The sequence below is a fragment of the Mustela nivalis genome (assembly GCF_964662115.1).
Source record: "Mustela nivalis genome assembly, chromosome: 13".
Taxonomy (NCBI): Eukaryota; Metazoa; Chordata; class Mammalia; order Carnivora; family Mustelidae; genus Mustela; species Mustela nivalis.
This window is the reverse complement of record NC_139032.1, coordinates 90,959,529-91,026,696: the sequence shown is the minus strand read 5'-3', so window position 1 is coordinate 91,026,696 and position 67,168 is coordinate 90,959,529. Positions and strand designations below refer to the sequence as shown.

The following is a 67,168-nucleotide window of genomic DNA, read 5'->3' as shown; positions in this document are numbered from 1 at the left end:
CCAGCTGCCCCCCAGGGCCATGGGGTTGCGGACCAGAGGCAGAGCAAATGAATAGGGGAGAAATCGTGGTGACAGTATGATTATCCCCAAATTAATGTTGTACCTAACGGCAAACCTGTTTTGGGAGGAGGGTGTGAGTCATAGGCAATTTACCTATCTTCTTAAAAGAATAAAATTACAATACAAATATATTTGCTTCTATTGGGTGCAAATGACCTTTTTTTAAAATTCTGATTCTGCAGTTGGCCCACGATCAACACGGATTTGAAGTACACGGGTTCTCTTACACCCAAATCCTTCTCAGTAAACGCGGCCGGGGCTGTAAATGCATTCCTCTGCCCCGGGATTTTCCTATCAACATTCTCTTTCCTGCGGCTCCCGTATGATAAGCACAGTCTGTGACGCACAGGACACACCACCTGCGAGTCAGTCAACGTTTGATCAGTACGCCTTCCGGAAAACTGTGCACTATTAGGAGTTTGGTTCCGAGGGCCTCCAGAGGTAAATGTGGCTATTGGGCTACACCAGGGGTGAGGTCAGGGCCCCTTACCCCTGCGTCGTTCAAGAGTCAAAGACACAAAAAGCAGAAAGTGCTAAAAATTCACAAGTGGGAGTTAAAATCTCCCTTGGTCAGCCCCACCCCGAGGGCAGTGTTTCCATTTTCGGTTTATGGTGCGGCCACCCAGCATGTGGTTACATCCAAGGGCTCAAAAGCCAGCACAAGAGAGAAAGGAAGAAGAGAGTCCAGGATGTGGGTATTCAAACCCCCCGTCCCTGGAGCACTCCCGTGGGAGCCCCAGTCTGCACCAGCCTCTGAGGTCCCCACCCCCGCTCTGGCCCCACCATCCCTTCCATGAAAGGGGACAAGAGTCACGGCTCCTCCAAGGTCAAGGCCAGTGGCCCCCATGTGCCTCCCTGAAAGCTGCCTGGTGCTCTTGGTGTGAGCGAAGCTTTCGTGTTTGCCGGTGAGGGAGGCTATGATTTTTGGTGGGACACATGGAAGTCGTGTTAGTGGTAGAACAGGGACATGCTCTTGGAACATCGCCCGCGTGGGTGGTAAAGAAATTCTGGACGCTGTTGGCTGCCAGGCGCCCTAGGGAGGGACTGCGGGCGGCACGGGGGCCAGGGGACGGCGACGGGACCATCGCTGCCTCGTCAGTGGGCGCTGGCGGCGATGGCAGGTCCCTGCGCTGCTCATGTGTGAACTCTGCCTCCCCCAGGTCTTCAGTAAATTCCAATCTCCAAAAAGCCCGGCAGGACCGTGTGTGGTTCCAGACCCTGTGGTCATCTCCTGGTTTCTTTATGGCCCCCATGCCTCCCGTGAGACTTGCCAAACGGCTGTATTGACCTACCTCTCTGAGCTTTCACCGAACAGGACTTCCTGAGCAGAGCTGCGGTGTCCAGCAACCGAGAGGAGCCTCCCGGCGCTCAGCGGGCGTGTGGGCAGAAGAGCAGGTGCTCGGGTCCCAGGACAGAGAATACAGCCTCCCGCACTCGGCGCCTGGCCTCGGGGCCCGCCTGGGTCGTCTCCAGCGACCCCCCAGTAGCTGGGGTGCGGGGCGGGGCGGCAGCGCGGGAGGCCCTCGGGGTAGAGGCCAGGGCCTGGTTCTGCCCAGCTGGGCCCGAGAGCCCTGGGGGCACACAGCGGTGGTCTCCCTCAGGGGCTCCAGCTCGTGGCACCTCCTTCCCGGCTGCTCCCCGGGCCTGGCTCCGGGTCGCTAGGGAAAGAGCCCGGACAGTCGTCCTGTAGTTCAGAGGGTGTTTGGGGTACTTATTGGGCTGACCCTCAGGCCCCCAGCTCCAAGCCCTTCCCAGCTGCGGAGGGAGGGGTCCAGGCCCCTAGGAGGAAGCCTGGCTAAGAGGTTAGCGTGTCCATCATGAGCCCCCTGCACTGGCCGCGGATGGAGCCCGTGCTGCCCAAGGCCCATCTGGCAGGACCCAAGGGCTGACCGCCTCGGGGAGCCCGCCATGGCTCCAGGACAGCGCCTGTGATCCCCTTCTCGGGCGAGGGGGTGAGGAGCTGTGGGGAGCTCCTTGTGCGGGGGGGAGGGGAGAGAGAGGTTGGCGAGGCCGTGTCCGCTGGCATCGACCTAGTTGCCAAGAGAGGAGGACACGGATCTGAGGTGGCCCCAGGCACACACCTGTTCATGTGACATTCATGGTGACACAGAGCAAACCAGTGGAACAAAGGGGTCCTGTGTTCAGAAAAGCCAGGCACCCAGCAGGAGCTCAAGGAAGAGGAAGAGCTACATCGCAAACACAGCCGACCTTTCCTGCAGGCGGCCCCCTGGCAAACACAGGGCCCTCGGGCTGCCTGGCTGCTCCCTGGGGCTCTGAGGTCAAGTGCGGCTCAGCTCCAGCGGGCTGCCGCCAGGCCAAGCCCCTTCTGGCCCGGGTCCTGAAGAAGCGCGAGAGCCAGATAATGGAGGAGGTGGAGCGGAGCGGAGCCGACCTGGGGACGAGGCTCCTTCGGGGCACGACCGTCAGCTGCGGTGCGCAGTCCCGTGTGGACGCTGCGGTGCGCAGTCCCGTGTGGACGCTGCGGCCAGCCCCTTCCTCCCCAAGAAAGGGTGGCCCTCCTGGGCTTCACGGGATGGCAGAGGCCAGAGGGACACCGGGAGGAAGATGGACAGCCCAGAAGGCGGGGCTTGTGGGGTCGATTCGCAGGGCCCCGGGGGCCAGTCAGGTGACTAAGGGGTTCAGCGGACACAAACACACCCAGACCGGACGGAGAGCAGAAAGAAGGCAAAGTCTGAACCTCAACCACATATGAAAACAGGTACTTGTGTGGAGCGCGGAAAAGCATTAAAAACGCTAAGTTTGACAAACCTCTGAGATCTGAGAAATCTGAGAAAAACCGTACAGTCTGATTAGCTCCTGCCTGCACACCCCGTGAAACGGCGGCGTCCACGGTCTGATAGCCACTGGCCCCGACGGCCGCTTCCTCAGACACCGACTTCCTCCTGTTTCCCGTAAGAGAAAGAGACATCGGCCTCGGCCCCAGCGAGGGGCACCGGACCCCTTCTCACGCCCGCCGGCCGGGGTGCGCGGTGCCTGGTCCCGTCCAGCACCGACGTGCTCTCTGGGGACCGCTGGCCGGCGCGGCACGTCCGCGAGGCCTGACCGAGTCCACCTGCGGCGCTCACCGTCTAAAGAGCGTGGGTGTGGGAAGCGCCCGGCGGTTTCCGACAGCGAGGGCTTGTGTGGAGACGGGCCGTCCGCGGGAAGGGAACGCTGTTTCCCGGCGTCTCGGCACAGGGCGCAGACAAAGCCGCCGCACACCCGGGCCAGGCCGTCTGGAGCTGAGCTTGCCCCTCATCCGAGACCCATCTGCTCGCCTTGGCGCGGTGACCCGCAGCCGACGGTCCTAGGGGGACGCCAGGGGCACCAACACGGAGGGCAGTAGGAATCCTCCCAAAAGCCGTGACCACCCTGGGAAGCCAGCCACAGCCCTACACACTCAAGGGACCGTCCCGCCGTCCCACTGAGCCCCAGACACTGCTGGCCACTGTCCGTGGCCCCACCGTGGGGCGGCGGTGCACGCCAGCGGCCTGGATGATAATTCCCACGCACCACGCACGTGCTGGTGATGCGTACCTGACGGGGCGCTGCGGCCAGATTTCCTTTGCTGCACACCCTGCGTCTCACCGGAGCGCCCCTCATGCCCTCGCAGCCCCCAGGCGCCCCGACGCCCAGCGCCCCTCACACCCTTTGCCCAGTGCATGGAGACGGGCCGTCCGAGGGAAGGGCCTAGTCCCTGGTCCCCGTGGGCCGGGCATCATACAGAAGCATCGCACGTGCCCAGGCTGTAAGCCTGTTCCTCTGCTCTGGTTGCCTTTAGCCCCCATTTGTACTTTTACGGCATTTCTCGTGACCCCAGGACTGGCCTCCAGCTCATCACGGGACTAGCTCAACTTTTCTTTTCGGGTCGCCAAAGCCTTGCTTTCCATAATGACGCCTCGCCGTCTGCCTGGAGCGCGTGCGTGCGTGTGAGCGCGTGGTGTGAGGCAGGGACGTCGGCCTCCGAACCTTGTCCCTGCGGGCAGACTCCGTCCAGCCCCGCCCCCGCACGGACCTTCTCGCTGCGCTTCCCGCCCCGCTCAGCTCTGGTCCTGCGCTGTCTCAGGGTCCGTCGGGGCAGCCCAGCGACAACACCCCATCCTCCTCGAAGCTGCGGCCCCTCCGGGGGTGCTGAGTCCCGCCCGCGCAGGGGCTCCCTCTGCTCACTGCTGCGCGTCTCCTGAGCCCCAATCTGAGCGCCTGTCGCCGCCTCACCCCGATGCTGTTTAATTGCTTTTCTCATTTTGCTCACCCGTCTGGCGGAAAGTTTGGGGTCATGCACTGTTCCCAAACAGCCAGCTTTAACCATTTAAAAATATTCTCGTTCTGTTCTTTATAACGTCTTGGCTTCTCGTTTCTCTAGGCTGCTGGCATTACTGCTGGATTTAAATACGCAGCTCGCACGTTTCTGTCGTTCCGCGGCTGTTTGAGAAAGGCAGGCGGCGCCCGGGGTGGCTTCCGTGGTTGCCCACCGAGGGCACAGGCTGGGGCTCAGCCGGCCGGCGATGCCCTCTCAGAGTTCGGAGGCGGGGAGCCCAGGACCGCGACGCCCGTGGATTCGGGGTCTCCTCCCTGGCCGAGGTCTTCTCGCCACTCCCTCACCTGCTGGAAGGGGTGAGGCGGGGCTCTGGGTCTCTCGGCAAGGTCAGGACAAGGTCAGGAACCCTGTCTGTGGGGGCCCCTTCCTCAGGACCCTAAACCCCACCTCCTCGCCCATCTCGCTGGGACTAGGAGCCCAGCGGAGAAACCCGCGGGGCTGCACACATCCCGCACACAAGCTCTCGGGACACCAGGCTGTTTGCAGCGCTGCTGCAAGTCCTATATTTTCCCCTCGATTTCCTCCTCGAAGCATGAGCCGGGGGAGGGCTAAGCTGCGGGTCGCCTTCGCACACCGCCCTGCTCGCCGGCTCCAGAAAGGGGGGCGCCTGGTATTTCCCACGTTACCTGGACATGGGCCACTTTCCTGACTCCTCTGGGCGCATTTTAACGGAAAGGAAGTCTTCAATGGCCGGGGCAGGGTCTTCGGACGCACGGATGATGTCCTTCTGGTCTGGCGTCTTCTGCGTTGCTGTGCGCTTTTAAACCTGGGACCTCTGCGCCTGGTGCTGCCTTATCGTCTCCCACTGGGACCGTGGGTTCGCCAAGAGCCCCAGGTTCTTCCCGCTGGTTTCACTGCTTGCGTTTCGACACGGCCGGCTTTTGATTTCTTCACTGTTCTGCCTTCTTGCTAGACTGCTCCCTGCGCTGTTTTTCTATTGGTCCCTTTTTGTCCCTACGCAATGCTTCTGACCTTACATTGTGTTTGGTCCGGGCCCCTGGGGGGTCAGTGGGTGAGCCTCTGCCTTCGGTTGAGGTCGTGGTCGCAGGGTCTTGGGGTCGAGCCCCTCATCGGGCTCCCTGCTCAGCGGGGAGCCTGCTTCCCCCTCTCCCTCTGCTGCTTCCTCTGCCCGTGCGCTCTCTCTCTGAAATAAAATAAATAAAATATTTTTAAATAATTGTGTTTGGTTTGCCCTGCTCTGCGGTGATGTGTGGGGAATCGAGATGACGTCGTCCGATCACAGGCGGCTGGTCTCCCTCTCTCTGTAGGCGGGTTCTCTCCCATCCTGATATCATGTGTGCGTGCGCACAGTGTCCTGTGTGTGCGTGTGCGTGTGATGCCATGTGCGTGATGTCCTGTGTGCGTGTGTGCTGTGATGTCATGTGTGCACATCTGCTTGTGATGCCCTGTGCGCGCATGGTATCGTGTGTGCGTGTGTACTTGTGGTGTCATGTGTGCATATGTGCACGTGTGTGTGTGCGCGTGCTGTCGTGTGTGCGTTCCTACACACCTATCTCCGCCCATCGCGGTTCTCCCCTTCTACTGCGGATCGATTCTGCTGTGTACACGCAGCGGACAGGCTAGGTCAAGCTGCCCGCTCAGCCGGAGTGTAGATGAACTCCTTAAATTCATGCGGTAGGTCCCTTCTTGATGCTGAATTTAAGGTTAGGGAGCCTGCCCAGGATGCAGGAGGGTCAGTGAGACCAAGCCCATGGCCCCCTGGTCAGTGAGACCAAGCCCATGGCCCCCTGGTCCGACCTGCACCCTCTCTCGGGCAGCCAGCACGTCGGCCCTGCCGGTGGGGTCGGAGGCGGCGCGCCCTGGCACTTCCTGCGACCCCTGACGACCTCCCTCACAGAGCACCCCCACCCCCGGCACTCAGACTCGCTTCCCCCCCAGATAAGATCTGCAACTCTGTCCTCTGGCCAATGGCCCTTCTCTGATGGTCCGTGGCGGTTAACAAGATTTGTTCGGTCCGACAATAATGACATTTTATCCGCTCCACTGCAGAACTGGCCGCCGTTGGTGGCCAGGAGGGGAGTGGCCGGCCGTCTGTGCCAGGTCTCCTGGGGGCCCTGGGCTGAGGGGTATAAAGGCCGCTGTGTGAAGAGTGGGCACAGCCTGTCTGAGCCCCAGCGAGCGACCTGCTGGCAGCCACGAGCCCAGGCCGAGAGATGGCGACCCTGCTGCTGACCGTTGGGCTCAGCCTCATTGCTGTCCTGCGGGCCCAGGACCCCCCAGCCTCAGAAGAGTACCCCGTAGATGTGAGGCTCCGATGGGGCAGGGGGTGCTAGAGGGGGCTCAGGGAAAGGGGAGACGTTGGAGGGTCAGGCACTAAACCCTATCCCTGAGGGAATGGTCAGAGCCAAAGGGGTCTGTGCCAGATGGTCCCCAGGGGACAGGGGGCCCTGGAGAAGGCTGGCCGAGGTGGGTCTGGCAAGGGCACGGGGCATTTTCTGGGGAGGGTGGTGGGCTGAGAAATCCTCGTGCCTCCAGCCCTGGGCGGGGGCGCTGGGGAGAGCCTGGGGCTGCAGAGCAGGAGGGGGACCCCGAGGGGGGCGGCCTGAGCCCTGAGGAAAGGGAACCTTGTCCAGTTGTCAGGGAAATGGTACCTGAAGGCCATGACCGCAGACCAGGACCTGTCCAAGATTACACTCGAGTCAGTGACTCCCATGATCCTCACAGTCCTGGACGGGGGTGACCTGGAAGCCAAGATCACCATGCTGTAAGTGCAGCCCCGGGGGCCTGTGGCCGCCCCCAGCACCCCACCCCCCCCACATACCGGAGAGCCAGCGTCTGGGTGGGACGAGCAGGGCAGGTTGGTGCCCTCATGATCCTCGTGATCCCGCCTCACACTCAGCACTGGGCAGCGTTGGGGGACCCTGCCATGGGGGCTGCCTCACTGGCGAGGCCACGGATTAAGGGGAAAGCCCCGAAGGGCCAGAGTGGCTGATTGGGGGTGCAATGGCCCCGTCTCCTCCCCTGGGGGAGCCCTGGGGAGTTGCCCCACGTGGCATGTGGGTCCAGCAGGGACTTAGGGTGGGCGGCATCCCCACGTGGACCCTGTGTTCTAGGATAAACGGTCAGTGCCAGGACATGGAAGTGGTCCTGCAGAAAACTTCCGAGCCCGGCAGATACACGACCTGTGAGTCCTGGAGGTCGGCCAGGCCGTGCCCACCCCACCCCCCACGGGCAGAGGGGGCTTCCAGCCTGAGAAGTCTGCTCCTATCTGACCCCTTAAACCTACTGTCTCCTCTCATGAGCCAAACTACCCTACAGACACGGACGGGTCCCAGTTCTAGGGACACATTTGTCTCCAGGAGGGATGGGCCTGTCCAGGGACTTCCGGGGACGGCTGTGCCCATGTCAGGGGCCAAGAGCACAGCCATGTTTGGAGGTCAGGGGGCTGAACGGCCCGTGCCCCAAGCTCTTCAGACCCCAGAGCCCAAGACTTCTCTGGGACCCACGTGAGGGGTGCGGGGTGTGGGGACTCGGGGCAGGGTGGGGAGCCCAAGAGAGCGCGTGGGGGCTGGGCGGTCTGCCCAGCCGAGCCTGGGTGAGCAGCGGGTTCTTCCTGGAGAATCCTGTGGCTCTTTCCCGACGTGTGCTGCTGTCCTCCCACAGACAACAGCAAGCGGGTCGTGTACATCCTGCCGTCGCCGGCGAAGGACCACTACGTCCTTTACTGTAGCGGCGACTTCAACGGGAAGCAGGTCCAAATGGCCAAGCTCGTGGGTAAGGGTCCCACATCCCTGCAGACGCTCCCCCTCCCCTCGGTGCCTTCCAGCCTCCCTCCGGCTGCCCTCACTCCCACTCCTGGGCCTCGGGACCTGGGTGCACAGCCCGGGTCCCTGCCGTGGGAGCCCAGCGGGAGCAGAGAGCTGCTGTGGGCACAGGGACTCCCGTGTCAGGATTGGCCGGGGCGGGGGGGCGGGGGGCAGCTCCACCTCCCTGGGGCCCAGACCTCCAAGTGCATGGGGTCCCGCCTGGGAAGGGAACGCCTCTGGGACGGGGCAGGACGGCAGCTGCTCCCCTCCAGGGACGTGCCCAGGCGTGAACACCCCGTCCCCGCTCGACGCCCACAGCGGCCCGGCTCCCCTCCCGGCCCAGGGCCCTCGGTGCCACCCCCACGCGGGTGCGCGGGCTCCCGCCCAGGCTGCGGTGGAGATGCCTCCCGGGTGTGCCCCTCAGCCTCGTGTCTTCTGGTTCTCCCGACAGGAAGGGACCCCGAGACCAACCAGGAGGCCCTGGAGTATTTTCAGAAGCTCGCAAAAGCCGAAGGACTCAGCCAGGACATCTTGGAACCCACACAGAGCGGTAGGAAGGAAGCCTGGCCGGTCCCGCCCAGTTGCCCCCCGCCCGCCCCAACAGTGGGACCGTCAGCTGGTGCTTTCGGAGAACACACGGCATCTGACTGTGGCTTTGCTCTCCCCGGGGCTGGCGCGCCGGCCAGTGAGCCCCGGGTGCTGACGGGTCCCCGGATCTCCTGGGTCATGTGCGTCTCCTTTTTTCCCACAGAAACTTGCTCTTCAAGAGGAGACTAGGGTAAGTGGACAGTGGCCGGGGACACGTGCAAAAATGGCCTTGGAGCCCGCGGGATCTCAGGAGGCACGTGGTCTGCCCCCGACCCTGGGTCCCACCTGGGCCAGACAGACACGGCCACCAGCCCAGGGGGCATCGCCTGCATCCGCTCCCTAGAGCAGCCCCCCACCCCAGCAGCTGGAAAACCCCTTCCGGGCGGTCGCGCCACGGGGGGATGTGCAGCCGGGCGACGGGCCTCCGGACAGGCCCCAGGGTGTGAAATCCCTGCTCATCCCAAAACGGTCATTGTGACTCTGTTCACACGATGAGTTGCTTCAAAGATCCAGAAATACGGCGTCCGAGTGTGGGATACTGCACATCTCCTGGGTCCTTCCCTGGCTCTGTGTCAGGAGTTTTGGGGACCCCCCAGTTGCTGTCAGAGCCGGAATCGAGAACCGCATCCCGGCTCCTCCTCTGCCCCTCCCCCAGGAGGGCAGTCACCTTGTCGCGGACTCACACCCCGGCTGGGAGTCTCGGGGAAGCCCACGGGAAGCTTCTCCTTCCTCTGCTCAGACAGGCTCTGCAGCCGCCGCGAGCCCGCCCCGGCACCCCGTGCGGCAGCGCCCGCCCCCGGCCTCACGACACCCCTCCTTCCCAGGGCAGGAGGCACAACCATCCACTCCGCCAGCCCCGGGACAGCAGCCCCAGGACACTCCGTCCTGCAGGACGTGGAAGGAACCACGCCCCGGGGACCCGGGCCCGCTCCACCCCTCCTGCCAGACCCGCTCCCCGCCCCCTGGCCCTCCGCCCCACTCCTGTGTCCACATAAAGGGTTTCTGCAGTCCCTGGTGGCTCTGTCTGTCTGTGGGGTCCCTCGGGTGGGCAAGCCAGGGCAGGAGGAGGCGAGGGCCCACCGATGTCCTGGTTCTCGGGGGCGGGGCCGCGGTCCAGCGGGCAGAGGGGGGCGGCTGCGGCTCTGCTGGGGGGTCCCATGGAGGCTTTCTGCAGGACTGATGCCCACGCAGCTCAGGTTCCGGGTGGTTCTGTGGTCGGGGGAGGGGCCTCATCCACGGAGCTACCCAAGTAAGGCTTGTCAGGCTTAGAACAAAGGGAAGCCTCGGCTCAGGTCTGGGTGTGCCGAGTCCCCTGGGCCCTTGGCATTGGTCCTGTATCCGAGCAGCCTGCACGGGGCAGCAGGGAGGTGGGAGGGGCCAGCAGCTCAGATCAGGGTATGGCTGGGGCCTGGGCCATGTCGAGGCCAGGGAAGCTGGCCCCTGCTTCTCGGGCTGATCCATTGGAGCTCCTGCCCTTCCTGGTGTGGCTCGAAGCTGGTCGCTCGCGTCCGGGCAGGTTTGGGAAGGCGAGTTACGCCCCCGGGGCAGAAGAACCACAGGGATCTGTTCAGACGCCTTTGCAGGTTCCTGGTGTTTTTTAGACCCGATCTCCGATGGCCCAACATGACACCGTGAGACACAGCGACACTTGGACATGAGAGCGAGACCGCCCGGCTATGAGGCTCTGAACGCGGAGGGCTGTTGGGCAGGACCAGGCAGGGGCCGCGCCGGGGACGGGGTACCAGGGGCTGGTGATGTCCACCTAATGCACGTGGAGTGGGGTGAGCCGGCGTTCCCGGCCTCCCTGTGTGGACCGGCTGCTGACAGCACCCGAGGGCCTCCTTGGAGCGGACACTCCTGACACCCAGTCCGGGTCCAGTCGCCAGGCTCCCAGGTCCCCTGTGGCAGGTGCACGGACACCCAGTCCAGGCTCCGAGGTCCCCTGTGGCGGTGCACGGGTTTCAGGACAATGTTTCCCCTTCATGACTCCTGTGGGGCCACGGGAGACAGCTCAGAGCCTGGAGGGCAGTTGGAGTATGGGGTGTTTGACCTTCCGTCAGTGAGGGCACTGAATGGACACGGATGCCAGTGCACTGTCCCTCCAGGCAAGCATCACTGCACTTCCGTGATGGCTCACAGAGCGTCTCCGGACCAGCCTGGGGCTCGGTTGTGTCTAAGCCCCCACCCCCGTCTCAGCCTCTCCACTTCCTCCCGCATCATGGGCAGCACCAGACAGACACCGGGACCCAGTCCCTTGTCCCAGGCCCTCGTCCCAGGGCACCTGGGGAGAACATTAGTTTAGATGTCCCTCGTAAGACCCCATGTGCCTCTGGTAGCCCGGCTGTCCCAGCGGGCGGCGTGAGGACGAAGGGCGTGCTGCCGAACACAGCTCCTCGCCAAGGCTCGGGCTTGGAGGGACATCCACTCACAGAGAGTGACAGGTGTGAGAGGCTCCAGCACGGGGTCCCGAGCCTGCGCCCTCAGACTGGCCAGGCCGACGGAGCCAACTCTGCCCGGATTCAGCCAGGCACCTGGCGCCATCTCCACGGGACCTTCCCCGAGCGGGGGTCCGACAAGAGCCTCCCGCAGCACCGCCAGAGCCTTGCTAAGACCCCCGAGCTCTGTCCCGGGGGCAGCAGGGCTGGGACTGCTTTCTGGGGGTTGAGGGACATTTTGGAAGTGGGGGTGTCCCTCAGGCTGGTGGTGAAGAAAGAAAAAAAACACACGGCCAGGTCTCAGGGCATCTGAGAGACCAGGGCATCCACAGGGACCCCACCCCCAGTGCCACCACCCATTCCCATCCATCTCGGCTCACTCAGCATCTCGGCGGAGCTGTCTGGGGCCACAGCACGCGGGCTCTCCCGAAATGCAGAAACCTTACGGCCGCGCGCACCCCTTCTCCCCAACTCCCCGTGGGGGCCCGCTGGCCAAACAGAGGCACCTAGAGGGGCCAAGAGGGGAAAGCAGAGCTTCCTGTTCCCCTACCTGCCTCCCACTCATGGGGCCCCGACCGCCACCCGGACGCGGCCCGGCCCGGAGCCCCACACCGCCGCGTGCCCCCTTCCCAGCGTTTTCACTTCGGCTTCTCTCCAGGGAGGGTAGCGGCTGTGCGAGTCCGGGCGGGCTCCTGCTTTCTTTCCAGCCTTTACGGACCTCAGCCCACCGGCTTCTGCCCCCGGGGGTCCCTGATGAGCGCCGACGCCTACCTGACCTCGCGTCCCCGTGTGCCGCGTACCGCGTCTCTCTGACGGTCTCCGGTTTCTCTGCGCGTTTGGTCCCTCTCTCTAAAAAACGAAATAAATAAAATCTTCAGAAAAGGAGCGTATGGACTTTACCCTTTTAAACAGGCATTTACCGGGGCACCTGGGTGGCTCAGTGGGTTAAGCCACTCGCTGCCTTCGGCTCAGGTCATGATCTCAGGGTCCTGGGATCAAGCCCCGCATCGGGCTCTCTGCTCGGCGGGGAGCCTGCTTCCTCCTCTCTCTCTGCCTGCCTTTCTGCTTGCTTGTGATCTCTCTCTGTCAGGTAAATAAAATCTTTAAAAATAAATAAATAAATAAACAGGCATTTACCTCGTCTGGATCCCAGCTTCACCCTGAGGTCCCTGCACGGCGGGTTAGCCCTGTCGCCCCTACGGAGCGGCTCCACGTCCGCAGGGCTCATGTTTCAGGGTGAGCCCCAGATTCGAACCTTCCGCCTGCGGTACTTGGGGCTCTGACTGCCTGGCCCCTTTCTTTCCAGGATTTCTCCCTTCCCTCTCTGGCGGCCACGATGGCCCTGTGCCCTGATCCCCTAGTTCTCAAGCCGGGAGAGGCACGGCGTTTCTGTGGGAGACCAGGCCTGTCCTCGGGACAGAAGCAATGTGACCTTCCTCCCGGTGCCAACCGACCTCCCTCTGAGCGCTGCTTAACCCTGCGCCCCCGGGGGACCAGGTGAAGGACCAGCACTTGACAATCCCAACAGAAGAGGGCGTGCGGAGCTGAGAAAGGGCCGCTGTCCCCAAATCCTTGCCGGGCCCTCGGAGTGCTGGGAAATTGGACCCGGCTTTATGAGGCGAAGACAGAATGTGGGCGTCCCAGGCGGGGTTCCCGGGGCGTGCAGTCCGCTCATCCCCCCCAGGTTGGCGGGGGTCGGTGGCGGGCTAGCGCAGGGCACGAGTGGCCGGCAGTCCTGCGGTACCCCGGCTGCTTGGGGGGTGCTCCTGCCCCCAGGAGAGCCCAGCGGGGGTTCAGAGGGACTCGTGGTCGGGCAAGATGCCCGGGGCCCTGCGCCACCGCGTCCCTGCCCCTCCCCCATGCCTCAGATACCCAGAGAGCCCCCCACCCAGGTCACCGCTCCTCTCTCTCGGCTCCAGGCCGACACTGGTCCTGGCTAGCTGGGGGACTTGCTGCCGCTGGGTAGAGCAGAAGGGAGCGCCTAAGGACCTGGGGCTCCCGGGGGCTCCCCTGCTGGCGCCGCCCTACCCGGGACAGCTATGACGAAAGCCTCGGACCCAGGCGCTGGGGACCCCCAGAGACCAGCATAGGGATGGCCCCTGCGGCAAGTGGCCTAGAGAAGGAAGGGAACCCAGAATGAAGCTGGTTCCCGGGAAGCCATGGCCACCGCAAGGCCTGACGCTCGACCCGCTGCCCTCGCACCGTGGGATCCAAGTGCAGGCCTGTGGGCGGAGGGCGGGCCGGGAGGGCGCCCAGCTTGGGGTCTGCCTCCTCCCCTGCTCCTCTCTCCTTTCCCGGAGACACCTGGCAGCAAGCAAGACACCCAGCAGCCTTCTGGAGAGTTCCACGGGTACCCCAACCCACCAGCCCCAAGCCCGGCGAATGTCTCCAGCGGAGTCTGCCTCCCGTGGTGTCTGCTCCTGGACGTGGTCCCGGGCCTCAGCCGCGGGGGACCCGTTGGTCCTCTCTGATGCCCGTCCTTTACAGTCCTCCTCCCTACGGCCGGTTACGAGTTCTCCGCGTTGAGCCGGGCGTGGGCTCTCTCTCCCGAATCCCGACCCACTGACGCCGGACCCTTCCTTTCATGCTGAAAGCAGTTCTGGAAGGGGCGCCTGGGGGGCCCCGTGGGTGAAGCTTCTGCCTCCGGCTCCGGCCATGACCCCGGGTCCTGGGACGCACTCCCACGTGGGGCTCCGGGCTCCGCGCGGAGCCTGCTTCTCCCTCTCCCACTCCCCCTGCTTGTGCTCGCTCTCTCGCTGTGTGTCTCTCTCTCAAATACATAAATAAAATCTTTAAATAAGTAAATAAGCAAGAGTAGCTCTGGGATCGCAGCCTCCCTGGACGGCCCACAGGGCAGGCCTCAGTCCGTGTTGGAGGACGCCCCCGGCGGCCCGAGGCGATGTGACCGTCCAGCCTCTGGAAGCCCAGGCAGACGGGCGACTCGCACACAATTCAACGCTGAGGCCGGCCCTCTGAGCCCCTCGGAATCGACACCACACGGCGCCTTGGCCGAGGGTTCCCGGGACTGGGAAGCCAGGTGCTCCCGCAGGGCAAGAGGAGCTGCTCCTGCTCAGGGAGGGGCCCCCGTCCTCGCCTTCACCTGGACCGGGGCTCCCGTCCGCATCCCAACCGTGGGTGTCGCGGGCCACTCCTTCGTCATCTCCCCGACTCTCGCAGGACAGACCTGGCAAGGTTTGAGTTCCACCCCTGGCGCACTCCCACAGCCCACGGCATTGCGCTGGGGTCCGGAGTCAGGCCCCTGTGTCCCGAGGCTGCTGGAGGTCACAGCAACGCTAAGGCCCTTACAGAAGATCTCTACTGACCTGAGCCCCGGGGTTCGACGGCGCCTTTCAGAAAGCTGCCGTCAGCCGGTCACCTGTCCCACAGGGTCCCCAAAACCTCGCTTCCAGCAGGGGCCGTGTCCCAGCTGTCACCTCGTGCCCCACGCCGGCAGGGCCCTGTCTGCTGCCACCGACAAAGCGGCTTTCCTTGTGTTCTGGGCAAACACGAGCACACACGTGGGGAAACCGCCACCAGAGTCCTCTCAACTGGAGGGACTGGAGGAATGACACTGGGCGCACCGTGCGCTCGGCACTGGCGGGGAGGGTGTTGAGGAGGCAGGTTCCCTGACGGGGCTGGGGGCACGTGGTGGCCCTTGTCTGCCTCCACCGGCAGCATTTTCACATACAGGCCTGCGAACGTCCACTCACGCATAGATTTGCGTAGCCACCAGCGTAGTCGGGACGTAGAGCCGTGCCATGCCCTGACACTACGGGCAAAACCTCCCTCCTGCGGCCTCCCCCGCCCCCCAGCAACACACTCATCTCTTCTCTAGTGGCTCTGCCTTGTCCAGAAGTCACGTAAACGGAGTCAGGGTGCCCCGTGAGGCTGGCTGCCCTCACTCTGCAGCCCACCACGCTGTCGGCTTGGTCCACTCCTCACTCCGTTTCCTGTCATTCTGTCACGTGGAGGGGCCGTGGTCTGTCCGACCGGCTCGAGGGGAAGGCCCCGGGGGCATAGCTGGTTCTTAGCCATCGTGACTAGAACTGCCATACACGTTTGCAGACACACAGCTCCGGGTGCTCATTCCTGCTACATACAGAGCTGGGAAAGGTCGCCCCGTTGTATGGGAGAGTCGAACCGGATTTGTCAGAGATTGCCGAGCCGCTCCCCAGAGCAGCTGCGGACGAGGGTCCTGCTCCGTGTCGCACACTCCAGTCATGAAGCGCGTCTCCTGGACGGCGTGGCTGACCCCGTTCATGGCCAGTGGCACCGCACCCCAGCTCCAGGGCCCTTTGCCACCCGGATGTTCGCTTCGGGGAAATGTCTGTTCAAGTGTTTTGCTCATTTTTATCGGGCTGTTTGCTTTTTTACTGCTGAGGTTTGAGATTGTTTCAAATGTGTGCTTTTCCAGATTATGAAATTTACAACTGTTTTTCCCAGCATATAGCTTTTTATTTTTTCTTTCATTCTTTTAACAACTGACTTTATAGAGCAGAAGTTTTGGGTTTTTATGACCTCCAATTCACTGCTCTGTCCTTACGCACAATGCTTTGTGCGCTGCATCTAAGAGTGCTTTGCCTGACACCAGCTCCTGAGAATTTCTCTTGAATTATGTTACACTGAGGCCTGTGATCGATGTAGTCACTTTCGTAAAGGAAGGCATGAGGCTTACGTCAAGGCTCCTTTATTTGCGTGTGTCTGTTCCATCGTTCCAGAACATTTGTCAAACAATAAACTGGCCCAATTACGTGGCCCCAAGTCTGAACTCTCTGTTCTGCTCCACTGATGTGTGCATCCTTCCCCAACAGCCACATCACACCCACAATTATAAGCGTGTGCGTCAGGTGACGCCCACCTGGAGGGCTGGGCCCATCGTCCTCCGTGGCCTGCCAGCGTCCCCCAGGGCCCCGGAGTCCCAGCAAACCTCAGCTGGGCTGTGGACACGCGCTGCCTCTCGGGCCCCTTGGTGCCCTTGTGAGGGTCAGTGCCAAAGTCTCTGCAGAGCTGGGACATCCAGGGGTCCGGGGGACCCCCGTCCTCTCTGTGATGTGGTGGGGCAGGGATCGCACCTGCCCCTGGCAGAAGCTCGGCACACACAGGGAACAGGAGAGCCTTTCTCGAAGCCTGGACCTGCCCCCTGGTCTTGGGCCTAAAAGGGCATTGGGCCCTCCCCTTCCCCACCCTGGGGAGGGCCGGGCTGTGCTCCAGAACAACTTCCGGGGGGCGATTACCAGGGTAATTACAGTGACACGTTCAGTTCCATCACCCAGCAGAGAGCATGTGGGGGAGGGGCTCTGATGCACAAGGACACCTTCGTGAGGCCCGGAAACACCCGTCTGCGGCCCTGGCCTCCTGCTGCGGTCGGCTCTGGACGGCACGACACAAGCTCCAAGCCCGGGACCTGCCCTGGTCCTGGAAGGAACACAGGGTCCTTACTCAGAGGTCAATGGGCGCTCGACCACAGGGTCCAGGCTTCGGTGTCTGAGCCTCTCAGCTGGCTGCGTGAATCGGGGGCAGTGGGGCTGCCCCCCAGGGCTGGGGGTCAGACCCCATGAGGGAGGGGAGCACTCAGCAGGTGAGCCTGGGGCCGCCGGGGGAAGGACGGGGCTCCTCGGGGCCCAGCTCCTCCCTGCCCTGCGGGGGGGCCCCGTCCCTGACGGGCAGGCGCAACACGTGAGAAGACAAAGACACGCGCAGGTCCCTGCAGAGAGGGGAACACGGCGTGCTGGGCTGGAGCGCGACCCCCACAACATACGCTCGCCTGGAGCCTAGAGCCTGATTCGGAAACAGGGTCTTTGCAGAGGTGATCGACTGTCACAGACCATGAAGTCCAGTCAGCCTGGACCGCGGGCTCTACACCCCAGGGCCGGTGCCCAGAGGAGAGATGTGGGTCACAGGACAGAAGCCGCAGAACTGAGCAGAGAGCTGGGGCCTCCAGGAGCTGGGAGAGTCAGCAGGGACCCCCGACCCCACTCTGCCCCACTACCTCCTTGGGGCCTCACTGGGGGGTGAACCTCAGTCCAGTGACAGCTTGCTCTCAGACTTCTGCGCACCCAGCCTGGGAGTAACTAAGTTTCCGGGCTCTGAGTACCAAGCCTGGGGTACTTTGTCACAGTAGCCCCAGAGGAAGCCAGAAGTGTCCCACAGACCCAGCAGGACGGGAGGGGCCTCTCCCCAGGGAGGCATGGTTGCAGCCGAGCTCTGAATCCCAAAACAGGGCTCTCTAGGGCACGATCCAGGGTGCAACGCAGCAGGTCCGGGAGCTGCAGCTTCGGGGGCCCCCAAGGCGGTGAGGGCAGGCCTGAGCAGACCCTGGGTGGCCCAGGATGAGCCGAGGGGCGACACTGTTGGTTTTCTGCCTGAGGCTCCCATTCCGAGAGCTCTGCCCCCCATTCTGTGAGCCTCCTGCTGCAAATCACGCCCCACTGGGAATGTGTGACCCTGGGAACACAGGGGCCTGAGAGCTTAATGAGCTGTGATTCCAAACCCTAGGCCCTCCCTGCCAGCTGGCCATGGATGCCAGGTGGTCTGTGCCAAGTCCCTGGGGACCCGGGGCCAGGGTATAAAGGGCGGCCCCGTGAGGAGCCCAAACAGCCTCTCTGAGCCCAGAGACAACTCGTTGGGCAGCTGTGACTGCAGAGCCCCGGAGATGAAGACCCTGCTCCTGGCCACGGCCCTCGGCCTGATCACCGCGCAGGCCCAGGACCCCCTGTCCTTCCCGGACCCCGATGTGCGGCTCGTGTGGGGTGAGCGGGGGTGGGCTGGGCTGGGGCAGCAGAGGGTCCGTGGTCAGGAGTTAGACCCATTTCCGGGCTCAGCCCTGACCCTCTGCAGGCTATGGTCAGGGAGAGCAGGAAGATTCAGAACCAAAAGGACCCCCGTCTCGTCGCCAGACACGGGGCTGGGGCTGGGGCAATGTGCTGGAATTAGGAAGGGACCCGGAGAAGTCAGGGGAGCAGGTGTCCCCGAGAGCCTCAGACGTGCTGGTGGTGTCTGGGGCTTCGGAGGTGGAATTATGGGGGCACCGGGGCCCGGGAGAGCTGTCCCACGTGCGACATTGCCTACTGAGGACGTGTGTCTTTCAGATTTCAGGAAAGTGGTACATCAGTGCTTTCATCTCAGAGACGGGCTCCCCAGTGGCCCAGGCGTCCCCCATACTGTTCACAGTGCTGAGCCGTGGGGACGTGCGCGCCTCCGCTGTGTATCGGTGAGCACGAGCCGGGCCACGCAGCGGCCTCCCTGTCCCCCGGCCCCAGCTCCCCCCGGCCCCCCCCCGGCCCGCCTGTCCAGCCACAGGTGTGGGGTGACAGCAAACACCCACCGAGCTCTGGAGGTAGAAGGGCCCCGGACAGGGTTGGGGTCCCCTGTACTGCTCCAAGGTCGGGACATGGAAGTGGACACCAAGCCCTCGGCCAGCTGACGTCTGTCCCCTCCTCCAGGATGGACAATCAGTGCCATGAAGTGGAAGTCACCCTGGAGAAAACCGGCACACCCGGCAAATACAGAGCCTGTGCGTCTCCGGTGCTCGGGGGCGGGGACGGGTGGTGCCCCCCAAGAACCAGAGCGTCCCGCTCCCCAGGCAGACTTCCTGCCCTGCTCCCACGGCCCCAGTCAGGTCCTATACCCAGGACTGGGGACCGTGGTGCTGGGGACCCCAGTCCTGGGGCTCAGGTCAAGAGGGGAACCTGGGGATGGGCGAGGGGACCTCAGGGGGTGGCCGTCAGGGGGGCCTCTGTCGGGACCAGGATGGTCACGTGCCCCCTCCGTGGCCCCTGCAGTTGGAGGCAGGAGTTACGTGCAGGTAGAGGAGGCTCCCGTGCGGGACTACCTCGTGTTTTACTGCGAGGGACAGCGTGACAGAAGATTCCGAACAGCCAAGCTCGTAGGTGAGGTTCCTGCCGCTGCCACGTGCACCTTCCCGTGTCCTCCCCGGGCCCACGCCGGACACCGCGGGCTCACCTGCTCTCCTCACGGCAGGCAGACGTCCCGACGTGAACCCAGAAGCTCTGGAAGCATTTAAGAAATTCGCCCAGCGCAAGGGCTTGCCAGAGAAGGACATCCACACGCCTGAGCCGATGGGTGAGAGATGGCTCCGCCGTGTCCCCGTGCCCCTCTCAGTCCCCTCCTCCCCTGGGGGAGAGACCAGCGCAGCGACATGCCTCAGGGACACCAGGGGCCCCTCTGGGTCTTCATGGCTGAGTGTGAGCCACGACCGCGATGGGGCTGCCCTTGTCTGGAGGGTCTCATCATTCGCGCTCTTTCTTCGTTTCTGCAGAAAGATGCGTTCCCACACCTTCCCACACGTGATGAGGGTGAGTGACCCTGGCGGAAAGTCGGGTCCCCGGGGGTGCCCCAGCATGCAGGCAGGAGGGACCCCGCGGGCCCCCAGAGCCTTCCCCAGAGCCGCCGGGCCATCCCGAGTCCAGCGGGCGTGATGTCCCTGCCGGCCCCTCCCCAAGGCCCCAACTGCTCAGCCCGCCTCCCGTGCGCTGAGAGCATCTGCCGCCAGGATCTCCGTCATGCGGCTCGTTAACATGGAGCTGGAGGTGTCCTGAGGTGCCCGAGGCCCCCAGATCTGCTGTGAGCCCAGCCCAGATGACAACAAAGTGGGGCCCTTCTGGGGTCCCACGACGCCCGCCCCGCAGTCACACCTCGGGCGCATCTCCCTCACGTGCACAGAGCCGTGGTTGGGGCAGATGGAGAAGGACCTTCTTCCTCTGCTCAGACGGGCTCTGCAGCCGCCGCGAGCCCGCCCCGGCACCCCGTGCGACAGCCCCCACCCCCGGCCTCACGACACCCCTCCTTCCCAGGGCAGGAGGCACAACCATCCACTCCGCCAGCCCCGGGACAGCAGCCCCAGGACACTCCGTCCTGCAGGACGTGGAAGGAACCACGCCCCGGGGACCCGGGCCCGCTCCACCCCTCCTGCCAGACCCGCTCCCCGCCCCCTGGCCCTCCGCCCCACTCCTGTGTCCACATAAAGGGTTTCTGCAGTCCCTGGTGGCTCTGTCTGTCTGTGGGGTCCCTCGGGTGGGCAAGCCAGGGCGGGGGGAGGCGAGGGCCCACCGATGTCCTGGTTCTCGGGGGCGGGGCCGCGGTCCAGCGGGCAGAGGGGGGCGGCTGCGGCTCTGCTGGGGGGTCCCATGGAGGCTTTCTGCAGGACTGACGCCCACGCAGCTCAGGTTCCGGGTGGTTCTGTGGTCGGGGGAGGGGGATGTGAGGAAGACAGGTTCAGACCAGAGGTGGGGACCCATAGAGGTTGGGCTCACCAGGTCCCCCATTTCCCCACGGGCTGGAGGCCGTGGCAGGAGTGAGGGCGTAGGCAGGATGCCAGGCTTCCCGGGGCCCACTGGGATGCAGACAGCAGGACACTGGGACCCCCGCCGGGGCCCCACTCTGCCCCCGCCCCCTCCCTCCAGGCCAGGGGAGGGGGCACAGCAGGAGGAACTTGCTTTCACATTCTGGTGCCAACACAGCAACTTTCTGAAATCACTGACCCCAGCAGCTTTGCAGCGAGTAGCCTGACCCACAGCCCACGGGGTCTCCCCTGGGGTGGCCAGTGCAGGTCGGTGCGCCGAGCCGTTTCCCAGATCACAGGTGTCCCTGGGCCTCTCCCGTGTGCCCCCAAGGCTGACGGCAGGACCCAGGCAGGAGACACGGGGCAAGGGGTCCCTGCTATAGAGCAAGACCCCTGCCGGTCCAGGGGGCGGAACAAGAGGGCCTGGCCTGGCCGGCTTGGCCTTGGCGCTGCAGGTCTGGCTTTCTGTAGCGACAACGCTCCTCAGCCCACTTCCTTGCGAAAGCATGAGGCCACCGGCTGGGCACCCCACACGGAGACCCCAGGCATGCTGTCCCATCCACGGTCCCCTGTCCTGGGAGCCCAGGGCCTGGTTCCTTTTGTCTACCCGGTGCCTGCAAGTAGCTGGTCCCTCTCGTGGAGCTGCCCCAAGGGCCAGGGAAGGGGCTCCAGGGTCCTTAGCGGTCTGGAGCTAAAACTCAGGCCATGGGCGCTAGGATCAGGCAAGTGACAGTCCTGGGCAGATCGGCCCCCAGAGGAGGATGAGCGGGCAGAGCTGCGGGGGGTCCTGGGGCCCAGCTCTGGGCTTCTGCAGAGCCTGTTTTGGGGTCATCTCCCCAGTGGAGAGGCAGCAGAGGCTGTGGTACAATCACTTTCCTGCCTGGACAGCCCAGCCCAGCCCAGCTCCTGCCCCGGCACCGTCCCCTCCCGATGACCCCAGTTCTGCCTGAAGCCCAGCCAGATGCCGGCTCTGCGCTGTTCATTGGTTCGCGAGGAGGCCTGGACCCAGGAGGCCCAAGAGTCCTGGGGAGGACAGTCACTGGCCAGGTGGGGCAGGAGCCAGATTCCACCTCCACGGAGGCCCAGGAAGCCCTCCCCTCCGGCCCCTGGCAGGCGCTTTGCCCACAGGGGCTGGTCCGAGCCAAGTCTGCCACGCACGCTCAGCCTGCACCGACGTCCGCACTCTGTTCCGGAAAAGTCTCCATCGCTGCCCGGTGCTCCGAGTCTCCAGGCCAGCCGGGCAGACTCCTCTCTCCCTCCTTCATTGAGGCAAAATTCATGTCACGAAACACGGACCGTCCGCCCGAAGGGAACAATTCAGAGGCACCCGGGCCGGGCCGTTGGCAGCGCTGGGCAGGCCGCACTCTCTCCGGTCACAAAGTGTGTTCATCCCCGCAAAGGAGACCCTCCCCCGTCCCCCAGCCCATCAAACCCCAGTCTGCGCTGTCTGGGAATCTGCCGGCTTCTGAGTTTTGTAGGCGAGGAGTCACGCCAGGCGCCCCTTGTGTCCGGCCTCTCTCAGCTCACTGTTCTGTTTCCAAGGCCCCCCACGCCACCGCGGGCGCCCCGGCTTCTCCCCACGCCCCCTTGTCTGGAGCACGGCGCCCCCCCCCCCTGCAGGAGCCGAGCTGCTGGCCGTGGCTCCCGCAGAACACTCGTGCTGTCGCCCTCGGCGGCCTCACACCCGGGGCCTCCCGGTCCCCTGGCTGTGGCTTTTCCTCCATCAGCAAGGCTAGGGGAGGCCGGGGGAGCCCTCCACATGTGGCCCCCTCGGCTGTCCCCCCGTCCTCACATCTGCCACTTCCAGGACTGTGCACACACTGGGCCCCCCTGGATGGGGAGGAGCGGCTCCCACTCGGGGGGCCTGACGGGCCCCTCATCCATTCACGTCTCTGCCTGGAACCACAGGGACGGACAGAGGCTGGTCCTCGATGGACGCAAAGGGCATCAAGACAGGGCCATTGGAAGCAGGCTGGACACGCCGCGGGGAGTGCAGGAGGTCCGGGGAGGAACATCGGCCCCGGGGTTAGAGTGAGGGGGAGGCAGGGCCTGTCTGGGGCTCCCAGGGCAGGCACTGTGAGGGCCTGGAGGGCACACAGAAGGCTACCCTCTCCTCTCCCAGGCTCCTAACTCGGAGATGTGCTGCTTCCTGCTTTGGTCACACTCTCCCTTCCAGACGGGGCTTCTCAGAAGGAGCCAAACCCAAGGGCTAATTATACATAATTAAGAACATCCATTCGTAGGATCCAAACAAAGCCATTTACCCACCACCTAAACTGCAAAACCCAGGGGCCTTTGTGAAGGGGACAGAAGCAGGACCGTGTCTCTAGGTCGGCCCATGGCCAGGGACGCATTAGCAGCCAGGAGCAGAAGGGAGGGTCCCCGAGCACGCTGCTGGCCCCGTTGGCCATGGGGCTCAGCCTGCTCGCCAAGGCCTCCAGGACCCAGCTCCCTGCAGACCCCATATACCTCCTCCCTGTGTCCTCTGGGGGCGCCAGCGGGAAGAGAGGCCGGGCAGGAGGACCAGGGGCCCATACCCTTCTCTTCCTGGTCCATCAAGGAGCTGGGGCAGGCCCCGTAGACGTGGGCTCTCGGGGGCTGGGAACAGGGCTGAGCAGGACAGAGTCCAGTGTGGGACAGTGACGACGATGATGATGACCACGTCCTGGGGACGGGCGGAGGGGACGGCGGTGCCCAGCAGTGGGAGCAGTGGGAGCGGCTGACGCCCCTGGACGGTGCACTTAGAAACAGTGAAGACGGCCCCGTGACATCGTGTGTATGTTCCCACAATAAACAATTTTCAAAAACTATTCCACTGATAATTTTTTCATGGGGAAACCTTATTACGGGTTTTCTTATACAAAATCGTACACCCTCATTTATGCGAGTTGTCGGTGGGTCCCCCGCGTGTGTGTTTGCAACTTCCCTGATGAAGTTCCTGGACTTGTTTTGTTTTCTTGCTGTTTTATCATCTTGTTACTCTTCCCAGCAAAGCCTCGGCTTTCCTGGAGACTTGTAACCATCTGATGCCGGAGCGGGGCTGGACGGGAAGGATTTGGCCTCTGCCCTCGCAGCGGGCTGCGTGTCCGGGCTCCTCGGGCTTTCTGCACCCACGGTCGAGCCCTCTGCCTGCCGCGGTCACCCTGCTTCCCGGCCGCCAGCCTTAAGCTGCTGTTCTATTCTCTCGTCTGATCGTAGGAAGCAGCGTGACTGGCTCGGTGGCAACGGTTTTAGTGGGCGAGCTTGCGCTGTGTCTGGGACTTGGGCCTCCGTCCACGGAAGCCGCTGGCCGTGCCTCCCCTGCCCTCCCCAGCTCCTCCCTGCCGCACCCGACGCTCCCCTGCCTGCAGCTTCTGCTCTTTTCCTAGAGGGACGACTAGGCCATGCCTGCAGCTGGTGCCAAAAGAGCCTTCGGTGAATAGCTGCACGGCCCCGCACCCGCAGGCCTGCGCCTCTTAGGGAACTACAAGTAGGAAGTTTCCTTAACCTTGCAGGACAGACACAGCGGCGGGCAACGGGGACACGCAGCCAGGGCGGGATTCGCGGCTGTGCGGGCGGCCGGTACGGGGGAGCAGGGAAAGGGTTTGGAGCTGCCAGAGCTTGGGAACCCCGGAGTAAGACGTGACGACCCTGGGGGCTTGAAGCCATTTTGATCTGGGGACCCCACTCTCCCGGTGCACATTCACCAGGCTGTCCCCTTTGAGAGTGATCATGGGTTGGTTTTGTTTCTGTTTTAATGCGGAAACTCACGTGTGCAGAGACGAGGGGACGTGTGCTGATGACCCCCCTTGGACTGCGCCCTCCACGGACCTGTCACTTCCCTTCTGTCCTTGGTGGAACTTTCTGGAGCCCCACCCGTCCCTGGCCTCTGTAAGAGAACAGCTCCACTGCTGGGCTGGCATTTTAAACGAGGCCATGGGCCACAAGCACACCTCTCACAGCTCTGGGGACCGTCTCCCAGCCGGGCCTGATGGGTCCGTCCCTGCGTCAGCGGGTCTGAGAAGTTCTGCAGGAGATTGCAGTGAACCTCTAGGTTCCTGAGTAACAGGGACTGTCGGGGTTTGTCCCTTCTGGTTCCGGGAGAAGGTGAACGGGAGCACGTCAGCATTTGAGTCCTCTCTCCTGCAGCCGAGTGGGGCAGGGGCGGCAGCCGGAAGTGGAGGCCCTCGCAGTCGTGCTGTCCACTAGCAGAGTCCCTGTGGTCCGCACGTCCAGAGACACTGCTGAGAACGCCCGACAGAAGGCGATGTAAGAGGTCATTCCTGGGTGACATCACCAAGGTCATTTGAGCGCCCCCGATGAGCCCGGCTTCCCAGAGGGGTGCTGCAGGAGTCCACGGGGGGGGGGGCTGCGGGGAGACAAGCAGGTTCAGCTTCCTCAGAGGGAGTGTTCCTGCCGCCGGCGCCAGCCCGCACCCACCCGGCCCTGGCCCCGGAGCCTCCCTCTGGGGCTGCCAGGAACTGTCCAGGCTCGGGGCACACGGGGACCTTCCTGTTCCCACTGAGAGGGAAAAGGCCTCCTATTGTCCTGGGGGAGGAAGCCCTGGGGCTCTGGGGAGGGGCCCGGGGGGTTCGGGGAACCGCGTGCCCGGGGGGCCTGGACGGGGCTGGCTTGCAGGCCCCCGGCCCCCATATAAGGGCCCGAGCCCGCGGCCCGGCCTTCCTCACTCCCGGGAGCTCAGCGTGTCACAGCCGCAGCCATGAGGTGTCTCCAGCTCGCCCTGGGCCTGGCCCTGGTGTGTGGCCTCCAGGCCATCGACATCCCCCCGGCCACGAGGAACATGGACCTGCAGAAGGTGGGAGGGCGGTGGGGGCGGGGCGGGGCCGGGGGCGGGGCGGGGCGGGGCCGGGGGCGGGGCGGGGCGGGGCCGGGGGCGGGGCGGGGCGGGGCCGGGGGCGGGGCGGGGCCGGGGGAGCCGCAGGCCGGGCAGGGCAGTGGGGACTCCAGGGGCCACACAGGCACGAGCCGGACCCGTGAGGTCGGGAAGACCCCCTGCCTCTCTGTCTTCGGGGCAGCTTGTCCCCTGGTTTCCCAAGATCCAGAAGGTTCTAGAGAACGTGTCTGATGTGTATCCGGACCCATCTGGGGAACACTGGGGTGTTCTTTCCAGCGAGGAAATCGTGTCGCCCCGTGTCTGGTGGACGGCCCAGGGTCCTCCAGAGCCCACGGACGGCCGCCCCAGTTAGACGGGGCCTCTGCCCGGGTGGGAGGGGGATCCCTGGGGGACCGGGCCCCTTCCCGCCCCCCCATGGCACTCAAGGCCCCGTCCCCAGGTGGCTGGGATGTGGCACTCCATGGCCATGGCGGCCAGCGACATCTCCCTCCTGGACTCCGAGACCGCCCCCCTGAGAGTGTACGTCCAGGAGCTGAGACCCACCCCCGAGAACAACCTGGAGATCATTCTGCGCAAACGGTGGGTGTGCCCCCGCCCGGGGTTGGGGCCAGCAGGGAGAGGGGTGGTGGATAGGCCGGGGGCGGGCAGGGCAGGGTCCTGATGGCCGCCGGCTCCCTCTGGCTGATTCCCTGTGCCCTCGTGACCCCACCCCGGGCTCCGGGCCGGCAGGCCGACCACACAGGGTGGCCTCAGGTCCGTGGGCAGAGAGGCCCGTGTGGAGGCCGCTGGGCAGCCGTGGGGCCGGGGCCCTGGGGGCCTGGGCTGGTCCTGCCATGAGCCCTGTCTGCTCTGAGGGACCATAGCGAGAACCAGTTCAGCGTCACCCCCTAATGCTGTCACCACCTTTCAGGGAAGACAACAAGTGTGTTGAGAAGAAGGTCTTTGCGGAGAAAACTGAGTGCGCAGCCAAGTTCAACATCAAAGGTAGGCGTCCCCAGCGCCGGCCCCGGGAGGCGACTGTCCTGGCGCCGGGAGGGTGCGGTGGGCCCGTGCGCGTGCCCCGCTCTCCCACGGGCCGTGCTCTGCCCAAGCTCTGGGCCTCCGGCCTCCGGCCTCTCGGGTGTGGAGAGCAGCCCCCGCCGCGAGAGTCTCCTCCCCCACGACTGTCCTCGGAGCGTCTTCTGGCTCACACGGAGCAGCACTGCCTCCCGCTCGCTCCGGACGGCTGGGACGCGCAGCTCCCGCCGAGCCCCTGGACTCCGCTGGATGAGGGGACGCGGCACCGTCGGGGGCGGCGGGACAGACCGAGCACGTCCTTCTCCGCATTCTCTGTCGCGGATTGCAACGTTCGCGGGGGGTGGGGGTGACTTATAAAACACACAAATGGAGAACTTAGTGGTAAAATAGAAACCAAGGAGGCACCGAAACGTCTTGTGGGGATTCCCCCCAAAATTCTACTTGTTTCTCTACTTCAGAGTTGCTCCAGGCCACCCTGACCCTCCCTGTCCCCTCCAGAGCCCAAGCCTCTCCAGGGCCTGGGCCTTCTGCCCCCCTCCTCCCTGGCCCTCTCCTCCCCTGCTGGTCCTGCCCCCCCCCACACACGCCCGCCTCTCGCCCGCCCCAGGGCCTTCGTGCTCCGGGGCTCTGCCTCTCCTCTCCTGCCTCCTCTCCTGCCGCCTCTGGCCATGCCCGCGCTGGTGCCGCCCGGGGTGGGTGGCCCTCGGGGTGCCTGCCAGCATGCGGGAGGGGTGCTCCTGCTGGACAGGACTCCATCTCCACTTTGGCCCTTCTCTTCGCCCCCAGATCTGGAGGAGAACCAGCTCTTCGTGCTCGACACCGACTATGACAACTACCTTTTCTTCTGCGTGGAGAGCACGAGCACCGCCCCGCCGACTCTGATGTGCCAGTACCTGGGTAGGCGCTGGCGATGTACGAGGTCTCCCTGAGTGGGACGGTGGCTGAGGACCCCCTGCCGGCACCTGGGGCACCAGAAAGCGGACAGCGCAGCGCCCTATGGGCCGGCGGGCCTGGGGGTCCCCGTTTTTCCCCAGGGGTGGCCCAGAGCACTCACTGCATCAGAAATCAAAAGGGCCCAGGAGGGTGGCTGCTGGGTCAAGGGGCTGGGCTTAGTGATACTGGCTTGGTCAAATGATTAATACTCATTAGAAGCTTTTGTTGGCGCTAATGTTCTTAATGAAATGCAAGCCAGGAGAAGCCATAGCACAAGGCAGAGACATTCCAGGTTTGCCCGAATGAAGCCCTCTCTGGGGGCTCAGCTATGCTGCTGAGACCCTAGCCTAGGGGGCTGGGCCCTCTCCTCCTGTCCACAAGCCATCCCGGGAGGAAGGGGAGGGGACAGGGACCCTGGAGCCCAGGCCTGACCCGCCGCCCCCCACAGCCAGGACCCTGAAGGTGGACAACGAGGTTGTGCAGAAATTCAACAAAACCCTCAAGACCCTGCCCGTGCACATCCGGCTCGTCCTCGACCTGGCGCAGGTGGAAGGTGATCCCCTCCCCCTCGTCCCCGCTCGCCCCCACGTGGGCTCGCCCATCGGACAGCCGCCCGCGCTGGGCCCCCAAGGCGGGGTCCTCGCGCCCCAGCCCCTCTGCCGCACCCCTCTGGGCCCAGGGCTGTCCTGGCGACCTGTGACCCCCCCACGGCTCTCCCCTCCCCCACCAACAGAGCAGTGCCGCGTCTAGGGGAGCTCCTGCCTGACCTGCTCCTGCGGTAACGTACCAGCCCTGCCCCCACGTCCTGGGCACACGCACGGTGGGGGGCGTCCCAGGGGACCCCCAGCTCCCCTCCATTGGGCCCTGGTCCCTCTGCGGGAATGGCTGGAACCTGGTTTCCCTCCTGGAGACCGCAGGGACCAGGCTGGCCATGCCGGCCAAGTGCCTGGCTCTGTCCCAAAAACACTTGGGTCCAAGCACGTGCTCTGCTGAGGACCCCGTGATTTCTGTGGGGGTCCATGCAGTTGTTTGAAGAAGGTGGAGGAGAAGCAGGACGGGGCGGGGGTTGGGAATGTCTGGGTGCAAGAGAGAGCTGAGAATGTGGGGCCGGGCCCCATCCCTAAGGGTCGAGGCCATCCCCGCCCCTGTCCCCTCCCCCGACAGCACGCTCTCTGCCTTCATCTGTCTTAGTGACCAGCAAAATCGCATTCGCCTCCCCCACAGGAGAGACCAGACCAGCCCCCCACCCCACCCCAGAAGGCAGAAGTTTCCTTGTCCTTTCGAAGAAGCCGGCCACCGGGTCCTGCCCCTTCCTCCCTCCTGGGTCCATGTGCTCCGGCTGGAGCCTGCGCTCTGAGGGTTCCAAATAAAGCCGCAAGATCTCCCTTCTGTGAAGTGTTGTTGGGGGCCTCTGGGGTTCGGGCCTGGGGCTCTGCGGGCGTTCTCGGGGGGCTCTGGGCGACATCAGCTCCTGGGGGCAATTTCCTCTGGTTTCTCATCCACAAAACAAGAGAATCCACTTGTGCAAAATTTGTAAAATATCTAGGAAATACCAGCATCAATGAGCTAGGAAGAAAGCTCACAGCCCTTAATCTTTAAATTAGTTAGCAAAAGGAAACTAAAATAAATGAATCTGCGATCAATTTAGGTTAGAAAAAAAGCATTAAAATAAGGAAAGTAAGGTGCCTGTACCCCCAAGGTGAGGGCAGGGGGTAGGCTGGACGGGCTTAGCTCAAAAACAGCTGGGAAAAACCACAGATACGACATTTCTGGAACGATCATTGAGCACAGACGGAGAGAGATGTGATTAAAAGCATCGTAAGGGATTCAGCTGTTTGGCTGTAACCTAAGAGTCTTAAAAACTCCCAAATGGAAGATTTCACAGCAAATGTCTTCATCCCAAACAAACCCAAGAAGACTAGAGAAAAAGTCGATGGGTCCCATACCAAGGCAGACGGACGCACAGGCGAAGCAGAGCGCCCCCCTCCCGCCCCCGCGCCGCTCCCTCCCCAGCCCTGCCACCAGCATCAGGAGGGTTAGACAGGTCCTTCAGGAACAGGAGCGAGCAGCTCCGGGTCTGGGAGGCAGGCGGTGTATTCACACACCCTTACATCCAACAGCCAGCACAGCGGAAGGAGGCCACCACGAGAACAGGGTCCCCTGTACTGTCCCAGGCGGTCCCTTCATTCCCGTGGCCACGCGGGAAGTGCCTGCAGGAGGCCGGCACCCGGTACTGTTCTCAGGCAGCACAGCGAGCTCTACCTGCCCGATCGGGGGGCCATGGTGGGGGACAGCGGCCTGGCGACAGTGCACACAGCCACCCACCTCCCGCCCTTCCTGCCAGGACGGCCACACAAAAGCCCGTGAGAGGCATAGTCACCCCTGCGTTCCAGCAGGGGAGCATCTGTGTGTATCTCCAACGTGTTTCCAGCGGACCCTGTTCAGAGAGTAAAGGAGGAAGAATGACTTCTCTGTAGGTGGTGACGTCGCTCAGCCTCCTTCCTCTAAGTTCTCTAGACTGACGCGGGAAGACGGGCAGGAAGGATGAGCGGACCTGCGCGAGCGAGTCTACGGGCAGGGAGCTGGGGACGTGGGCGCGGAAACTCGTGGGCACAGATTTTCAGGCGACTTTAAGTTTTGAACCAGTTCGAATCCTATATATTTTAGATGTAAACTAAAATAAAAAGCCGAGGGATGCCTGGTGGGCTCAGAGAAGCGTCTGCCTTTGGCTCAGGTCATGACCCCAAGGTCCTGAGATCGAATCCCACCTCGGGCTCCCTGCTCAGCTGGAAGCCTGCTTCTCCCCCTCCTTCTGCCTCTCCCCAACTCGTGGCTTCTCTCTCGTGCTCTCTCTCTCTCAAATAAATAAATAGATAGATAAAACTTTAAAAAATGAAAATAAAATAAAAACTGAAAGGCAACAAGCCATAAAACGATGAACACGCAGAAACAAAGAAATCTAACTTCTGCAAAATTGCCCATTTCAGAGAAGAAAGTGTCGATTTTTAAATTTTTATTATTATTTTTGCCAGTGACAGGCTTTGACGCCCCACGGCAATCCAGCCGTCACAAAGCGGGTCATTTCCAGCATGAGGGGGCGTAGACGGGGGAGAGCTCATCCAGATCTCGCTCAGATGCCGCACCCTCTCTGGTCACCCCCCGTTCACTGTGGGGCCTGCGCCCACCCTGGGGTCTGGCCCCCCGCGACAGTGTCCCACCTACTCGCACTTTGATCTTTCACAGACTTTATTCCAGGGAAAAAGAAAGCTTAAGGTCAACCTAGTAGTAACACTCGTGTTGGTGACAATATTGGTGTTCTCATCAGTCAGAGTCCAAATCGAAACAGATGGGACTTGAGAAATGGCTTTGAAGGAGGCTCTGTCTGCAGGCAAGGAGGGAGGGGGCTGGGGCTAGTGGTGTCAACCTCTTCCGTGCACAGTAGCAAGAAGGGACAGGGAAGGGTTCACATTGTCATCAGAATAAACCCGAAGATCAGGGGAGCAAAATAGGGTGATGAGAAATTTGTGTAGGAATTTGGTGGACAATGCAGGTGGGGTTTCAATTCAAAGGAGAAGTAAGTCTCATTTAATAACACACAGGCAGCCTGTAGTAGTGCATGTCTCACAGCACGAGTGGGGAGTCACTTCTCGGCTTGCGATTTCTGGAAGAGTTTATGCAGGATTTGTGTTCCTGCTTTCTTAAATGGTGGATAGAATTTAACAGTGAGGCCAACTGCGCTTTAAGATTTTAGCAAGGGAGGGAGAGATTTTCATCCACAAAATCAATGTCTGCAATAGATCTGTGTCGAATCGGGCTATCCATTGCTTCTGTATTAGGCTTTGATAATCTGCATCTTTCCAGGAATTTATGCATTTTGTCCAAGTTATTAGAATTATTTCAATAAAGTCATACAAATTTTCCCTTAATAGGAAGAGGGAGAGAAAGAGAGAGAGAGAGCGTGCACGCAAGCACACGTGAGTGGGGAGGGAGCAGCAGGAGAGGGAGACAGAGAATCTCAAACTTGGGCTCAGTCTCACAACCCTGAGATCATGACCTGAGCCAAAATCAAGAGATGGACACTTAACCGACTGAGCCACCCGGCACCCTTTTTAGTTAGCTAGTTTAGTACTGGTTTTAGCAACCTCTAATATCATTTTTGTTTCCATAAGATCTGTACTGATGTCTCATTCTTCATCCCTAATAGTGATACATGTCCACTAATCAGGATTTTCCAGTTTTGTCTGCCTAGAGGTTTATCCATTTTCTTGATCTTTTCAAAGATCAAAACTTTTTTTAAAAAAGATTTTATTGGGACACCTGGGTGGCTCAGTTGGTTAAGCGGCTGCCTTCGGCTCAGGTCATGATCCCCACGTCGTGGGATCGAGTCCCACATCGGGCTCCTTGCTTGGCAGGGAGCCTGTTTCTCCCTCTGCCTCTGCTGCCACTCTGCCTGCCTGTGCTCTCTCTCTCTCTCTCTCTGGCAAATAAATAAATAAAATCTTTTCAAAAAAAGATTTTATTTATTTATATGACAGAGAGAGAGCGTACAGTAGGTAGAGCAGCAGAGGGAGAGGGAGAAGCAGGGAGCAATTTGGGGCTCCATCCCAGGACCCTGGGATCATGACCTGAGCCGGAAGCAGATACTTAACCAACTGAGCCACGCAGGCATTCTGCAAATCTGTTTTTGATTTGTTCTTTTCTATAAGTTTTCTGTTTTCTATGTCATCGATTTTTGCTATTACATTATCTCTTTCCTCTTGCTTGCATTAGTTTCAAGTTGTTCTCCTAGTTGCTTAAGCTGCAGGCTTAGATTTTACAACTAAGTGTGTTTATGTGGCCTAATATAAGCATCCGTGGCACAAATTCCCTTCAAAGTGTGCACCCACATATTTTAATATATTGTGTTCTCATTTTAAGTTAATTGAAAATACTTTTCTGAGAAGGATCAAGTCGTATCTTTGTCTATTGAATTCTTGGTGCTTATTGATTTGCAGGAGCTCTTTATATATTAAGGAAATTAGATATTATTTGTGCTATCAATTAAAAATAATTTTCCTCAGTTCATTATTTTTCTTCTTACTTGGTTTGTGGTGTCATTTCAGTGTGTTTCCTCTATGTGGTAAAACTCACCAGTGTTTCCTTTTGTTGCTTCTGACCACTGTTTCAGGGTTTTGATCATCTTGAGAGAGGCCTCTTATATTCTCATACTGAATTCCTGAATTTTCATTGTTTCAATGTTTTCATTGTCCAGTCTTTTGCTCCATTAGGAATTCGTTTGTTTTAATTCATGAGTTAGGACTCAAACTGTATTTTCCAAATGTCCATGATGTTCTCCCAAAAGCATTTATTAACTACTGAGTTTCCCCACATTCCTGATTCTCATGTGTGTCTGAGTCTGTTCAGAGACTTTTCATCCATTCTATTGGGCTGTGTGCAGGAACCCCAGTGGTTTGGTTTTGTTTGCTTTATCTTTGAAGCACAGTTGACCCACAATGTTCCATTAGGTTCAGGTGTACAACATAGTGATTCAGGGTCTCTACATGTTCGTGTGCTCACCATATGCCCCCATTCTTGCTACTGCGATATCACTATGTTCCCTGGGCTGCACCTGTCATCCCCATGACTTACTCATTCCATAGCTGGAAGCCTGGATCTCCCACTCCCCTTCACCTATCTTGTGTATCCTGCCTCTTTTGGCAACCATTAGTTTGTTCTCTGTGTTTATGGGTCTATCTCTGTTTTTTGTTTGTTTGTTTTGTTTTGTTTTTTTAGATTCCACATGTGAATGAAATCATATGGTATTAGTCTTTCTCTGCTTGACTTACTTCACTTAACATAATACCGTCTAGATCCACCCATGTCATTGCAGATGGCAAGAGCTCATTCTTTTTCATGGCTAAGTAATATTCCATGATATATATCACATCTTCTTTATCCATTCATCTATCAATGCCACTTGGGCTGCATCCATATCTTGGCTATTGTAAACAATGCTGAAACAAACAGGGATATGTATATCTTTTTGGATTAGTATTTTCATTTTCTTTGGGTAAATACCAAGCAGTGGAACTACTGGATCATATGACCTTTCTATTTTTAATTACTCCATACTGTTTTCCACAGTGGCTACACCAGTTTGCATTCCCACCAACAGTGCATGAGGGCTCCTTCTTCTCTGCATCCTCACCAACACTTGTTATTTCCTGTGCTTTTGCTTTTAGCCAATCTCACAGGGGTGAAGTGATGTCTCGTTGTGCTCTTGATTTTCATTTCCCTGATGATGAGGGTTGTTGAGCATCTTTTCATTTACCTGTTGGCCATCTGTATATGTCTTCTTTGGCAAAGTGTCTATTTGAGACCTCTGCCCATTTTTAAATGGGGTTTGTTGTTGTTGTTGTTGTTGTTGTTGTTTTGTTTTGCTGTTGAGTTGTTAAGTTCATTTTGGATATCAACTCCTTACCAGGTCTATCATTTACAAATATCTTCTCCCACTCAGTAGGCTGCCTTTTTATTTTGTTGATGGTTTTGTTCACTGTGCAGGTTTTTGCTTTGGTGTGGTCCAGAACCCCAATGTTTTAATTATTTTATCTTAACATCTGATGTGGATAATTCATCCCTATTAGTCTTCTTTAACAGAATTTTGTTAGTTATTCTTACTTATTTAAATCTTCAAATATACTTTAGGATCAAATGGTCTGGTAAAAAATATGGCTGATATTTTTATGGACTTGCATTACATTTATGGTTGACTTGGGGAATAACTGACATCTTTATGAAATGTTCCATAATTGTGACATGCATTCCCTTTGTTTGTGTCTTCTCTTGGGTCCTCAAGAGTGTAATTCTTTTTCACATGGAGTTTGTATAATTTTTGTTAAATTTATTATTAAAAATAATTTTGAATTTTATTAGAGCCTTGATAGTATCACCAGAAATGATCACACAATTTTTCTCCTGTGATCTATTACTATGAGGAATTTTATCAATAAGTTTACTAATATGAATTATGCTCACAATGCTGAAATGAAGCTCTTATGTATTACCCTCCGATAGCATTACTGTGCTCTATTTGATAATATTTTAATAATTTTATATTGATATTCAAAACTGAGATCAATCTGTACATTTCTTGACAGGTTTTGGAAACAAAGTCTGAAATTCATAAAAATGATTTGGAAAGTTTCCTTATGTTTTTAGCCTTCAAATTAACTGTCCCTTAAAGGTATGTTAGATTTTCCCTGTAAAAGAATTTTTGAAACTGGTATTTCGGGGGGAAATACCTCCTTAATAACTTATTTTTCCTTTTTCTAGTTTTTTTTCTAGGAGATTAGTCCATTAATACTCTATAACTCTCTCACTGTCAGGTTGGGTAACTTATATTTTTCTAAAAACTCCCTATATTAATCCAACTTTTTATTTATTCCATGAGGTAAACATTTCCCTCCTAATGGTTCTATACTTTCTTCTCCTTTTATGGTTATTTTCCCAATAGCATTTATTACTCGATGTATACTCTTCCCCTTTTTCCTTGATTAGGGCACAGAAGGCTCTGTATTTACTGGTATTTCTCAAGAACCATCACTTGACCAAATATACCATTTTTCTATTTTCTGATTCAATAATTTCTCTTTTAGATTTGCAGTTTCTTTCTTATCCTTTCTTATGGTTATGTGGTTTCTCCCCCTAACATTTGAGTGATATTGCTAATTAATTCGCTTTCATTCTTTTTATTTATTAAAATTATCTTTAGGACCCCAGAGCTGCTTTACTTGGGTCTCTCAGAATCTGAGGCGCTACGTGTTCATTTCCATTTTCTAAATAATCTGCAATTTTCTCTTTCATTCAAATGTTGTCCCGCAATCTCCATATTCTTGTGGTAAAAAGAACCATAGACGGGTCTAGCTCATAAAGAGGGTAAAACCCAACTTTGATCATCCTAAAACATGAGTTGAAGTGTCAGCAAGTGTCTGTCCTGGTTCGTCCTCTGGATCAGGTGTTTCTGGGTAGGTGGAGAAAGCCTGAGGGATAACAGGGCCACGTTCAGGATTCTGAATCCAAATTTTCCTTGTAAATATTTATCAGCACCACCTTAGTACCCTAATTACCACGTGCAGCCCTAAGACTGAATGGTGTTCACCTCTTTCCTGCCCCACTCAGTTAATTATCAGATCCAGCTGTCACTTGGGTTATTGGGAAGTCCCAGATGGAGCCAAGAATGGAGCCTGTGAGACACAAAGATCCATTGTGAGCCAGGGCCCCAGGACCCTACACAGTCTGGCAGGTGTTGGGCTCACCCTGGGTTCAGGAAGGTGGCCCAACACCACCAGGTCAAGGAGGGCCCTGGGAGCTGGATGTGACGTTCTGTTCCAGAACCAGCTTCTGGCTGACTTCAACAGCCCTGGACACAAGGCCAGCCTTGGTTACTAACTTCGTGAGTATAGGTCAGGGACTTGGCACATTCCAGCTCATTCTTGACATCTACACAGGAAGCTGATTGGGAGGGGTCAAAGGTGACAATGGACATGAAAGCACCTTGGAAAGTTGCAGAGCTTGAGAGAATGAGAAATTAAATGGCCTGTGAGTTAAGGAAGCCATGCATCCATCCATCCATGCATGCATCTAGCCAACCTTCCATCCAGCCATCGGCTCCCCGCCACCCGGCCATCCAGCCATCCGTCTATCCATCCATCACCCACCATCCCTTATTCCTTTTCTTGAACACCATTTGTGGTTCTGTGTGCCCTGTTTTTACAATCTTTGCTATCTCAACACTGCCTCAGTAGAGCCCCTTGGACAGTCAACTCTGAGATAGTCTGCGGAGATTTACTACATGGAATACGGGTAACTTTCAAAATGCAAACACAGTTGTTTCTGCTACACAAACCTGGATCAGATGGCGTTACCGGTGCTGCCGCAGATGCGTGTGTCAAGCAAGGCTGGCAGGTACAGCTGGTAAGAACCAACAAGCCCTTCTTAGGTTCAGAAACCGTATTATGCACATTGACAGCAAGAGCAAGATAAGCAAGGGTGCCAACCCCCATGTCCCCTGTCTTACAGGATGACAGCAGGTCCAGAAGGATCTGGATACGGCAGTGCAACCATGGTGGTGGGGTGTCCTGTTGTTGAGAAGCCCCTTCCCAACAAAGCTGAGTAGCTTCTCCTTGCGAGGCAGAAGCCTCAGACTGCATCGGAACCCGGCAGAAGCACTCTCCCGTGGCAGCCTCCTAGGAAGGTGTGGGGCAAGAAACGCTCTCAGAGCAGCCTCTCCCAGGCCTCCCCTGGTCTATGTTCCAGAAGGGTCACAGGGCATCTGTCAAGGCTCCTGTTCAGTAGGGTGTAAATCTCCACCCACCTATGGGGTGCGTGCAAGGCGGCGAGCGTGCTGCAGGGAAGCCTGGCCGTGACGGCATGGGCCCCCAATACGTGGGACCTTCAGGAATGCCCTTCTCAGAAAGCGGTCCCCAAGCCTGGCCTTGCACAGGGAGGGTGGGTTTGGCAGCCGGCGTGCGGCGGAAAGGCATTCGGTGGAAAGGTTGTCGCTCTGTGGGGGTACCAGGGTGGGCTCCCGAGCTGCAGGTATGGGCTTGGGGCAAAATTCAAAGGTGAGGCAAGGAATGCAGGAGGGTAGGCCCTAGACAGGGGGGCTAGGGAGTCAGCATCTACAAATCTCGAGAGCCGGAGACCCCGGACAACCCCACAGACTGTGAGCCCTGCTGGGAAAGCGTTAACCTGCTTGAATCCGAATCAGAGATGGGGAGAGGCAGCCAGTAAAAGGACCTTCTCAATCCCCAAACCCAGAAGTTCTGCCCTCAGGTCTGGAAGGAAGGCCAGATACACACCGTCCTGTGATCCTGATGCGCGTTCTGCCCAGAACGCTTCCCAGCCCGGGAGCACCCGCCTCCGCTCGTCTGTGTTTCAGGATCAGCAACACGATCCCACGGGCACGTGGGGCTTTTCCCTCTGCGGTGCCTGGAGCGAGGCGAGGGCAGGGAACTGGCCCTGAGAGCAGAGCAGAGGACGGGGACGATTTACAGGGAGACACGAAGGTCAGTTGGAGGAGGGTGGAAAATTCGGGGATGACTCCCAGGCCCCCCCCCCGCGGAGACGTGGGGAGAGTCAGGTCTCTGGGAAAGGAGCCGGGTCAGAGGTGCTTTGGTGGGAGCTGGGGGATGTCCGGGCACGGGTGCCCACGAGGGTGCTGACCTAGGTTTTCAGGAGACTCACAACCGAGATGAAAGCTAGAGGTCCAGCAGCCCAGACGCTGGGGAGCGGGTGAGACACGAAGGGCGAGCGCTCTGGGCGTGGGGAGCGAAGGGGGCGGAGAAGGAAAACAGCCCCCGGCCAGGGACCCCAGGGTCGGGAGAGGTGTTCCCACGGGAGCCAGGACTGGTCAGCAGGCCGCCCTGGTGGCGGGGTCACCAGGGACGACACCGGAGACCACCTGTGCAACCGTGGGACCGAAACCAGACTGCGTGGTCTGAGGGTGGGGGGCAGGTCGCCGTCGCCACCCAGACCCTGGGCCGAGCAGCGCGGGGCAGAGAGAGCCAGCGAGGGAGAGGGCGGGCGGACTGGAGGGCGGGTCACGTCCTTTGTTCTAGGGAATGTTTCGCCCTTGTCGTGACCCCGGTCGCCCTTTGCAGGGAGGCCGTGGAACAGGCTCCAAGACGGACACACAGACGCTCCAGCTGACGGGCTGGCACCACCGCCTGGCGCACTCCCGTGGCCATCGTGGCAGGGGGGAAGCGGGCCCCACTCCAGGCTGGCCCAGAGCTGGGGACAAACGGGAGGCCGGCGGAGTGGGGGGCGGCAGAGAGCCGGCCTCCTGAGAGCGGCCTGCGCCTCCCGTCTGTGCTGGGCACGAGGGGCCCCTCACGTCCTGTGTCCCCGCAGAGACGCAAGCCTGGGGGCGGCCACGGGGACAACCTTCAGCCGCGTGGGACCAGTTTGCACAGCTGGACAGCCTCGGCTGCCTCACGCCCACCACTGCAGCTCGGAGCCCCAGGGGGACACTCTCCAGAGCTCCCCCCTCGCACCTGTGTGGGGTCTGCCGCGGGGGTTCCCAGAAGTGTGAGGTCTCCCGCAGAGGAGGCCCTGGAGGTGTGGGGTCCACTGCAGGGGGTACCCAGCAGTGCCAGGCAAGCTCCCCGCAGGCAGAGCGGCCATCGTCCCGCCTGCTCCTGCTCCGTGAGGCGGGACAGAGAGCACGGTGTGGGTTCCGTCGCGGCCTGTGTCCCTCGGACACGCCGTTTCCCCCACTGGGCTCGCGTGTGATCCGGGTGTGGGAGGAATCCCTCCTTTTCTGGGTTTTCACTTGGCAAGGGCAATGCATGGGGGTAATGGACAACCACATTCTTGTCAAGAATCTGTGACTTTTAGAAATCCATGGAATTCGGGGCCCCTGGAGGACTCAGGCGGTGAATCATCCGCCGGCGGCTCGGGTCATGATCTCGGGGTCCTGGGATCGAGCCCCGCATCGGGCTCCCTGCTCGGTGGGGAGCCTGCTTCCCCCTCTCCCTCTGCCGCTCTGCCTACTCGTGCTACTCTCTCTGTCAAATAAATAAATAAAGTCTTTGAGGGGGAAAAAGAAAGAAAGAAAGTCATGGAATCTCAGAACAAGACAGAAGGTCTGCAAATGCCTTCGTCCACCCAGGCCCCGGTCACCGTGCTCTGCGGGGACCGTCACGCCTCACCTCCCCAAGGCCTCCGTCCCCTCGTCGGGGTCCCCGGCATCCCCAGCACCTGGGCCTATGGGACTGTCTGACACTCCTGGACATGAGGACTCTCGTGGTCCCTTCTGGCTGACCGGCTCCCGCACTGGGCCGGAGGCAGAAACGGCTTTGTAATCAGAGGCTCATAAAATGTCACCAGAGCAACCGGCAAGTCGACCAACGCAGAGTTCGTGAGCCCTGATGAAGTCATCAGGAGGAAACTACCAGAAGGGTCCTCGCCAGTCAGCCCCAGACCAGCGGGGTGTTTCCTCTTCTTCTCTTCCCTGAATCATGGAATTAGTCCTTCCCTCGCTCCCAGCACCACCCCTTCCTCTGCCTTCTGGTCCCCCTGGAGCCTGTGCTCCCTGAGCTGCCATCCGAGACCCCCAAATAAAGGCCTGTGTTTTTTCCAGTTTGGACTCCTGATCGACAGGCCCACGGCTGCGTCCCGGGCCCCCTGGGCCCCCTCCCCGCCCACTGCGTCCCCACGTCTGCCTCCCTCTCTGGAGCCAGTCAGCTCGCCAGCCATGCGCGCGTCCGCCCGGACCCAGGGGCCCGCTCTCCGCCTTCCCGCCGCTGCTGCCGCCCGGCCCCTGCCCCCAGACCTGCGAGCAAGGGAAGGAAGCTGGTGCCCATGCTTGGGGGCATTGGGAACCCACTGAGGGTAGCTCTGGACAGGAGGCGAGGCCCGTGGGCGTCCCGCCGGCATCCTCTGGACACTCCGCATGTGAAACAGCTGGGAGCCAGCCTTTGCCCCGAGACGATGACGTGTGGGCCCGGGCGGCCGTGCAGGGGCAAGGAAGGGTCCCCATGGGGCAGAGCAGAGTGCACGGCCACATCCAGCCCCAGGGCAAGCATGCTCAGGACAGCTGTGTGAACTGGGTGGCCGCAGGGAGGGACCGGGAGGGTGACAAAGTGTACCCCTTGCGCAGGACAGATGGCCACCCACGGGCTCATGGTCCACAGACCCTGGGGCTGGCATGGGGCTCTCCCACTCTCCGGGGCACGGCTGTCCTCGGGGCTGATTCTGACCCGCTGTAACCCACGTTCGTGACCCGGGAAGTGTTCCTGTGGCCGGCGCCAGCCCGCACCCACCCGGCCCTGGCCCCGGAGCCTCCCTCTGGGGCTGCCAGGAACTGTCCAGGCTCGGGGCACACGGGGACCTTCCTGTTCCCACTGAGAGGGAAAAGGCCTCCTATTGTCCTAGGGGAGGAAGCCCTGGGGCTCTGGGGAGGGGCCCGGGGGGTTCGGGGAACCGCGTGCCCGGGGGGGCTGGACGGGGCTGGCTTGCAGGCCCCCGGCCCCCATATAAGGGTCCGAGCCCGCGGCCCGGCCTTCCTCACTCCCGGGAGCTCAGCGTGTCACAGCCGCAGCCATGAGGTGTCTCCAGCTCGCCCTGGGCCTGGCCCTGGTGTGTGGCCTCCAGGCCATCGACATCCCCCCGACCACAAGGAACCTGGATATAAGAAAGGTAGGGGCCTGTGGGGTGGGTGCTGGGGGCCGGGGCCAGGGTGACTGACAGAGGGCAGGAGGGCCCGGCTGCAGACATCTAAGGGCAGACACTGAGGCAAAGAGCTCGGGCACGTCTCTGTCCCCTCGAATGCTGGCTCCAGCCGCCTCCCTGTCCCGCTCTCGCCCCCGGAGTGGAGTCACGTACGACAGGGCCACACCTTGAGTGGGAGCTTACTCAGGACAGAGCTGGGGGGACGCTGGGAGTTATGAATATGCAAGAACCCCGCCCGGGCTTCGGCACGGGGCAGGGATCCTCAGATGTGCCGGGTCCTAGCACACTTGCAGGGCTGCTGGGAAATGCGTGCAGGAGACCACCCAGCAGGGGGGTGGGAGGGGGAGCCCTGGGGGGGCCGGGCCCCTTCTCGTCCCCCATGGCACTCAAGGCCCCGTCCCCAGGTGGCTGGGATGTGGCACTCCATGGCCATGGCGGCCAGCGACATCTCCCTCCTGGACTCCGAGACCGCCCCCCTGAGAGTGTACGTCCAGGAGCTGAGACCCACCCCCGAGAACAACCTGGAGATCATTCTGCGCAAACGGTGGGTGTGCCCCCGCCCCGGGCTGGGGGCAGCGAGGGCCTAGCTCCGGGTGGGGCAGGGGGGCGGGCAGGGAGGCGTGGAGGGGTGTGGGAGGGCAGGGTCCTGATGGAAGCTGACTCCGTCTGGGTGATTCCCGGTGCCGTGGGGACCCTCCGGGCTCTGGGCCAGCAGGCCGACCCCACAGGGCGGCCCCAGCTCCGCAGGCAGAGCGGGGGCCGGCGCTCGAGGAACTCTGAGTGTGCCCATGACGAGGTCCCTGGAAGTGCTGTAACCCAGCCCCTCCCAGACAGGGTCAGAACGGCTCTCGGCCAGCAGCAGGTGTCCCGGCCGGCTTGGTCTGCCCCATTGCCCACTTGACCACGTCCCCTGATCGGGGCCCCGGGCGCTCACATTCGGCCACGCCCTCACGGCACTGCCCTCAGCCGGCCGGGGCCAGAGGAGGCTGGGTGTGCGCAGGGCTTGTGGACGCTTCCTGGAGCCGCTCCTGTCCCCACACTGGGGTTCATGGACGACCCCCCACACTCTTTGGCTTTTCAGGGAAAACAGCGCCTGTGTCGAGGAGAACATCATGGCCCAGAAGACGGAGGACCCCGCCGTGTTCACCATCGACGGTAAGTGCACCGACTCCACGCCTGAGGGCCCCCTGCGCCCCCAGGCCTCCCCCCTCGGGCAGCTCTGGACGAGCAGTGTCCCCTCCCACGCTGGGCACTGGGGGCTCCTCGGAAGCCCCGCATCCCGGCGGCAGGAAGGAGTCGGGCCCTGCTTCTCCTGCGCCTACGCCACGGGGGCCATGAAGGGCACTCCCGGGGGGTATGAGGCCTGGGGACCCCACTCCGTCCGGGACTCAGCCTCCTCCCGGCCCCTGCGCTCCCGGCTGGGCGTGGGAAGACAGCAGAGCCGCATCTGGCTCGCTGTGGCATCTGTACGGCCGTGCAGGTGGGGGTCCGTGGGGGGACGCGTCTGAGGGCAGGTGTGAGGGGACCTCCCTGCTCAGGGACAGGCAGCCTGTGGCTCCTTGGACGTTCCCCCAGGCCAGACCTCTGGCTAAACACACTGTGCATTTGCCTCTTGGTCCTGGAACCTGCTTCTGGAACGTTCTGGACCTCACCAGCCTCGGTCCCTCCTTTCCGTACCGCACTGTCCCCTGGGTCCAGCAGCCCCCCGCCCCACCCTCGGCCTCCTCTGGGACAGACGCCGGGCCCTCCCCATGGCTGCCAGCCCTCCCCTGCCACCACAGCCCACCGGCTCTCTGCCGATTCCGTGGGGATCTCGGTAGCAGCTGTGGAACTGAACGGAGGGAAAGACGAGGCCTGGGAAGGAGGGGGCGGGCCCTCGGCTTTGGGGAAGTGGCCGTGCTAGCGCGGGAGGCCCCAGGGGCACACAGACAGACGTCGGGCCTCTGTTCCGGCCTCTGTTCCAGACCAAGGGGAAAGAAGGATTTCCGTGCTGGACACAGACGACACCCACTACCTGTTCTTCTGCATGGAGGCGCCCGTGCCCCGCGCTGCGAACGGCATCATGTGCCAGTACCTGGGTGCGTAACGGAGCCCTGCAGGGGTGGGGGGGGTCCGAGAGGGGGAGGGGCCGCCCCAGCCCCCGGGGCTCCCGTCAGCACCCGTGTGGGGGACTCAGGGACGAGCGACAGGCCGAGGGTGTGTCCACGAGCAGAGAGGCTGCACGGGGCAGTGGGTAGAACGCGTCAGTAAGAATCCGAAACCAGCCAGGAAGGAGATTCCTAGTGGTCTCAGAGCTGTTCCGACCTGAACGCAACTCCGGAGGGCGACATCCGGGCGCAGCCCCGGCAGCTCAGTACCAGGCTGGCTGCTGTGCTCGGACGTCTCGCCCCGGTCCCCGAGGGGCCCACGGCGCTGGGGCAGCTGAGGCTCCCGGGTCCATAAGTCAGTGGCTGCCGGTGCGGGGAGCCGTCTGTTCCCAGCGCAGTCACAGGAGGAAGGGGAGGGGACAGGGACCCCGCAGGCGGGTGGGCTGAGCCCCGGATGCCACGCTGGGAACTGACCGCAGGACGCTTCCCAGCACGTCCTTCCGCAAGTCACTCCCGGGCCGGGGCCACCGCAGCTCCCCGAGGTCGTCAAAGCCCCGCGGCCCGGGGACTGACCCGCCGCCCTCCACAGCCAGGACCCTGAAGGTCGACAACGAGGTCATGGAGAAATTCGACAGAGCCCTCCAGACCCTGCCGGTGCCCACGCGGATCATCCTGGACCTGAGCCAGGGGAAGGGTGAGCTCCGGCCCACCTGCGGTCCCAGCTCAGGGTGCCTGTCAGGGGTTCCAGAGACATCGGGACAACGTCTTCCTTCCCTGTGGCCCTCATTCCCCGGGATCGGGAGGGTGAGAGGTGCAGAGCCCCCGAGGAGGGGTCCTCCCGCCCCAGCCCCTCTGCCGCACCCCTCTGGGCCCAGGGCTGTCCTGGCGACCTGTGACCCCCCCACGGCTCTCCCCTCCCCCACCAACAGAGCAGTGCCGCGTCTAGGGGAGCTCCTGCCTGACCTGCCTCCTGCGGTAACGTACCAGCCCTGCCCCCACGTCCTGGGCACACGCACGGTGGGGGGCGTCCCAGGGGACCCCCACCTCCCCTCCATTGGGTGCTGGTCCCTCTGCGGGAATGGCTGGAACCTGGTGTCCCTCCTGGTGACCGCAGGGGCCAGGCTGGCCACGGACACCCTCTCTCCCGTGGCCTTCCTGGGATGTCCTCCCCATGTCCCAGTCAAGCTCTCGCACAGATGTCCCCGCGGCCTCTTCTGGGCAAGGGTGTGGGGCCTGGCGTGGGCTGCCCACCACTCAGCCGGAGGCGGAGAGGCCGTCCCTCACCCCCAGGCCGGGAGGGGCTGGCGAGGGCCCAGCAGGCTCCCCGGGAGTCACAGGGGAGCCCGCGTCCGTTTCAGGCCCCAGAGATGACATCGTCCCCTTCCTGCCCCATCAGAGGAATCAGGAGGGACCGAGCCCACCCGGGGCTCCCGGACCTGCTCCTGCTCAGGCCGCGGGGTCCTCGGGGCCCCTGCTCTGAGCCTCCTCCTCCAGCAATAAAGGGATGAAGCAGCCGGCGGTCTGCCTGGGTCTTTCTTGGTCGTTGGTTGGGCTCGGGATGCACAGCTTGGGGAGTGGGGTGGGGGCGGGGTGGTGTCGGCGCGGGTCCCAACAGGGCCCCTTATCATCCCGCCCCAGCATAAGGAGTGTTGGCCACAGTCCCCCGTTACTGTGCGTGGCACCTCCCTCGCCCCAGCACCGCGGAAGCCCTGTGTGCTGACAGGGAGACACCTAGAGACGCATAAGTTTTCGGTTCCATTTCTTGAGAGAGAAATGTCTCGGGGGTCTTCTTGGTTCCTCCTGCTGTCCCTCCATCCTGGAGGTGGGGGTGTTGTGTCTCCAGGGTGGGGAGGGGACACAGCCTGCGCTGGGGACAGACAGATGCCGAGACAGCAGCATCACAGGGCCCCCTCCCCAGCCCCGCCTTCCGGTTAGGGCTCCGGGCTCCCAGCGGGGGAGCCGCCGCAGAGGGGACCCGCTCCCCCCAAGAGACAAGTGGGAGCGGGAAAATGTCCCGACCTTTGCACGCCGAGGCTGTGAGGGCCTTCCTTGAATCCTCACCAGCCCCCGGAGGGCAGCCGCCCCCCGCCCCCCGTCCACCCCGAGGGAGGGTGGCCAAGCAGCTCCCAGCCTCCAGGGCACACAGCCCGGTCAAGGCAGAGTTGGACGTAACACCGATAAAAACGTCCTCTGAAGGGTCCCACCCAGGTTCCAGCCCCGGAGACACAGTGATGGGGTCCGACCACAGGTCACTGGATGTGCGGGGCGCCCCGCACAGAGCCGGGTTTCCACCCTAGTTAGCGGTCCTCTGGGCCACGCAGCCGATGGGGCAGTGAGGTGTGGGTGCTGTGGCCAAGAGCGCGGACTGCAGGCCGGCCTGCTGCGACCTGTTTGCTGGGGACCTGGGCGGGCCCCCTCACCGCCCCGTGCCTGCTCCTCCTCTGCCCCGTGGAGAGGACGGGAGTGGTGGGTGGGGGTCCCGAGAGCTCAGGCTCCTCCAGCTGCGGGCCACCACCACCGCAGTCTCACGGTCCCGCCTTCGTGGCCACTGCCACCCCCTGCCACGGGGGCCTCAGGACCCCACATCAGGGCCAGCCTGAGGTCTGCGGACTGCCCTGCTTCCTGCTGGGTCCTCCTGCCTCCACCCCTTGTTGAAAGTCGGCAACACCAGCTCCATGCTCCTCGGGCCGCCCCGCAGATACAAGCCCTGGGGATCCCCCCAGCCTGGCAGGGGGACGAGGAAGGCCATGTGCTCTGGGACCTGGGATCAGACAGTGGCAGGCTGCCCTGGGCGCCCCCACTGGAGAGAAGGTGACCGCGCCCCGGCGTGTCCTAACACTGGCCAGGTAGCAGAAGGCAGCCCAGGGCGGCTCATTCCCTGCCTGGATCAAACCAGAGTCCCTCCTGTGACACCAGGTTACCCAGTGCCCTGGCCAAAAAGATCCATGGGGCCCCTCCCACGGGAAGCCGCCTCTGGACGCCACCTCCCTTCCACAGGAGGCCGGGCCTGAGGCTGGGCTCATTTTAGAACCAGGCTTCACATACACCGAGCACCCAGCTTCGGTGCAAACCCCAAGATTATTTGGCACAAGAGGGTTTTCAAAGGAGGTTTCAGGGCAGGCCACCCTGGCCTTTCTGCAAAAGAGCGGTCGGGGCCAGGGGATGGGGCTCAGGGGCCTTCGGAGGAAAGAGAGTGAGACCCCTCCCAAGATGAGTGCTCCCGGAAAAAGGATCAGGAGGGCAGCCTCGGGACGAAAGGACAGGAGTGCCCAGAGATGGGGTGCTGCGGGCAATTAGACTTTTAATTATGGCAAAATACACAGAACGTGCATCACACCATCCCAGCATTTCCGAGTGCGCAGTTGGGGGGCGTCAGCACGCCCACGCCGCTGTGCGCCGTCCCCTCTGTCCGCCCCCAGAACGCGGTCTGCTGCCCACACTAGACTCTGTCCCGTTAGACAATGTCTGTCTTCCCCCGGCCCCCGGCCCCCCATCCTACGGTCCCCATGAACTTGACTCTTCCGGGCCCTCATGTAAGTGGAACCTCCAGGACTGGTCCATCTGAGCCGGACTGATGTGTCCAGGCACCATGTCCTGCAGCTCCAACCACATGGTAGCAGGTGCCAAAATTCCCTCCTTTGTAAGGGGGAGCCCCGTTCCGAGGTGTGGCCGGGCTGCGTCCTGCTCATCCATGCGCCTGTGCGTGGGCGCTCGGGCTGCCCCCCTCCTCTGGCCGGTGTGGACAGAGCTGCTGGGAACACGGGGGCGGAAAGAACTCTCCAAGGTCCACTTCCAGACCTCTGGGGCACGGCTTGGCATCGTGGGATTGTAGGTAATTCTGTTTGCTTTTCTGGGGAGCTGCCATCCATCCCACGGCAGTAGCTTGGCTTTTAGGAGATTCTCTGTGGGGCCACCCCAGAAGCATCTGCCTTTGGCTCAGGTCATGATCCCGGGGTCCTGGGATCCAGCCCCGCATGGGCTCTGGGTTCGGCGGGAAACCTGCTTCTCCCTCTCCCCACTCGTGCCCGCGTGCTCTCTCTCAAATAAATAAATAAATAAGACATGTATAAAAAACAAAGAGTCATTGGCGCCTGGGTGGCTCAGTGGGTTAAGCTGCTGCCTTCGGCTCAGGTCATGATCTCAGGGTCCTGGGATCGAGCCCCGCATCGGGCTCTCTGCTCAGCGGGGAGCCTGCTTCCCTCTCTCTCTCTGCCTGCCTCTCTGCCTACTTGTGATTTCTCTCTGTCAAATGAATAAATAAAAAAAAAAAAACAAAAAAAACAAAGAGTCGCTGTTTGGTGACACCCCGGGGGCCCCTTTGGCTCACTACAGTGTCTGTTCTGCGACAGCGACGTCAGTACCAACACGAGCGCCCGCTGCGCGGGGGGCCGGGCCGCGGGGTCCTCCCGGTATGCCGCGGATCCGTGCAGGGAGGGAGCCCGCAACGAGAACGGGGCTGTTTCCAGGAGAAAGGGACCCACGGTTGTGCAAGCCTGGGGGCGTCGGGTGTCGGCCCCACGGTCACACCCAGCAAAACGCAGACTCCTGCTCCTGAGCCACGCAGACGCCTGCTGGGGGGAGGGGTCCCCGGGAGACAGGGCGGCGCATGCAAGAGGGGCTCTCACAGAATAAAGTCCCACTGACCCTCCCTGGCCCCGGGAGTTCAGCCTAAGCACGTTAACTCCCAGCTCCCGCAGGGACAGGCCTGCTTTCCGGCCCCACTTCCAAAGCACGGGGAGTCCCAGGGGCGGGGAGCAGGCGGAGCGCCTGCAGGGCCCAGTCTCCTCCCAGGCCCCACTGGCTGGGGCAGCGACCTGGGAAAGTGGGACCCCCGGGGCCTGGGTCTCCCACTCCCCAGACAGCACAAACCGCGGGAGGCCAGGCACGGCTTCTCACCCCACGTGTCTCTGCAGCGGAGCTCCGCGGAACACCGTTTCTGGACAGACAACTGTCTGGCCCCGTGCTGGCCCCCACAGGCAGGAACACGACAGCACCTCTGAGCCCCGTGCCAGGCAGATGTTCCCGTAGGTGGTGGGACCTGCGCCTCCCAAGTTCACCAGAAAACGGCGTTGGCTTCTCACTGGCGGATCCGTCTGGAAGCCGGGTGGGATTAGGAGCGCAGCCTCCCGCCTCGCAGCCGCGGCACAGGGGACGCCTGCCAGAACTACCGGGCCCGGCCCGCTGGGGTCTGCGGTGGGCAGAAGCCAGTTCTCCCCCAGTTCAGAGACCCAAAGCCCAGGGTCAAGGTGTGGACAGGGCCATGCTCCCTCCGAAGGCCCCAGGGAGGGTCCGGGCCTCTGCATCCCCGGGCGCTGCGGCGATGCCAGGCGCCCCCTGTCTCTGTCCCTCCAGATTCTGGCTCCGTCGTCACACGGTCTCCTCCCTGGGTCCCCACTGTGTCCATTTTCTCTTAAAAGGACACTAGACGTTAGCCCCTGCTCCCGTGGGCCTCATCGGATATCATCACAGCTGTACAGGACTTGTTTCCAAATAAGGTCACATTCAGAGGTTCCAGGGGGACACAGGTTTTGGGGGGACGCCAGCCCACCCACTGCACTGCCAGTGGCTCAGTGCACACCATGAACACGCTGACCGTGGCAGGCTGTCCCAGGGCTGCAGGCGGAATGGCAGGGCCGGAGGGGCTGCTATGCGCAGGGTGCCCCTGCAGAGCCCGCCAGACGCCCACCTCACTGGGCAGCAGGAAGGTCCATTCCTCCACCCTTTGCTCAACCCCCACCCAAGTGGAACCATGGTCCCCCGGCGCAGAGCCTCCCTGAGCAGGAGCCACGCCCACATTGAGACCTGCCACCTGCCCCAGGAGACGCCGGGGTCACGGGGCTTGGATGCCACCGGAGGGCCACACCTGAGTGACCGCCTTGTCCCCGAGTCAGGAGCCCAGTGGGCCCAGGCCCACCATCCCACAGGAGGGGTGGCTCCCTCCTGGCACAAGGACACCTGGTCCCCACGGAAGAGAACTCAGACCTAGAGCAGACGCGACCTTATCCTCCGAGACACGGGCGGTGATGACACGGGGGCACCGAGGCCCCGAGCACAAGCTGTGGGCCACCCAGGAAGGCCCAACACTTCTGGGCATCAGGAGAGCGAGGCTGTCCCTCTGTGGGACGCGCTGGAGGCAGCTGTCCCCCTTGCTGCTCCTTCCTCCGCCCCGAAGCCCGCCTCCCCCACCACGAGCAGGTTAACCGTCGGGCGTGTCGGACTCCGCCTGGGACACGGGGCGCCCAGATCCCCTGCGGCGGCTGCCCGGACAACAGGGGTCAGGGACACGTTCTTCTGCCAGGGACAGCCCCGGAGCTCCTGGGTCCCTGGTGACAGCTCACACAAGGAGCCCCGGGAAGCGCGTCAGGAAAACGTGGGAGCGAGCAGATGCAGGATTCCCACCGTGTGGCCTTCACCAACACACAGAGCCACGCGGAACCTGCCCGAGCTGCCCGCGCGTGCACCGCCCCCCGAGGGGCCGCCCCGCCGACGCCCGCAGCCGCCGCCCGCCCGAGCTGCCCGTCCGTCGCTGTTACTCAGCATCCCATGTTCACAGAGCGCTCGCCCCTTCCTGCCATGGGCGGGTGCGGTGACCAGGGAGGAGCGGAAGCCTGAGGGGAGAGTGAAACACGAGAAACACCAGGAAGGACTGTGACCTTCGGGCAGGGCAGGCACGGTGGGTGGCCCAGGGGTGGGGGCGCCCGCAGAAAGGAGAAGGGTAAAGGTGTAGGTGACGTCTGTCCCTTGCGCAGGACAGATGGCCACCCACGGGCTCATGGTCCACAGACCCTAGGGCTGGCATGGGGCTCTCCCACCCTCCGGGGCACAGCTGTCCTCAGTACTGATTCTGACCTGCTGTTGCCCAAGTTCGTGACCCAGGAAGTGTTCCTGCCGCCGGCGCCAGCCCGCACCCACCCGGCCCTGGCCCCGGAGCCTCCCTCTGGGGCTGCCAGGAACTGTCCAGGCGCCGGGCACACGGGGACCTTCCTGTTCCCACTGAGAGGGAAAAGGCCTCCTATTGTCCTAGGGGAGGAAGCCCTGGGGCTCTGGGGAGGGGCCCGGGGGGATTCGGGGAACCGCGTGCCCGGGGGGCCTGGACGGGGCTGGCTTGCAGGCCCCCGGCCCCCATATAAGGGCCCGAGCCCGCGGCCCGGCCTTCCTCACTCCCGGGAGCTCAGCGTGTCACAGCCGCAGCCATGAGGTGTCTCCAGCTCGCCCTGGGCCTGGCCCTGGTGTGTGGCCTCCAGGCCATCGACATCCCCCCGGCCACGAGGAACATGGACCTGCAGAAGGTGGGAGGACGGTGGGGGCGGGGCGGGGCCGGGGGCGGGGCGGGGCGGGGCCGGGCAGGGCAGTGGGGACCCGGGGGGCCACACGGGCAGGAGCCGGACCCGTGAGGTCGGGAAGACCCCCTGCCTCTCTGTCTTCGGGGCAGCTTGTCCCCTGGTTTCCCAAGATCCAGAAGGTTCTAGAGAACGTGTCTGATGTGTATCCGGACCCATCTGGGGAACACTGGGGTGTTCTTTCCAGCGAGGAAATCGTGTCGCCCCGTGTCTGGTGGACGGCCCAGGGTCCTCCAGAGCCCACTGACGGCCGCCCCAGTTAGACGGGGCCTCTGCCCGGGTGGGAGGGGGAGCCCTGGGGGACCGGGCCCCTTCCCGCCCCCCATGGCACTCAAGGCCCCGTCCCCAGGTGGCTGGGATGTGGCACTCCATGGCCATGGCGGCCAGCGACATCTCCCTCCTGGACTCTGAGACCGCCCCCCTGAGAGTGTACGTCCAGGAGCTGAGACCCACCCCCGAGAACAACCTGGAGATCATTCTGCGCAAACGGTGGGTGTGCCCCCGCCCGGGGTTGGGGCCAGCAGGGAGAGGGGGGGTGGATAGGCCGGGGGCGGGCAGGGCAGGGTCCTGATGGCAGCCGGCTCCCTCGGGCTGGTTCCCTGTGCCCTCGTGACCCCACCCCGGGCTCCGGGCCGGCAGGCCGACCACACAGGGTGGCCTCAGGTCCGTGGGCAGAGAGGCCCGTGTGGAGGCCGCTGGGCAGCCGTGGGGCCGGGGCCCTGGGGGCCTGGGCTGGTCCTGCCATGAGCCCTGTCTGCTCTGAGGGACCATAGCGAGAACCAGTTCAGCGTCACCCCCTAATGCTGTCACCACCTTTCAGGGAAGACAACAAGTGTGTTGAGAAGAAGGTCTTTGCGGAGAAAACTGAGTGCGCAGCCAAGTTCAACATCAAAGGTAGGCGTCCCCAGCGCCGTCCCCGGGAGGCGACTGTCCTGGCGCCGGGAGGGTGCGGTGGGCCCGTGCGCGTGCCCCGCTCTCCCACGGGCCGTGCTCTGCCCAAGCTCTGGGCCTCCGGCCTCCGGCCTCTCGGGTGTGGAGAGCAGCCCCCGCCGCGAGAGTCTCCTCCCCCACGACTGTCCTCGGAGCGTCTTCTGGCTCACACGGAGCAGCGCTGCCTCCCGCTCGCTCCGGACGGCTGGGACGCGCAGCTCCCGCCGAGCCCCTGGACTCCGCTGGATGAGGGGACGCGGCACCGTCGGGGGCGGCGGGACGGACCGAGCACGTCCTTCTCCGCATTCTCTGTCGCGGATTGCAACGTTCGCGGGGGGTGGGGGGTGAATTATAAAACACACAAATGGAGAACTTAGTGGTAAAATAGAAACCAAGGAGGCACCGAAACGTCTTGTGGGGATTCCCCCCAAAATTCTACTTGTTTCTCTACTTCAGAGTTGCTCCAGGCCACCCTGACCCTCCCTGTCCCCTCCAGAGCCCAAGCCTCTCCAGGGCCTGGGCCTTCTGCCCCCTCCTCCCTGGCCCTCTCCTCCCCTGCTGGTCCTGCTCCCCACCCCCCCCACCCCACACACACATACACACGCGCCCGCCTCTCGCCCGCCCCAGGGCCTTCGTGCTCCGGGGCTCCGCCTCTCCTCTCCTGCCGCCTCTGGCCATGCCCGCGCTGGTGCCGCCTGGGGTGGGTGGCCCTCGGGGTGCCCGCCAGCACGCGGGAGGGGTGCTCCTGCTGGACAGGACTCCATCTCCACTTTGGCCCTTCTCTTCGCCCCCAGATCTGGAGGAGAACCAGCTCTTCGTGCTCGACACCGACTATGACAACTACCTTTTCTTCTGCGTGGAGAACACGAGCACCGCCCCGCCGACTCTGATGTGCCAGTACCTGGGTAGGCGCTGGCGGTGCACGAGGTCTCCCTGAGTGGGACGGTGGCTGAGGACCCCCTGCCGGCACCTGGGGCACCAGAAAGCGGACAGCGCAGCGCCCTATGGGCCGGCGGGCCTGGGGGTCCCCGTTTTCCCCAGGGGTGGCCCAGTGCACTCACTGCATCAGAAATCAAAAGGGCCCAGGAGGGTGGCTGCTGGGTCAAGGGGCTGGGCTTAGTGATACTGGCTGCTTGGTCAAAAGATTAATACTCATTAGAAGCTTTTGTTGGCGCTAATGTTCTTAATGAAATGCAAGCCAGGAGAAGCCATAGCACAAGGCAGAGACATTCCAGGTTTGCCCGAATGAAGCCCTTTCTGGGGGCTCAGCTATGCTGCTGAGACCCTAGCCTAGGGGGCTGGGCCCTCTCCTCCTGTCCGAAGCCATCCCGGGAGGAAGGGACCCTGGAGCCCAGGCCTGACCTGCCGCCCCCCACAGCCAGGACCCTGAAGGTGGACAACGAGGTTGTGCAGAAATTCAACAAAACCCTCAAGACCCTGCCCATGCACATCCGGCTCGTCCTCGACCCGACGCAGGTGGAAGGTGATCCCCTCCCCCCTCGTCCCCGCTCGCCCCCGCGTGGGCTCGCCCGTCGGACAGCCACCCGCGCTGGGCCCCACTGCCTCCCATGGTGGCCCCCTGCTTCCCAGACTGCCCAGGATGGGGGAGTGGGAAGTGCAGAGCCCCCGAGGCGGGGTCCTCCCGCCCCAGCCCCTCTGCCGCACCCCTCTGGGCCCAGGGCTGTCCTGGCGACCTGTGACCCCCCCACGGCTCTCCCCTCCCCCACCAACAGAGCAGTGCCGCGTCTAAGGGAGCTCCTGCCTGACCTGCCTCCTGCGGTAACGTACCAGCCCTGCCCCCACGTCCTGGGCACACGCACGGTGGGGGGCATCCCAGGAGACCCCTAGTTCCCCTCTATCAGGCCTTGGTCCCTCTGCGGGAATGGCTGGAACCTGGTGTCCCTCCTGGTGACCGCAGGGGCCAGGCTGGCCACGGACACCCTCTCTCCCGTGGCCTTCCTGGGATGTCCTCCCCATGTCCCAGTCAAGCTCTCGCACAGATGTCCCCGCGGCCTCTTCTGGGCAAGGGTGTGGGGCCTGGCGTGGGCTGCCCACCACTCAGCCGGAGGCGGAGAGGCCGTCCCTCACCCCCAGGCCGGGAGGGGCTGGCGAGGGCCCAGCAGGCTCCCCGGGAGTCACAGGGGAGCCCGCGTCCGTTTCAGGCCCCAGAGATGACATCGTCCCCTTCCTGCCCCATCAGAGGAATCAGGAGGGACCGAGCCCACCCGGGGCTCCCGGACCTGCTCCTGCTCAGGCCGCGGGGTCCTCGGGGCCCCTGCTCTGAGCCTCCTCCTCCAGCAATAAAGGGATGAAGCAGCCGGCGGTCTGCCTGGGTCTTTCTTGGTCGTCGGGCGCGGGAGGCAGGGTTCGGGCTTCGGCACCACGCCCGCAACATCTGGGGATCAGCACTCATCACGGGGTCTCTCTTACACCTGACAAACGCGATAAAAGGGTCTCAGGGGACAGCGGGCCCGATAGGCTGTGGGCAGCACGACCTTCACAAAGGATGGGCCAGGAACGTGTGGGCCCTGATGGAGTAAACACCGACGGAGAACCGTACGTGCGTTACTTGCCCATCAATCCGTTCTCTTCCGAAAGCGCAGCCCTGGGACCCTCACGGTCGCGTCCAGAAACAGGAGGGTGATTGCGAGCAGGAAGCCTGGGCACGAGCTCCACGTGCCGATGCCCTGACCTGCCCTGGGCTGGGACGAAATAGAGGGGTCCCCAGTCAGTGGGTCCCAGGACAGCAGTCAAAGGTGGAAAGGAGACCTGTTTCCACACATTCAGCGTCCCTGATGTAGGGTACAGAGAGAAGCAGGGCCTCTTAAATACCAAGAACAACTGAGGTACACCTGGGGGACTCAGTGGGTTAAGCCTCTGCCTTCGGCTCAGGTCATGATCTCAGGGTCCTGGGATCGAGCCCCGCATCGGGCTCTCTGTTCAGCGGGGAGCCTGCTTCCTCCTCTCTCTCTGCCTGCCTCTGCTTGTTTGTGATCTCTGTCAAATAAATAAATAAAATCTTTAAAAAGGAACAACTTCGATACAATATATACACCTATTTTTATATGTGTAAAATTAGATACATGTGTTATAGACACACTTCTGGAAAAACACTAATCACCATTTGAGCTAAAAGGAAAACTTTAAAAATTAATTTAAAATATATATATTTTTTAAATTTTTGAACGGAGGCATAGATGAGCTGCGATGGAATATCAGCCTCAGGGGTCTGGCCCAGTGGCCTGGAGAACCGAGTACCCAGCACAGCGCTCCACCCTGGAAGCTGGCGCGGTGGTCGTGTCGGCATGTCTGACGGTGCCCCCCGCGCGGCACGTCTCGTCCGCACGGCTCCCCCTGCCATAGCTAGAGGCCGTACCCCTCCTCCCCTCCCCTGGGTTGGCCCCCACGCTGGCAACCACCAGTGCGTTCTCTGTATTTGTGAGTCTGTGTTTTTGTTCGTGATTTATTTTTCCATGTGTTTCTCAGATTCCACATTCACGTGCGATCAAATAGTGTTTCTTCTCCTCTGTCCTGCTCAGCGTCCTCTGGGTCAGCGCGTGTCGTCACGAACGGCGAGACTCCGTCTGCGTTCGGGATGGGCAGGGCTCTGTGCTGTCTGCGCACCGCGTCTCCCTCATTCGCTCTCATGCCCAGCAGGACGCAGGCTGCCGCCCGTCTCGGCTCCTGGGAACGTGGTGCCGTGACTCGGAGAACGGGCGGGCACCGGGCACCGGCGGGAGGGGCCGAGGGAGAGAGAGACCCACGCAGGCTCCGCGCTGAGTGTGGGGCCCAATGCCGGGCTCGACCTCACAACCCTGAGATCATGGCCCGAGCCCCCCAGGGTCCCCTATTTTTTTAATTTTTTAAAGAACCACAGCTACAGAAAATAAAGAGCAGCCCCAGACCTCAGCCGGCTGCAATCAGGCGACTCCTGGCTCATCCGGTCGTCCGGGCGGGTAGACATAGACGGAACTTGCTGGACTGGCCTACGGCCAACCTGGAGGAGGAGGACCCCGGAGAAGGGAGAGAAGGATGACCCTCCCCTCTGGGGATAAAGACCCAAACCTCTAAATAATTTATTAGCAGGTTGACTCTAACAATGAATTCAACACATCATGATTCAACCCAGAGAGTCAAGGACATTTCCGTATTAGGAAACATCAAAACTTCAATAGCTAGGAGATCGGTGAAATGCTCATACAGGCAGGTTTTTTTTGTTTGTTTGTTTGTTTATTTATTTGACAGACAGAGATCACAAGTAGGCAGAGAGACAGGCAGAGGTGGAGAGAGAAGCAGGCTCCCTGCCGAGCAAGGAGCCCAATGCGGGGCTCGATCCCAGAACCCTGGGATCATGACTGGAGCCAAAGGCAGAGACTTTAACCCGCTGAGCCACCCAGGCGCCCCCATATAAGCAGCTTTAACTTAGTTTTTCGAATATGTTCCAAAGGCGTCATATCCCTTTCATGAGGCAAACTTTGCACATACCGAAGGTGTTGTCCAACATCAGCTGGTTGATGCTGCGTCACCAAACAGCCTTAAGATCTCAGGGTCTTAAAACGTCCGATTTATGTCGCGATTCGTGATTATTGCGACTTCCTCCACAGATTACAGGGCACATTGGACCTCACGGTCATGCAGGAATCCAGATGACCGAACAGCCCCCCCGGGAGGTCCCCGGTCACCACACCAGAGGGAAAACCTAGACAACCGAGAGGGCGCAGGCCGCCGCTCCGGGCTCCGTCCTGAGAGGCTCACGCGCCAACACCCTTCCCCGCTTCTGGGCCGACGCCGTCACTCAGCTAGAAGGAAGCGGAATGAAATACAGTCCTACCTAGGCCTGGAAAGGAGCTCCCTTAAACCGATCATTAAAAACAAAAACAAAACAACAACCAAAACACACAACCAGCGAACGTCATTCTTAGTCGTAAGAAACTGCTTGCTTTCCCCGGGAGACTGACGGCCCAGCGTAGTCCTGCTGAGCCTCGGGCCGACGTTCTCGGCGCAGAGAGATCAGGAGAAGAAAGGAAAGGCGTGGGCACTGCGAAGGGGACGCCCAGCGTGACGGAGCCGGCACGAGACAGAAGACACCGATTATTAACTCGGGAACGGAAGTGGGATCTCGCCACGGCCCCTGCCGGCGTCAAAGGACAAGAAGCGAAGGTCACGACCACCTCTACACACCCGGGCGACGCTTTAGATGAAACAGGCCAACTCCCCGGAAACTACAGGCTGCCACAACTAATCCCGCAGGAACCAGACGATCTGAATAGCCCTCCACTTGCCAGAAAATCGAATTCCTGATTTTAAAACTCCACACAAAGACTTTTCCCCGCCCAGATGATTTCACAGGAGAATCGCAGCACATCTTCAAAGAATCGGTCGGAATGCCGCACAACCTCCAGCAGAACATGAAAGAGAAAAGAACGTTTCCTTATTTGCTTTATGAAGCTAATACTGCGCGGGTGCCAAAACCACATGAAGAGCTTTTTTTTAAAAAAAGGAGAAAATTGTAGGCTAATGTTTCTCATCAATACGGATGCAACAATCCTTAACAAAATATTAACAAATAGAATTCGGCAACATATGAAAATAATTATACACCGGGGGCGCCTGGGTGGCTCAGTGGGTTAAAGCCTCTGCCTTCAGCTCAGGTCATGATCCCAGGGTCCTGGGATCGAGTCCCACATCGGGCTCCTTGCTCAACAGGAGCCTGCTTCTCGGTCTGCCTCTGCCTTCCACTCTGTCTGCCTGTGCTCACTCTGACAAATAAATAAATAAAATCTTTTAAAAAATTTTTAAAAAAATAATTACACGCCGTGACAAGGTGGGATGTACACCCGGGATGCGGGGGCCGTTCAGCACTTGAAAACCAGTCAGTGTAACGCGTCGTGTTACTAGGATCCCAAAGAATCACATGAGCATCACAGTCAATGTAGAAAAAGCCTTTGACAAAATTCAGCATCTACTTGTGATTTTTTCAAAAATCCTCAGACAATGGGAATAGAGGGTTCCCTCAATTTGATAAAGGCATCTGCAAACACCATAGGATTGACACCGCACTCGGAGCGCCCGGATGGCTCCGTCCGGTGAGCACCCAACGCTTGGTTTCCGCTCGGGCTGCGCTCTCGGGGTCGTGGGATCGAGCCCCGAGTGTCCGGCTCTGCCCTCAACGGGAAGCCTGCCGAGATCCTCTCTCCCTGTCCCTCTGCCCCTCCCACTCGTATGCTCTCTCTCTCTCTCTCTCTCTCTCTCTCAAATAAATGATTACGTCTTAAAGAAAACAAGAGAATTAACGCTGTCCCTCGTGGGGCACGAGGAATGCCGTCATCCACGATGGACGGACGGTGAGCGACGGAGAAGGCGGTGAGGATGCCCGTCCCCCCGACCCACTGATCACGGTGCAGGAGCTGCCAACCAGGGCAACAGGGCACGCAAAGGTAATAAAAGGCACACAAACCCGAAAGGAAGAAAGAAAAGTACCCGTGTTTGCAGAGGGCACGATGATCGAGGTGGGACGTCCTCGGGAATCTAGAGAAACAAACAGAAGGAAACTCCTGGAAGTGCCGAGCTCATCGAGGTTTCAGATCAGATAAACCCAGAAAACCGATGACGTTTCTGCATCCCAGCGAGGACGTGTGGACACTGACATTCAAGATGCCAGTGTTAGTCACCCCCAAGATGGTGGAAGACTGGGGTGCAAAGCTCGTGAAACACGCGCAGGGTCCGCACGCCGGGGGAATGCGCCGTTGCTGAGGGAAATCAAGGCTCTTCTCAATAAACAGGCCTACGGCGCTCGCGAGCGGAGGCTCGGCGGAGAGAAAGACGTCCGTCCCCAGGCTGGCGCGCAGCGTTCGCGCGGTTCCTACCGAAACCCCAGCAGGGCTTTTTGTAGACATACGTGAGATTTTTCTAAGTTTATATGGAAGCACGAAGGTATTAGAATAGCGAACGTAATTCTGAAAAAAATAATTGAATCGGAGGAATCGGCCTATTAAATTTCACATCTTACTATACAGCCCGAGGAATCAGGACTGCGGTGTTTGTAGGGGCAAAGACACACCAGTCAGTGGGACGGGGTGAAGAGCCCAGAAACGGACCCACACACACCCGACTGGCTTGCAGTTCCCGGGAGTGGGGTGTCCCCCAAACCGTGCCCAACCCTCCCTAATGTGCGTACAAGCCCGGACAAGGCTCCCGGCACACAGCGGCCTCTGCTTCCCTCATCCTCCACGGGTCCTTCCTAGGAAGGAGCCTCGTTTCTCCAAACCACAGCCCGGCCCTACTCGGCTCGCTGGCCCCTGGCTCCCGTCCACTTCCCACCTAATTACCAAAACTTCTCCGAAGAAATCCCGCGGCTGAGCCGCCTGGCCTGGGTTGGGTGGGGAGCCCGGACGGCAGAGCCCCACTCCGCTCCAGGACACCGGTCCCCACGCCCTGATGTGGGGCTTTCCGTGGCTCGTGCCTATCTCTAGAAGGTAGAAGTCTGTTCCGTGTCTTGGGCGCTACACATTCTGAACAGCTTGGGCCAGGGGCGGCCTCGGAGCCGGGCACAGCCTTGGTGGTCACAAGCGAGCAAGAAGCTCTCCTGTCCTCACCTGGAACCCTAACTGTGGAGCCGCGGCAGGACAAGAAGCGGTTGGCGGGTCCCGCCCAGCGTGGAGTGCTGCAATCCCCAGGGCGGCCGCTGGGTGGCACCCGAGCCCCCCCGAAAAACACCGGCCCAACCGGCAGCGCAGAAATGCGGGGGGACATTTGCCCCAGAGGCTCACAGTCCCGCTCCTGCCCGTCTCCCTCTTCACTCAGGCCAGGCCCAGCCCCTCCTGGAGAGCCATTTAGGACGTCCACAAGTGGGTCTTGCTAGAGTGCTTCGGTGACGTCCACGGCATGGGCTGGATCTCGGGTCTGCAAGGACGTGTGAGCCAGAGCCTTCTGAGCTCCCCTCTGACGTGGCCGTGACTGTCCCAGGTCCCCCGAGGCCAGGCGTGAAGTGACCAGCCTGTGCGAGCTGCCAGGTGGAGCCCAGGCCCACGTCCCTGGCATCCTGGCCAGCGCACCGGCCCTCTCCCCCAGGCCCGCCCCAAGTCAGACGCTAGACCCCTCCCGGGGCAGAGGGAGGCCCGGAAGAGCCGTGGGCTGTCATCTGAAGTCCCACCCTGGATGCCCGCGGGGACACCTCCTTGGTGAAGGTGCTGGTGACCTCTCGGAGGCCTGGAGCTGCTCTCACGGTGTCTGGGGTGATGGGGGACCCCGGAAAAGGCCGGGCGGGACAGCCCCCCAGCCCCAGGCGCGGGTGCGCATGATGATGGTGAGAGCAGCTCGCCTCTCCGTGGGGGCAGCTCTCAGTCCCGGGGCTCCCGGCGCAGGAGGGGGGCGCAGGACAGAGCTCGGTCAGGGCAGGGTCCAGGACCCAGAGCGCACAGCAGACACGGTGGTGCTGACCTCTGATGTCCATGGCTTGTACACCGGGACAGAGGGGCCAGGGGAGATGGCAGGAGGGAGGGACGGGAAGATTCGGGAGCACCAGGACGAAACCCCCTACCCCGGGCTCCACTCCAGCCCCCAAACACACCGCGCCCCCCGCCCCCCGCCATGCCGCTCCCGCTGCCCAGCAGAAGTCTTTTCATTTCCAGCGTGTGTACATTTTTTAACGTTTGTGGGAAAGGATCTGAGGCGTGGGAGCTGCTGTCCGGGACGTTCCCGACACCCCCCGCCCCCACCCCCGCACCGCCCGGAGCAGTTTCCACAACTCCACATCCGGGCACTGCCGGCCCCGGCTCTCTCTGGCCTCGGCCCTCCTGGCTGACTGGCTGCCCCGCGGCTGGGGGGCTGGTCTCCCACATGGCCTCCAGGCGCCCCTCCCCGCCAGCCCCGCCTCCGCGAGGAGGTGTGACCCTGATGGCCTCGCAGCCCAGGAATCTTGCCAGAACATCACCACCAGCTGCCGTCCCACTGATGAAATCCACACTCTACACGTGACCCAGGAGCTCCTGTGCCTTGGTGACCTCTGGGAGCGCCCTCACCTCCCCCACACCCCCACGTTCCCACGGCCCTCAGACCTGGGCTCCCTCCGTCGGCCGTCCCCCACGTCCCCCACGTGCCTCATGGCTCTTGCACATGCCCTTCCACCCTCTAGAGCACTGTTCCCTCCTCCCCTCGCCCAGCCTCACCCCAGCACACAGCTTAGCGGTCACCCCTTCCACGAGGTGGGCACCGGGTGACCCTGTCAGTCGTGCGTCCACGCGTGGAGCACCCGGGCAGCCTACACGTTCCGGAAGGCTCTGTCGACCTGTCACCACCTCCTGGTGCCCGCAGGTGTCTGGCAGGAGGCGGGGTCCGCTCTGGGTCAGAGCATGGTCTGCAGCCGTGCCATGCTCCTCCCGTCAGGGCTTCTGGACCGTACCCCGTCCCTCCTTCCGAGGGACACAGTCCCCGCTCTGCAGACCCCCCGCCTCTGGTGTCTGGGCTCAGGGGTAAAGTCTGCCTTCAGCCCCACCATGGCTCCGTTGGCCCAGCTCTGGTCTCCGGGCCCCGGGGTCCGGCTCTGCCTGGGGCCGGGCCCACTGTGGACCTCACAGAGTCGCCCCAGCCGCCCCCCACCCCACAGCACAGGAACAGCAGTCCACAGCTCTCCCGTGTGACTGCGAGGTCCTCTCCACCCTGCGAGCCCCAAAGCAAGTCAGCGCCACCTGGGCATGGGGACCAGGAGCCAGGTCCAAGGACGGAAGCAGGACGCTCCCACCCAAACGTCCTGTCTGACCTCAAAGCCCTGGAACACTGCAGCCTGAGCCTCCTGTCCCCTCCCCCAGGTGGGGGCAGCGGCCACCTGCTCAGCCCAGCCATGTCCTCAGAGACGCCAGGGCTGACCAGCCCCCCAGCTTTCCTGCCACTCCTGGGTGTTCCTCGCAGCCCCCAGGGGATTGGGGGCGCCCGTCTGGGCGGCTGCAGCCGACAGGATAGGATCCCGCAGCCCCGCCTGGGTGAACCCAGCGTGACCGGTTCTCACTCCTGGTGTGACCCAGATAGCCGGGCTCCAGTGGACACGGCTCATGGGAAAGTGGAGAATTCGACACCGTAGCCTAGACTCATGGGGGCCCCCAGACCCCCTCCGGGAACCGCGCAGGAGGGCGGCCGAGGAGCCGAGTCCGCAGCCCGGTGACCCCGCGGCTTCACGGACGCTCGGAGCACCGGCCCCATGAGGATCCAGGGTGCTCGGCCGCCTCAGCAGGCGATGGGTATGGGGGCTGGGGGGACCAGCGGGAGGACGCAGGGAAGGGGCGGGCTCCCAGGAGGGGGACAGACAGAGGAGATCACCTGAAGACCCCTGACGTGGGAGCCAAGTGTCCCCGGCACGTGGAGGGGAGGGTTCCCTCTGGGCTGGTTCCTCAGACCCTCCAAGGTGCAACCCCAGGGACATTGTCTTGTCCCCCCACGTCCACCTCTGGAGTGTCCTGTCCTCCCTGTCCCCCTCCCCCATGGCCGTCCTGCCCTCTGTGCCCTTCCCGAGCTGTAAAGCTGCAAATAGGCTCTGCCTCTGCTCCAGGCTCTCGTCTGCACGCTGGCCCGCAGGGTCATGCAGCTCGGGGGGCCCCGGGAGAGGGTGGTGGGCCAGCGGCTGCTGGAGTCCGGTTTGAGTGGCCGTGAGGGGACACGCTGTGGGCAATATGAACCAGCCCCACGGGGCCCGGGGTTCAAGCCAGCGAGCCGGGCGCCATCCCGAGTCTGCACGCCTCCCGCCTTCCCTCCCCACTCGCCTCCCAGGACGGCGGAAGGGGAGGAGCAGGGAGGGCGCCCCGGCTCGGACGGAGCACGGATGCCCCCAGAGGAGCGCCTGTCGGGAGGAGGAGCTGAGCTCCCGCGGGTGAGGGGACGCCCAGGACAGCCAGCAATGTGGCCAGACTGCCCCGACGGCACCCGCCGCCCAGGTCCAATGACCTGGGCCCCGCCCCCTCCCTCAGAGCCCAGGGGGGTGTCGGGGAGGCCGCATCCTCCCGTGGAATAATTCTGAGTGTTCAGGGAGCCTGGCAGGGACGGTCTTCTGACAAGTGGCCTCTGGAGGACGCCCAAGAAGAAAGGACCCGGCTGCCAGGCCTCCTCTCCCTCGGGCCCCGCGGCCATGGCCCCGCAGAGGGGGCCGCTGCTGCTGCTGGCCCTCAGCCTGGGCCTGGCCGGTGCCCAGAAGACCCTAGATGACGTGCCGGTACAGCCCGGGTTTAATGCCCACGAGGTAACAGAGCCGGGTCAGGGCCCAGGCACAGTCCTGGGACGAGGAGGCAGGTGCCCCTGGGGGCTTGGCACGGCAGCGCGGCAGCCTCCGGGAGCAGGACCCGGGGAGAGAGGCCGGCCGAGAGGCGAGGGGCGGCCTGGGCCCAGGCCCAGGCTCGCAAAGGGACAGCTGCTTCTCGCGGAGTCTGCCCAGCCCAGACAGGAATGGAGGGTCCTCGCACTCCCGCTCGGCCCTGGGGGCAAAGAGGGGCCCAGGGTCCCCCTGCCTGCCTGTCCCATCTGCCCAACACCCAGCACTGTGGCGAGCGTGGCTGGAGCCAGGCCAGCACTCGGTGTGGTTCCTGGGCGTCCCTCTCACCTCCCCAGACCCGGCCAGGGCGTCTGGAACCCAGCAGGGGACAGCGCTACGACCAGACACGGGAGGAGCTGAGGGAAGCGGGGCAGGGAGAGGCAAGAAGGGGACAGAGGGCAGCCTCCCAGAGGAGGCCATTTCCAAAGGACCAGCTGTCCTCCCCCCAGCACACCCTGCTGGCCCTTGAGCTCCCCGGGCAGCGCTCAGCTCTGGGGTGCCGGGGCCTGAGAGTGGGGCCTGAGAGTGGGGCCAGGGAGTGTCCAGCCCCCCGCACCTTGCACCCCGCAGGTGGAGGGACGCTGGCTGACTGTCCAGCTGGCTGCCAGCCGGGCCCACCTGGTCTCCCCAGACGACCCCCTGAGGCTCGGCCTCCATTCCATTTGGACACGGGGCGAGGACGTGGAGTTCGTCTTGTTCTGGACGTAAGCATGGCCTCTGCAGCCCGTCGAAGAGTGAGCCCGCCCGGAGGCCTCCCAAGGGACGGTGACCAGTGGGGAGGACCAGAGGGACATAAGGCACTAAGTTGCAGGCTTGAGACCCCCCCAAGAGGTGTAAATCTAACTTCAGAAGCCCCAGAGCCTTACGACGAGGGGCCAGGGACAGACCCGTACACGCCGGGTCCCTCCCGCCGTGGAAACCACAGAAGCCGGGGCAGCGCTGGGTTTCACACTAGTCAGGTGATGACACGCTGTGCTGCTGTCAGCCATACCTTGACATGTCCTGCGCCCAGGGCCTTGAGAACCCCAAGTCAGAGCCACAGCCTTGCTGGTGCTCGGCCACAGACACCACCCCAAGGGCCATGCGCTCCCAGGGCCTGCGGGCACCCGCCCACACCCCAACCACCCCAGCGGAGACACTGAAGACCCCGGGGCTGGGGGCCAAAAAGGAGGGGCCTATGTGTGGAGCCCAGTGACTAGGGACAGCCAGGACCTGGTCCCCACCCATGGACCTGGAGCTCCAAGCCAAGGACAGACTGGGTCCCCTTCCTTCCAGGAGGTTTGGCTCCATTCCAGCAACAAGGAACTCGCTGGTTCCTCGCTCCTGCCCTCCAGCCCTGTGCCCCAGCTGGATGACCTCTGGAGCCCAGGGAGCCGAGAGACTCCGGCAGACACCTGGGACCTCAGCCAGGGCACCTCCGATGTCCCCAGGGGCTGGAAGACAGGAAGAGATCTTGACCACCATATGCCCCTCTTTTCCCCAGGGGAGAGGGGGTGTGCCAAGGATTGAACATCACCGTCCACCCAACCGGGCTCCAAGGCCAGTACCAAGGCTCCTGTGAGTAGCCCGCCCTCTGGCCTGGGTGCCGTGCTGGACAGGGACACTCGATGTCCCGAACCAGGGTGGGGGCTGGAGGGAGACAGACTCCCGGGCCCTGCGCTGTCCGGGGTCCTGTCGGGGGGTAGAGGAGAGAGGCTTCACCTGCCGCCCGGTGGGGGTCGCCCACAGTGGTAGGAGGCACCAGCATGCGCGTCTGCTTCGTGAGCACGGACTACAGTAGTCTCATTCTTTACATCCACCTCGAGGACGCCGGCGAGGTCACCAGCCTGTGGGCTCTTCTGGGTAGGTGGCGGCTCTCTGGATGCCGGCCGGGGCCTCTGCCCAACACCTGGGCTTAGGGGGATGGGGGCTCCGGGGGTGCTGGCTCCACCAGGGACCCTGTGGGTGCTTCCCCCGGAGGGCCTGTCCTTCAGATGGGGCAGCCCTGCACCTGCCTGCTCACTCCCTCTGGAGTTCGCTCAGATCCACCCACAGTGCGCACGTGTGGGAGTGTGCGTACATGTGTGTCTGCGTGTGCATGTGCGTGCACGCACACATGTGTGTCCCGGGAGCGGGGACACTGTTAGAACAGAAAGCCTCCCCGGTCTTGACCAGGGAGCTAGTCAAGGATCCTAAAGGCCCTGAGTCCCGTGAGGCCCAGAAAGTCGAAGAGGCATGTGGGGCAGACCGGGGTAGGGGGCGTCCCCCGGGAGGTGTGGATGGGCTGGTGGGTGGGGGCGCCTGAGGACTAGATGGAGGCGGCGGGGGGTGTCCCGGGCTGGCCGAGTGGCGCAGGCAGCAGGCTGCCGTGTGAAGGGGCCCCCCACAGGGGCTGGGGCCTGACGTGCCCCGGAAGGAGCGCTGTCCCTACTCCGCCAAGGGCGGACCTGCTCCTGGGGCAGACGAGGACGGAGGGGACCAGGGCTGAGGCCGCAGCCACCAGCCAGTCAGCAGCAGGGCTCGGGCCGGCAAGGGGAGGGGCACTCGGAGAAAAGCCACGGCCTCCGGACTCTGGGCCCCTCTGACTTCAGCCAGAAGAACGCGCGGGGACCCCACGTGGCTGCAGAAGTTCCTCGAGTACGCGGACAGATTTCACCTGCAGAAAGCCCCCGTCTTCAACCTCGACGGTAAGCACGGCGCTCCGGACACCACCCCCCCAACAAGACCAGGCCACCGTGCTGGGGCCCCCACCCGCCGGGCCCGGAACCCCTCAGAGCAGTGACAGGCACAAGACCAGAGCAAGCAGAAATATGGGCGGCCTCTCCCGGGCCGCGGCCGGTCAGCCCGGTGCCGGGCGCCTTGCCTGCCAGATGGCACGAAGCCCCTAGAACACAGCGATCTGGGCACAATGTGGATTTAGGGCTCTGGGGTCTGAGGGGCTTGGAAACAAGGCCAAGGCCGCCCAGCAGAGCCCCTCACCCCCACACCCCTTCCCCCTGTGCTGTTCAGTCCATCAACGCACGCATGCCAGGCTGTTCGGGGCGGCAGTGGGGGAAGCATGGAGAACAAGGCAGACACACCCTCCAGCCCTCTCCCGGCTTCCCCGGGGTCACTGCAGGCCCGTCCCTGATCTGTCAGGGACAAGGGAGCCCGGAGCAGGGCAGCATGGCCGCACCGCAGGGTCAACAATGCCTGGAGGCAAGGGGGGGGCGACCCGAGGGGCAGTGGGGGGTGGAGTCTGGGTGGCCGTGGCAGGACAGGCGGCCGCACAGGGCCGTGGCAGGACATGGTGGCCCGTGGGTGCTGCGCTACAGAAGGCAAGCTGCTCCCCAGCGAGGGCTGCCGGCTGCACGCCGGGTTGGTTGGTTTCAAAGGGACAAAACCTTGGGATCCCCATCCTGTCCTCTCCCCTCCACAGCCCGGTGCCCCGCAGCTGAAGCCTAAGTCAGGGCCGCCGGAGATGTTCTGCCTGGCCCTCCTGACCCCTGCCTTGGCCTCCCTCCCCTCCCCCTGCCTTGCTTGCCCTGGGGCCTCCCGAACCCCTGAGCCATCTGAGGCAGCCCCTCCAGCCTGAGCCTGAGCCCAGCCTCCAGCCGTCCCCTTCCTGGCCTCCCCCAGCCGGGCCCAAGGGCATGAGAATGCTGTGAGTGGCTGGGAGGGGCCCCGCAGCCCCCAGGGCTCTGGGCCACCACAAACACAGCACTGCAGTGGCGCAGGGGACAACCCCGCTCGGGTCTAGGCTGGGGCTCCTCTGACCTGCTTCCACCTGGGTCCTGCTCTGGGTCAACTCCGGAGAGGTGCGCGGGGCCAGGGAGCCAAGCCTCACGCCCGCCCAGGTCAGAGAGCACCGAGGGCGCCCAGTACCCACCCACGCGCTCCCAGAGAAGAGCCAGGGAGACAGGCCCGGGCACCCGCACGACAGGGGAGCCGAGACAGCCAGCACCCTTTCCTGAAGGTCAAGGGGGCCACCAGGACAGTGGCTGGACCCAAGCCGTCCCTTCTTCCTGGGTGAGCAGAAGACAACCCAGGGAAGGGCAGGCGCTGGGAAAACTGGGTCAGCGGCCTCCAACACGGGCCGTCTGGAAATGTCAGAGACAGGTATGACCAGATCCTGCCCCAGAACCACTCCTGCCAAGACAAGACCACGCCCCTCCGACGGCCACGCCCCTTCGGACGGCCACGCCTCCTCCGACGGCCACGCCTCCGCAAGGCAGCATCCCCCACGCCCAACCAAGCGCTTGGGGTCAGCACCAGCGCCCAGGAGCCACCCGGCCCCCAGCAGACGTCCACCTGCCGCGCTCAGACGTTCCGCGAGACCAGCGGGTGCTCAAAGCACGATGCTTGCCTGCGAACCAGAAAACCCAAATTCCAGACCCAGAATGGCTGCGGTACAATGAGAAAGTAATGCTCATTTAGCCAGAAATCTGCAGACTTTATAGAGAAAAAATGTTCAAGTCCTTCCTCGGGGACAGTGAGAAAGTGACTTAAGTAAATGGACATGGGGTTTCCTGCATAGTCTTCAATATCATAAATATGTAATAATCCTCAGGGTAACCTGTGCCTCCAAGAAATCCAATCAATATTCCAGCTGGGCGGGGCGAGGGCCCCTGGGGGCTCCGGCAGTGAAGCGTCTGCCTTCCGCTTGGGTCAGGATCTCGAGGTCCTGGGATCAAGCCCCGCATCGGGCTCCCTGCTCAGTGGGGAACCTGCCTCTCCCTCCGCCTGCCTCTCCCTCCGCCTCTGCCTGCCTCTCCCCCGTTGTGTGCCTGATCTCTCTCTCTCTCTCTCAAATAAGTAAATAAATAAAATCTTTAAAAATATATTCCAGTGGGATCTTTACCCAGAACCAAAAACCCAAATCTAGAACCCACACGAAAGAACGGAAGTTTTGACATGTTTAGAGAGGAGCCCCACAGGTACCGTTCCGTTAGTGCGAGCAGGACCCAACAGCAATCACAACTGTACAGACTCAGCTCAGGGACAGAAGAACAACCAGGGAGTAGAGTCAAGAAATGAACACTAGCAAGCATAGGCACAGTGCGGTGTACAAATGGCCCATCTTCAAAGACATTGT

At 62.0% G+C, this 67,168-nt stretch overlaps 4 protein-coding genes across 8 annotated transcripts in view; all 4 read left to right on the top strand.

Moving 5' to 3' along the window:
* Positions 1-6,482: 6,482 nt before the first annotated feature.
* Positions 6,483-20,167, top strand: LOC309846335 (uncharacterized protein). Its single transcript, XM_082695203.1, has 13 exons — positions 6,483-6,642; positions 6,973-7,103; positions 7,453-7,548; positions 8,534-8,695; positions 8,897-8,923; positions 9,558-9,777; positions 17,399-17,460; positions 17,664-17,901; positions 18,257-18,378; positions 18,611-18,681; positions 18,950-19,057; positions 19,149-19,276; positions 19,982-20,167. Exons 1-13 carry the CDS (start codon positions 6,553-6,555, stop codon positions 20,150-20,152), a joined length of 1,626 nt encoding a protein of 541 aa, XP_082551329.1. The 5' UTR covers positions 6,483-6,552; the 3' UTR covers positions 20,153-20,167.
* A 4,881-nt stretch (positions 20,168-25,048) lies between these two features.
* On the top strand, positions 25,049-44,066 carry LOC309845994 (beta-lactoglobulin-2-like). Of its 4 annotated transcripts, none has more exons than XM_082694530.1 (7): positions 25,049-25,264; positions 25,743-25,882; positions 26,214-26,287; positions 27,107-27,217; positions 43,142-43,246; positions 43,482-43,527; positions 43,911-44,066. In XM_082694530.1, the coding sequence occupies exons 1-6, from the start codon at positions 25,169-25,171 to the stop codon at positions 43,496-43,498; spliced, it is 543 nt and encodes a 180-aa protein (XP_082550656.1). In that variant the 5' UTR covers positions 25,049-25,168; the 3' UTR covers positions 43,499-43,527; positions 43,911-44,066. The 4 variants fall into 4 exon arrangements, with proteins under 4 accessions (XP_082550656.1, XP_082550657.1, XP_082550655.1 ...); XM_082694531.1 differs by lacking the exon at positions 43,142-43,246 and adding an exon at positions 27,702-27,806; XM_082694529.1 differs by lacking the exons at positions 43,142-43,246; positions 43,482-43,527 and adding exons at positions 27,702-27,806; positions 27,987-28,031 and having other exon boundaries at positions 25,050-25,264.
* A 5,541-nt stretch (positions 44,067-49,607) lies between these two features.
* On the top strand, positions 49,608-53,140 carry PAEP (progestagen associated endometrial protein). 2 transcript variants are annotated; one of them, XM_082696211.1, is made up of 7 exons: positions 49,608-49,841; positions 50,242-50,381; positions 50,713-50,786; positions 51,617-51,727; positions 52,201-52,305; positions 52,556-52,601; positions 53,023-53,140. In XM_082696211.1, the coding sequence occupies exons 1-6, from the start codon at positions 49,746-49,748 to the stop codon at positions 52,570-52,572; spliced, it is 543 nt and encodes a 180-aa protein (XP_082552337.1). In that variant the 5' UTR covers positions 49,608-49,745; the 3' UTR covers positions 52,573-52,601; positions 53,023-53,140. The 2 variants fall into 2 exon arrangements, with proteins under 2 accessions (XP_082552337.1, XP_082552336.1); XM_082696210.1 differs by having other exon boundaries at positions 49,609-49,841; positions 52,985-53,140.
* An 8,795-nt stretch (positions 53,141-61,935) lies between these two features.
* Positions 61,936-67,168, top strand: part of LOC309847247 (lipocalin 1-like) — a gene marked incomplete at both ends in the record, with an annotated part of 7,236 nt that continues 2,003 nt past the window's right edge. The window contains 5 exons of the mRNA XM_082697192.1: positions 61,936-62,046; positions 62,686-62,819; positions 63,599-63,672; positions 63,844-63,957; positions 64,686-64,781. Of these exons, the coding sequence (XP_082553318.1) occupies positions 61,936-62,046; positions 62,686-62,819; positions 63,599-63,672; positions 63,844-63,957; positions 64,686-64,781 (529 nt within the window). The remainder of the gene's footprint in view (positions 62,047-62,685; positions 62,820-63,598; positions 63,673-63,843; positions 63,958-64,685; positions 64,782-67,168) is intronic.

Bases quoted from the DNA above. Each gene is read 5' to 3' on its own strand.
- LOC309846335 (XM_082695203.1), top strand. From the start codon at position 6,553: ATGGCGACCCTGCTGCTGACCGTTGGGCTCAGCCTCATTGCTGTCCTG. The intron at 9,778-17,398 runs GTGGGCAAGCCA...AGGGCTCTCTAG, and splicing joins CTGTCTGTGGGGTCCCTCGG to GGCACGATCCAGGGTGCAAC. The intron at 19,277-19,981 runs GTGCCCCTCTCA...CCTCCTTCCCAG, and splicing joins GATGGCTCCGCCGTGTCCCC to GGCAGGAGGCACAACCATCC.
- PAEP (XM_082696211.1), top strand. From the start codon at position 49,746: ATGAGGTGTCTCCAGCTCGCCCTGGGCCTGGCCCTGGTGTGTGGCCTC. The intron at 49,842-50,241 runs GTGGGAGGACGG...CCCCGTCCCCAG, and splicing joins GGAACATGGACCTGCAGAAG to GTGGCTGGGATGTGGCACTC. The intron at 51,728-52,200 runs GTAGGCGCTGGC...CGCCCCCCACAG, and splicing joins TCTGATGTGCCAGTACCTGG to CCAGGACCCTGAAGGTGGAC.
- LOC309845994 (XM_082694528.1), top strand. From the start codon at position 40,337: ATGAGGTGTCTCCAGCTCGCCCTGGGCCTGGCCCTGGTGTGTGGCCTC. The intron at 41,621-42,429 runs GTAAGTGCACCG...CCTCTGTTCCAG, and splicing joins CGCCGTGTTCACCATCGACG to ACCAAGGGGAAAGAAGGATT. The intron at 42,544-43,141 runs GTGCGTAACGGA...CGCCCTCCACAG, and splicing joins CATCATGTGCCAGTACCTGG to CCAGGACCCTGAAGGTCGAC.